Below are 72,089 nucleotides of genomic sequence, written 5' to 3'. Positions count from 1 at the left end.
GTACAGTAAAATATCCTATGTCTGAAATATTACAGAGAAGTTTCAGTCACTTAAACAGTCTGACATTAGGATTATTTCTCCTATCTAATCTTGCATATTTTCTGTTTTACTTAATATTCTGTAATCCAGTATGCATTATTCAAAAATAAGTAATGATATTTATTCGTAAGACGAAGTTCTGAAAGCATGTCGAAAACTTTTGATGAATTATATATAAAATTTTAAATAAAACCGTTGGCAATTTGAAATAGAGTCCCAAGGTTCGTCATTCATCATCAACGAAGCTTAAAATAACAAACTGTCAAAAAATTAATCACGCAATCTATGTCATTTATGTAATTGTTGTTTGCGAATATGATTAGCGGGTGTACGAGGTAGGCCTATCTAGAGAGGGGCTTCAATATCATCCCTGACAGCAGGGTCTTGATTGGATTTGTTGTTAAATTCTGTCGTATTTAATGTTCGTAGAGACACATATACAAAAGTTGAAACGTGGTAGAAACAAATTAAAGAATTGGGTGGTAATATTTATTTACACTAGTTATTTCTATCAAATAAATCATAGTTCGGATTTTCGAATTTGAATTTATTCAGCTGCTAGTTCATACAGTGCAGGGGATACGCATGCTGTGCCTACGCCCCTAATCCCTAAATCTACTAATTGATTTTAAAAAATAATATCATGCCGACAATCCAATGCAGGCATTCTAATACTCGTTCAGGTATTGTGTTTTTGTATGTAACATAAAACAAATATGAATGAAGTTTTCGACAAACCTTCAAATTAAATACACATATACAGAAATGGGTTTAAAGGTAAATTCATGGATATATCAATTTCAGGAACAAAAAGTAAGGTCGATAATGCCCGTATAAGACTGTCATGATTATGTGATTTTTACATTGTTTCAGTAGTCAAACGGTTTTGTGTAAAGCAAATATTATTTTATATATCTCCATGTTTAAATATAGTAAAATATGGGCATTATATTAATTGCAGGTATTTTTAAATTCGTCACATCTTACTGAAATTCAGTATGAGCACATAACACTTTTTTCATTTTGCAGTACCAAGTGTTATTCAAAATTTATGTTCGCTACTGTAATAAATCATGTTTTTGTTTGTTGTTTTTTTTTTTTGGTAATTAGAACCGGGTGGGGTTGTAATGCGGTATAATACATTTGCTAATTAATAGTTATGGATTGGATTATTTTGTCCTTTTAAGCCGACTAATCAGGAGAGAGCTGTCATTGTTACTTGTACATGTAGTTGTCATAGTTTAACCTTTTTATTTTTATCTATTACGGTAAATAAAATGCCATGGTTTAACATGTCGGACACTTGTGTTATTTTTATCATATACATATATTGATTGACTATTGTTTAAAGTCCCTCTCGAGGATTTTTCACCCCTATGGGGACATCACCATTGCCGGTGAGGGGCTGCAAAATTTAGGCCTATGCTCGGCGCTTATGGCCTTTAAGCAGAGAGGGATCTTTATCGTGTCACACCTGCTGTGACACGGGACCTCGGTTTTTGCGGTCTCATCTGAAGGACCGCCGCATTTAGTCGCCTCTTTTAACAAGCAGGGGGTGCTGAGTACCTATTCTAACCCAGATCTTGACTGCGAATAACTCCGTTTACCTGATCAGGATATGGGGCTCACGGCGGGTGTGACCGGTCAACAGGGGATGCTTACTCCTCCTAGGCACCTGATCTCACCTCTGGTGTGTCCAGGGATCCGTGTTTGCCCAACTATCTATTTTGTATTGCTTGTAGGAGTTATGAGATTGATCACTTTTCGTTATCTTCACCTTGCATATGTAATGTGAGAGAGAGAGAGAGAGAGTGTGTGTGTGTGTGTACATTGTACATACATTATGTATATTATTGAAACATTTCCAAATTTAGTTTTTATTCAGATGGTGATTTCACGTAGGTAATAATACATGTGTAGGTCTATGTTTAGTTTACATTGGGTGATTGATTGATTGTATCTTGCTTAACGTCTCGCTCGAGAATTTTTCAGTCATATGGAGACGTCACCAAGACCGGTGAAGGGCTTCAAATTTAGGCCTATGCTTGGCGCTCTTTAGCGTGCCACACCTACTGTGACACGGATCGTACGTTTTAAGGACATCTCCGAGGACCCGTGACATTCACACTGTATGCCGAGCGTTTGGCGATGGGACTGTCACTACCTGTTTTAACGACTTAGGTATGTCGCGGCCGGGATTCGAACCCCGGCCTTCCGCATGCGGAGCGAACGTTCTAACCTCTCGGCCACCGCGGCGGTGTACAATGGGTGGGTGGGAGCATAAAATATTATATTCATGTTATAAAGTTAGAAATTGGAAGATTATTTACTACTTTAAAAACGGATATTGTGATATTCGATGCATGTGTGTTTCATATTTACTATAATATATATGTATGTATGTGTGTGTATATATATATATATATATATTTATATTGTATGTATGTGTGTGTGTTTCATATACATGACACTGGTCTTCAAATGCTCGGCATTTAGAAGTGTAGCAGTCAGCCCGGTTTGATCGCCAGTGGCCAGAGATAGCTCAGTTGATAGAGCACCTGACAAGAGATTCAGGGGGCCAGGTCTGGTCCGTTGCATTTCCTCCCTCCCTGTTACTTTTGGTGCTGTTGATCCACCTTTGGACTTACAGGTGAAAGTCCTGCCAGGGGCAATGTTGAGTAAGAATCTGGGTTGTGTCTACTAGGAGGAAGACAATTTAAGGAGGGAGGGATAAAGCGGTCAGCTGGGTTTGATCGCTGGTGGCCAGATAGCTCAGTTGGTAGAGCACCTAACTAGTTTTTCAAGGGCACTGGGTTCGATTCACAGTCTGGTCCGTTGCCTTTTCTCCCTTCCTGTTACAGAAAGTAAGATTCACGGGTCTTTCGGATATGACCTGAAAAAACAGGGATCCCATGTCGGGACAAGCGCTGACAAAATGAAGAACCCCACTGCTACGGTTCTGAGCGCTATCCGTTGGACTAAATGTGTGGTACTTCACCTACAGCTGGTGATGTCTTAATATGATTGAAAAATTCTAGACGGGACGCAAAATCAAGAATACAAACTTAGGATAGTCTTAGGAAGAACGTATAGCGAGGCTTAAAGCTTCAAGGAACTACATGTAACTTAGATTAAGATGTGTCCTAAGACTAATTTCCAATGAAACGAGTGGGTTATTTATATTCGGTCTTCCCTATCCCCCTCGTTTCTGTCCAAGCCTTCATAAAGTATGTGGGAAATCAGTCACGCTTCAGTTTGAATTTATTTCAGCTTACTAAACTTACATAAATCAATTCATGAATGATTTTTCCGTAAGGGAATGCAATTGAAACAATTCAATTCCACACTAAAGCAACAATAATCGTCGTCATTTCAAACTCTACATCCTTTCGCTGTCAAATTCGCCTCCATGATCAACAATGACTTCAGCGCATGCGTCACCTCATTTTGTAAAAGGTAAGCGGTAGGTGGAATCCATCTGGCTGACCGCCTCATAGACATGAATATTCGTAGCCTTCACGAAGACGTAATTGGAATAATCAGTGCATGCGGATATTTTAATTCCGAGCTGGCTTTATAATGAGCCCGATATATATAACAAACAGTTCACACACATTGACAGAAGCAAATTCATTCATTATTTCAATAATCCGTGTGAATACTGTAAATTCTGATTATTAGATTGTCGTACATCCTTAGATTATGTTGTTTGTTATTAAAGGGTGGGCATATGCGTATAATTTATACGAAGGAATTTTATGCAGCCGCGGTATGACTATCACCGGGGGGAATTATAAAATAAAATAAAAGCGGGCAACATTTATTATTGTTTAAAAAAGTACAAAATTTGTAACGGCGATGTGTGTTCATTGGAGCGGCGAATTTGACGGCATTCTGTGGTCAGTGGAAAGAGGATGTTTACACAAGCGCATAGTGGGGTAGAAATACATATACATGTATATATGCCTGGCGTGAATTGACTATTAAATCGGTATTAATTAGGGGTGAGATCAAAAGTTCAATGTCTGACAAAAAACTAAATTCACATAGTTTTCACCCCCCTCCCCGTTTAAAACTAAAGATGATGAATGTTGAAACTAATCGACTAACAAATAAAAACAAACGATTATAAATAACACTCTGTACACCATTTCTACCGTTTATTCACAAATGAAAGTGACTTAGCATTAAAATGTTCATTAAAAGGTAATATGTAATACCATTACATGTATGGATTATAACAATTAAGATAACAGCCTTTTGGTGTTTTTTCCCCCTTCTTCAAGGTCAGAGGTCAAGGTCATAGTATCACTTATTAGGAAAACCTTGTGGGCAGGATACAAACCGAACCGTAAGCTCCAGGATATTATAACTTGGTATATTTGATCACCATGATGAGAGGAAGATGCCTATTGTTTTTGAAGGTCAAGGTCGTAGTATCACTTTTTAGGAAAACCTTGTGGGCAGGATACAAACCGAACCGTAAGCTCCAGGATATTATAACTTAGTATATTTGATCATGATGATGAGAGGAAGGTGCCTATTGTTTTTCGAGGTCAAAGGTCAAGGTCGAAGTATCACTTAAAAGGAAAACCTTGTGGGCAGGATACAAACCGAACCGTAAGCTCCTGGATATTATAACTTGGTATATTTGATCACCATGATAATGAATTAGCTCACAGAGGACAGTGCTAACTTCACTAAAATATGAATCCCACTAAAATATGTTTTCCTTGAGCAAAATTTACGGGCGTATTATGCCACGTTGGCGTTGCTCTTGTTATACTTGAAAAGGATATGCACAGACACACACTTACTGGGCAAAGAATCTGGCAGTTTAAAACAAAGGTGCTGGATATCAGATTTAATTCCTAAAAGTTCTCAGACAATTTCCCTCTTTCCATTAGAATTTTCAAAAACTACATGCATACAGTACACGACACGAGTTTTATGCGTGTTCCACGCAACGCAGTGGAACAAATTTGCCCCAAACACGGTGGACCTTTAAAATTGTCGGCACCTTTGAAGTCCTATTTTTCCGCGCGAGCTAGACATTGAAGTCCACGGAGGATCTCCGTGGATGCCACCGCGCATCTCCGTGGATGTCACCTGTACCTCCGTCGATGCCACCGTGTACCTCCGTGTGATAAAACGAAGAAATAATTTCCGAAATATTCACCCAAAAAACCCTTTCGCTTGGCCAGCATGCATGCCCCCACCCCATTAATTATTTAGAAATTAGCTATCAATCATTCAATTCTTGTAATTGTTGTTTAATGATACGTTGGTGTTTTCGGTACATATCCCTATGTAGACTTCCCTGAAGACGTTCACATGTACATGTATATAGCTGACCTTAATCACATATTCCTAATTACAATGAAAACTTTACGTAAAAATAAACCATTGCTTATGGTACACATTTCTTTGAACTGCTATTTATCAAATTGAAATTACTGGCATGTGATTGTCGTTGTTCATGACCCTTCTTTTATTTGGCGAAATTGTGCTGCACGTGCCGTGAAACAATGTACCGACGAGTGGTAGGAATAACACATGTTTACATTGGATATGGATTTCATTATGTACTCAACTGTGAAGCAATGTGAGCAAAGAATCAAATTTTTATCACCTAAACAAATAAATATTAAAAATATCTTTACTTTTAAACAAACCTTTAGAAAACTTCGTACTTTCAATAAGAAAATAAAATGTGCTCCCCTACCTATAATACCCATACATGTATTATTTATTAAATGTATATATAAAAGCCTTTTGTCTTTATATTTTTGCATACCATTGCATAATGATGATGAGATCCAATAAATTGAATTAAGTACATGTAGTCTTGAAATATCACAAAGTATACAGTTGACAACGATTGAAATAAAAATGCAGACGTTTTCTCGTTTATTCAGTATCTCAATATTAACTAATTGCGCGTCTTCTGAATGAAAGTTGTAAAACAAACGTACTAGGTTTTGGTCAGTTATAACATAATACAGGGGTAAAATTCATCTAATCTCCGCTAGCAGTGGGTTTTGAGTCAACTGTACCTTCGTGGACGAATAATCTCGGCTAGCGAAGATGGAAAAAAAAAGCCTAAATAGTCCGCTTGCATTAACATGTATTATGAAGGTGAAATCGAAGAATTATCCAGTATAAATCCAATGGTGTTGCTGTATGTATAGCATGTATTTATTTTATTTTTGACTGAGAGGGAGATAGACAGCTAAGCACGTAACATCGTTCTAGAAGAAGGGGGGGGGGGGGGGGGGAGGCTGATTCATTAGTCCTAACCCGGACCAGCCGAAAAATTTAACATGTAAAGAAAACAAAATGGGAAATAAAAAAAATATATCAGAATGAAAGGGGATGAATAATTAATCAGAAAGAAATTATACTTTCAAGATTTATACTGAACGTACTAAACTTCCCGTATCTGCATACATTCATGAATATTATAATCAATTATTACCACTTGAATTCTCTCTCTCTCTCTCTCTCTCTCTCTCTCTCTCTCTCTCTCTCTCTCTCTTGCTTTCATTATCTAATGCAACTAAAGATTAAATTAAAGATTTTAATAATCGATAGCGTATATAAATAAAAGCAAATAATCATTAAGTCATTTCTGCTTATATTGATATTAGTTTTTTTTTTTCATGAACTAGTTGCATTTGACACCGAGGATTTACATCCTTAAATATTGATTACAAGCACATAGAATCGGAGAGAGTGTACTTTGAAAACTTGAAAGTTAAGGATTTAGCCGTGTAGCTTATAGCGACCTACCCACTGCACGATTTGAGAAATTGAAGTCGGAAAGGGAAATTGAGACAGTTTAATTTCAGACTACTACCCCCCCCCCCCCCACACACACACACACACATGGCCCCAATTTAAGGTTTTCGTAATCGGACAATTTAAGCACCATTTTTGTTATTTTATTGCTTGTCAAGAAATTTACACAACTTAACCGACAACATTCCCCTTCTGATACATTGAAAAATATAAGTAATGTTTTCACGGGGCTCCATAAAGTCCAATCTGCAGTTTGGTCATACTTCGTCATTCAATAACTTATTCAAAATAAAAAAAAAATGTTTGTCGGGTTATCGGTACTATGATGTATGACTATAACAATGACCTGTGTATAACTTGTACATTCCATGCAAATTCGAGGGGGTTTTCGCCTCAGTAGAACAATGGGGGTCAGCTAATCCGTGTATTTGAAATCAACAGAAGTGCTTAGCTTCTTGCGGAAAGTGTGAAATATATTGGGTCGGCGCAAGATACCCGTGATCTTAGACTAGATCTGATATCGCGCCGACCCAATACTTTCACACTTTTCATGAAAAGTCAAAGCCCAGACTAGCTAACCGTAATTTAGTTATACTGTGACAAAGACCCTAGGAATTTGCATGGTATATACTTATCATACAAAAATCATTGCATTATCCAGACACTCCCGATGAACATTTTTTTATGAAAACCTCTATCAAAGTACATCGAACATAAGTCTCGGTCAAATGTAATTAACTCGGGATTTTAAAAATGAATCATTCGATGGTTTGTATTTTTGCTTCTATTAATTACGTAATAAATTAATTCCAATTTGTTAATCATCGACAATGCTATAATTTCTATATTGGATCAATTTATATTTGTCAAGATGCATATCGACACAACATGATGGAAGTAATTATGTTAAACAGCGCATTTGTCAGAGAGAGAGAGAGAGCACATCAGTAATTATTAAATATCCCTATCACATGTTGTACATGTATGTTTTTCATTTACTGAATATACTAATTCGCATTCAAAACAGGAATTGCCTGCAAGTATACATTATTTAAACATAGAATTTAAGAATATTTTAATGACGAAAGAAGACTAAAAGAAAAAAATTCAAAACCAGGTTTTCTTAAAAACATAATATATAGTGTTTGGTATCGTTGGAATTGGCTCAAAATGCTGAAAAACAATATAAGTATCATGGGGGGAAATATCGACATTTTTTTCTTTCCTTAAAATTCCACCCTTATCTTGATTATTTGGCCTGCGGCACATTTTCCCATCTCCCGCAAGGCGCCCGTGGCCAGAACAAAGCTCTTAGCAGCTGTGTGTATTCGCAAATAACACACACCGTGGAACACAGGACACGGTGTATCTCCGTGGATTTTCCACCGTGGTCTTTCCACGGTGGGGTGTATAAAACTCGTGCCGTGTACTGTACTTCATGACTAGTAGGTCCTGATCTGACATTTTTTAAATTTTCAATGTCTGAAAGGAAAAAAACAATTCCCTACCTACCGACCCATGTGGTTTACTCATGAGTCGGAAACAGCAAACAAATAATATTTTAATTGTGGCCTAATTAATGTCCCGTTTGATATTGGGGGTACATGTTCATTAATGCCACTCCAAAAAGTATCCTTACCTATTGTGGAACGTAAGTACGTCTTTGTACGTGTTGAAATGAAAAGGACGGTGCAGCTAATGAAGAATTATAACTTCTGTAGGTTGGAAAATGTCTTTATGGAATTCCGACAAGCATTCCACTTGGCATCAACTGAAGCTACGACTGACCACTTCCGTTTTCAAGCGCTGACCTCGTGTTGGCGTGTTGGAGAGACGTAGGCGATTGAAAGTCATTTTCCCGCATGAATAAAATCTCTCTCTCTCTCTCTCCAAAATAAATTGATGGATTGCAGCCAAGCCCCCTCCCCCGTCTAGTTCCGCCAATGAATTTTAAGTAGACTGAAATTAATCACCTTTACTGATTTGCAATTTAACAGTCTGTATAAACAGATAAATTTCTTCTGTCACAGGTTTGTTGTTCTGTCATAAATTTGTTGTTTTTCAATTCATGGTATGAAATTCCCTATAAAAATAGACACACACACCCCTCCTAAAAAAGGAAGATATTATGAATGAATATAATAATGATAAAATATGAAAATAAAAGTGAATGAATATAAAAGGGGGAAAATATTGACACACGAGATGCGGTTCCTTTAATGATATTTATTTCCCATTTCAGGAACTTTTGAATGCAGTACACACTGCACACTTTGAATCGACTTTTAATATATTTTATTCCCAATTGCCTTTTTACTTATTTTATTTCCAGTAATTCATTTATTTTCATATTCAGATGAATAATTGCATTCAGAGAAATGAAATGCAATGCGTGTGATGAGAAATAAACTGAAAAAGTTCGATTTCTATGCGTGGGGATCCGGGTTAGAATAGGTCCTCAGTACCCCCTTGCTTGTCGTAAGAGGCGACTAAATGGGGGCGGTCTTTCGGATGAAACCGCAAAAACCGAGGTCCCGTGTCACAGCAGGTGTGGCACGATAAAGATCTCTCCCTGCTCAATGGCCATAAGCACCGAGCATAGGCCTAAATTTTGCAGCCCTTCACCGGCAGTGGTGACGTCTCCACATGAATGAAATATTCTCGAGAGAGACGTTAAACAATATTCAATCAATCTAATAATAAGTAATTTCACCCCTTTTGGACCCCTAGATGTTTTACAAAATGAGGTGACGTATGTGCTGAAGCCATTGTTTATCATGGAGGCGAATTTGACAGCGAAAGGATGTAGAGTTTGAAATGACGACGATTATTGTTGCTTTAGTGTGGAATTGAATTGTTTCAATTGTATTCCCTTGTGGAAAAATCATTCATGAATTGATTGATGTAAGTTTTTGAACGATTCACATCAAATGTAAGGGCAGGGATTAACTAAATTCAAACTGAAACGCGACTGATTTCTCACATACTTTATGAAGGCTTGGAGAGAAACGAGGGGGATAGGAAAGACCGAATATAAATAACCCCCTCGCTTCCACAGAAATTATCCTAAGACATATTTGGGTCACGTCTTTGTCCTAAGATGACATCATTAACATGCCTTCTGCTTTCCAAAATCATTCATTTCTATGGTGAATTGTACATGTATAATTATTATTTTTATACGACCGTAATTAGACAGGACGTATTATGTTTGGCGCTGTCCGTCCGTCCGTCCGTTGTCATGTTTTCCGGACTTTTTTCTGTAACAGATGCATGTAGGACTTTGAAATGTAATTAGAATTTTTCCCTTAAGAAGTACAAGAGTGAGTTTGCATTTCTGCTGGATTGGTCCGTCCTTGACGTACGTTAGGGCTATAAGTAGGTCAAACAGTTGTCCGGACTTTTTTCGTTACAGGTACATATATTGCCCTGAAATTTACTCATAAGCTTCCTCTCAGAGGAATACAACTTCAGTTTGCATTTCAGCTGGATTGGCCAGTCCGTCCGTGACCTACATTTGGACACAAATGAGGTCGGAACAGTTTTCCTGACTTTTGTTCATTATGGGTACAGATATTGCCCTGATATTTAGTCATAGGGTCAAAATAGGTCAACATTTTTCCAGATTTTTTCTTCGGTATTGTCACATGTATTGTTCTGAAATTTTGTCACAACCTCCCTCTCCGAGAAATACATAACCAGTTCACATTTCCAACATTTTAACTTTATTGGTGCATCATGACTTACTTTAGGGCTAAAAGTATATCAAATGGTTTCCTGGACTTTTTATCATCATAGATAGATATTCCACCGACATTTTCTCACAACCTCCCTCTCAAGAGAAATACATAATCAGTTTATGTGTCAGATGGATTGGTGCACCATGACTCACTTTAATGCTTTTCTATTCAGAATGTATGCTGTATCAATTCCGAGTGCATAATATGCTTCCAAGTTGAATTTCACTGTCCAACGGGCATATTATGTTGTATCTTTTGCGGTACTTTTGTTATCATATACCCTTCGATAATCCGAGTTTTGATACTGTAAAATAGACAGTGTGATACCACATTGGTTTTCAGAATCAATGATAGGTGAAGGTAAAGATCAGTGATCAATTTCAGAACTCCTGTAAGGACAAAATAAAGAGTTGGGCAAACACGGATCCCTGAACATACCAGAGGTGGGATCAGGAGCATGGGAAGAATAAGCATCCCCTATCGACCTGTCACACCCGCCGTGGGTCCTAGAATTTGTATGTCTTGAACAGGTAAACGGAGTAATCCGTAGTTAGACGCCCATATCATTTCTTTCTGAAACTGATGGTTTTATAATGCATCAACGCTTCGTTTTCGCAATTGGTTGTCGTCCATCGTGCGTTAACAATTGAATATTTTTAATATCTCCTTGATAACTATCATTCCAATTCTTTTCAAATTTGGTACGAAGCATATTTGGGACATGGGGGACGTACATTGTAAATTTCAGGACTCCTGCACCCCTGGGTCCTTAGGGGCAGGGCAAAAACCGCCACAAATTGGCCTATTTTTAAAGATCTTCTCTATCGCACGTGTGTAAGGCAAACTAAATGCATCGTGATGTAGAACAGGAAAGTCTTTAGCAAAATTGTAAATTTCATGATCCCCGAGATAGAGGTTCTGAACCCAGAGCGGGACCAAACTTGGTACATGTATATATTATTTATGTGTAAATCACTTAAATAACATCTTCTGTAGTGCGATACTAAATTTAAACTAAATGGATATTTAGGAAGAACAGGTAGTCCTTTACCACAATTTTAAATATTATGATTCCAGAGGTAGGGTTTTGGTATAAGGGTGGGGTCAAAATGGTCAGTTGGTGAACTTCTTGATAAGTACCACTCCAATTCCTTTCAGATTTGGTACAAAGATCTTTGGGACAAGGGGAATGTAAATTTCAGGACTCTGCACCCCTAGGGGCGTGGTGAATACTGCAAAATTTTCCAAAATATTCTATACAATTGCACATGTGTTAAAAAAAATATATTGATGTAGAGTAAGAAGGCCTCTACACCAATTGTAAATTTTATGATCCCTGGGGTAGAGGTTCTGACCCCAGTTTGGGGCCAACACATTTAAATAATATCTCCATTAATGCTATTGACACTAAATTGAAACTAAATAGATATTTAGGAGTAGATCGACTTTTACCAAAATTGTAAATGTCATGATACCAGGGGAGATCAGATTGGTTCCAGGTTGAGGCAAACCTTATCATAGTGATTATTGTCGTTATCCTTTGAACGACTTCTTTCATGTTTGTTGTTACGGTATAAAAACTAACTGCATATTTAGGAAAAGCAGGAAAGGATATACCAAAGTTAAAATTTTTGCAACTTCAAGGGTTTGACTCTAGGACAGGTCCAATTAGTTATATCGTGTTAATGTTGCATTTACATGTCTTATATTATGTAAAGCCTTCCATGAGTGTAGGCACTTCTAAGGGCATTGTCGTTTTTAAAAGAACACATCTTGATTTATACTGTTGCTAAAAATTAGAATTAAGCTTAGATATTCAGAACGGGACTTCATAGCCCGTGATACTAGGTATACTTCTAACTAATACTCAGGTGACCGATAAGGCTTGTGGGCCTCTTGTTTGTGGAAAATATCGACGCGTCACAAACAAAACTGCCTTTATATAAAAATAATTTCAATGTATGTTTGTGTTTTTAATAATTTGGAAAACTTTTATTATCGTATAAACGTGGATTTAAAACTACATACATGTAGGGAGGTGTATATTGAATTTATCATTACTGTACAGTAACTTGGTCCTTGGTGTCGGATAACGTCTCGTTGACAGACGAGGGCCATCAGATCAAACGAGACGCGATTGTAGTGATAATGTATACCCAGCTATGTCTCGTTTTTGATATTGTTGATTTCACAATTCTGGATCACCACACAATGGGTTTCCGATTCCTTATCCCAGTATTCCCTGTAACTGATGACGTCATGTGGAAACCATTTATTATTTTATAAACGTGGATTTAAAAGTACATATTATAAGGAGATACAGTGTATCTAATAAATTTATCATTACTACAGTAATTTGATCCGAAGAGTCTGGTCACATCGAGTTTCCAGGCGCATATATTTATTATATACTCATCAATGTTTCACTTTTTGATATTGTTGATTTCAAAGTGTGATCCGATTTTCTGAGGTTTTCTGATTTCGTATCGCAATATCCTATAAAATGATGACCTATCAATGCAATGGGGGTTTTTTTGTGGGGGAAAAATGACCGCGTACAAACAAAACTGCGTACACAAAAATATTTCCACTGTATGTTTGTGTTTGGAATACATTTAATTTATTGTGTTATAAACATGGATTCAAAACTACATAAGGGGGTATATAATAAATTTATCATTACTACGGTAAGTTAATCCGAAGAGTTGGATCACGTCTCTTTGACAGGCGCAGGTCTCTACTATTCGCGTCTCGTTTGATCTGATTATCTGTGACTGTCAATAGAGATGTGATCCGATTCTTCGGATCAAGTTACTGTATATATACCTGTCTGTCTGTACTAAATAAAAACATCACAACCTTGAAAGAATAAAATAGGTCATTTATTACATATACAATAAATGACAGTAAAGGGAACACAAACTAGGATTCAAATATAAGTAAAAGTTACATACAAGTAAAATGTACAATGTATAATGACAAATTGCCACATCTCAAAATTAGCACCTGCGAACAAAAAATGTGTCATCTGACATATTATGACTAGTGACAAATTATGGCATATAAAAAATAGACCCAAACATGTGTACAACTTGGAAAAAGTCAGAAAAGGGGGCGTTAAAAGGCCCATATCTACAGTTTTGAAAAAATCGGAAAAGGGGGCGTTAAAAGGCCCCCGGTATGAAGGAGGTGGGGAGGGTGGTGGTAGACTCAAAATTCCCCTTTGTTTAGGAAGTATCAAATACAGAATGCGCAGTCTGCAAGTATGCAAATAGGGATGCTATAAATACCACATAAAAGTTCGAGCCGTGTGCATAAACACAAGGCAACACATATACATGTAAATGATTTATTGACATAAATCATTTTTATACCTGTCTGCATGTACTAAATAAAAACATCACACCCTTTAAAGAATAAAATAGGTCATTTAATATATATACAACAAGTGGCCCACAGGCCTTATTGGTCACCTGAATACTAGTGAAAAAGTATCACTACTTCCATGGGCTATGGAATCTAGAAAAAAATTCCTGTTCTGAATATCTAAGCTAAATTCTAATGTCCAGCAACAGTATAAAATAAGATGTGTTCTTAAAACTTCACTGCCCTCAAAAGTGCATACACTGATGAAAGGCTTTAAATAATAGGTGTATTAACATTAAAACATCAAAATATATGACTAATTTGGACTCATCCTAAAGTCATAACCCTGGGTTGTGAAAGTCACAATTTTTTGTACATGCTTTTCTGCTATTTCTAAGTATACATTTAGATTTTATACAGTATCAGCAAACTTGTACATAAATACTATATATACTAAGTTTGGCCACACCCTGGGGTCAAAACCCTTACTCTTGGAAAAATCAAATTTACAATTTGGTAAAAGACTACCTGCTCTATCCATTTAGTTTCAAAAGCACTAAAGAAGATGTTATTTAAGTGTTTTACACATAAACACTATATAACAAGTTTGGCCCCACCTTGGGGTCAGAACCCCTTCCCCTGGGATCATGAAATTTACAATTTTGGTAGAGGCCTTCCTGCTCTACATCAATATACATTTAGTTTTTCTTGCATGTGTGTGGTCATTGAAAAGAAGATTTTTGAAACATTGTCATTTTGTGGTAGTTTTTGCCTTGCCCCATAGACCCCAGGGGTGCAGGAATCTTGAAATTAACGATTTCTGTTCCCTTTGTTCCAAATATGTTTCATACCAAATTTGAAAAGAATTGGAATGATCTATGCAAGGTGAAGATAACGAACAGTGATCAATCTCATAACTCCTACAAGCAATACAAAATAGATTAGAGACGATGTTATTTAAGTGTTTTTCACATAAACACTATGTATAACGTTTTGCCCCGCCCTGGGGTCAGAACCCCTACTTCGGGGATCTTGAAATTTACAATTTGGTATAAGCCTTCCTGCTCTACATCACTATGCATTTAGTTTTTCTTACATGCGTGTGGTTCTTGAGAAGAAGATTTTTGAAAATTGGGCAGTTTTTGCCCCGCCACTAGGGCCCCAGGGGTGCTGTATTCCTGAAATTTACAATTTATTTCCCCCTTTTCCCATTGATGCTTCATACCAAATTTGAAAAGATTTGGACTGGTAGTTATTAAGAAGAAGTTAAAAATGTTCCATTGTTAACGGACGACGACGGACGAAAACCAATTGCAATAGGTCACCTTTGTTTACTCAGGTGACCTAATAAATGACAGTAAAGGGAACACAAACTAGGATTCAAGTATAAGTAAAAGTTACATACATGTACAAGTAAAATGTACAGACAATGTATAATGACAAATTGCCACATCTCAAAATTAGCACCTGAGAACAAACAATGTGTCATCAGACATATTACGACTAGTGACAAATTATGGCATATAAAAAATAGACCCAAACATATGTACAACTTGGAAAAAGTCAGAAAAGGGGGCGTTAAAAGGTCATGTTAACAAGCCAGACAATATTTGTAGAAAAGGAATACATTAGACAGAGATATAATACAAATATAGGCTTGCTTGTTAACACCCCCATCCCCATCATCAACACAAACAGAGCTCATCAATACAAACAGAACAAAGCTAAACAAGTACATGTGCTCATAAGGAAATTAAGCTAAAAGGCCATCAGACCCTGATTGATGGCAAGTATGTCCTTAACTTATATGCAGAGGTATCGAACCTGATTGGTGATACATGTAAGTACATGATGCATAGTCATCAGCCCCTGACTGATGGCATATGTCATAAGTATATAAACTGTAATGTATTGGTTATCAGCCCCTGACTGATGCCACGTAGTTTAGTAGAGAAATGGGATACTCAGAGTTCTAAGATAGGAATTCGAATATACTTCTTAAAAGCATTGGATTTCCATCTCCCCATGTGCTGTATTTGGAGTTCCGAAAAACCTCGGGCAGCCGCGGTAGTGGCAGTACCAATTCGGAAACAGTTCGATAGTGATGAAGGTTAAGGTTGCAAATGATAGAGCTAGACCGTTGTTCCGTGAAAAATTGACGTCACACAGGTGTACCATCCATGAAGAGAATATTGTCTGGGATGGTGAGTCGTGCTTCCAAATCTCGAGGTATTGCAACAGAGACTACTGATGCGGGCAAAGATCAAGATTGGTTTGATTCTGATGAAGTCGTATAGTAGAGGTAGGGGACTTTGCATGTTTGAAATGGGGAATGCTTATTTCTATGTACTGCTCATGTTGTACATCTGATTTTAGTCCAACGTTTTTAAATAAAATGTAGTGTTGTGTTGCGCCAGAGGTTTTAGTAATTTCCCCTATACGTAGGAATGCACAGAATGCAACCAGGAACTTAGCTCTTAACATCAATTTAGTGAAGAATGAGGATGTAGTGTGTTCCAATGCCAGGAGGAGGGATTTTAAGATATTGGGGGTTATGGGGAGCCTGGTATCCGAGGATGGTTTAACTTTCTGGAATCCTTGTAACATTTTTTTAACAATGAAATGTGTGATATCTGCAAAATCTCCTAGATGAAATGTGAAACTTAGAGCAGATATGAAAGTGCGCACAGTAGAAGCAGCTGATCCCTTAAGATAACAATGGGCGATAAACCCCGAGAGGTGCTGTAAGGATGGGGGAGAGGGCATTCAGCAGGAAAAGACATCTCAACAAATTGTCTATGTTTGAAAAACTGACTTGTAAGCTAAGGAGGTAGATTTGCTGAGTGAGTTACGTGGTAACAAGTCAGTAGTTTGACTTAAATCCTTACTAAGGAAAGAGGAACTGGTGTGTGGTTGATGTCCATGTGAGGAAATCTGGCTCTGAATTCTGAGACCTGTAACAGAGAAAGTAAATCTGCAGCTATATTGGCAACCCCTTGAATGCGCTTAGCATGGAAATGTATGTTAAGGCTAAGAGACAGAATGATTAGACGTCGCATTAGTATGGGGTCTTTTGATGTAATTTTGTTAATAATTTGAACTACTGCTAAGTTGTCTGAGTGAAGTACCACGGTAGAGTTTAGTAATGTAGAGCCCCACATTTCCAAAGCAATTACAATGGGTAAAAACTCGCGTACGGACATGTGATACTGTAACCACTCAGGTGTGAAATGATGAGAAAACCATTTTCTTCCAAAAGTCCCCCCAAAGCCTAAATTGCTAGCATCCGTAAAAAGGTGTAGGGAGGATGAGTGGGTGGTACCAGAAGGGGAAGAATGCTTTGCCGTGATAATGTTCTAAAAACACAGCCCAAGCTTTTAGGTCTGCCCTTGCTTCCAAGTTAAGTTTTCTATGGTGGTGGGGTTTTTTGGAGACCAATTGTGAGGTTAATAAGCCTTCGTAAGAATGTGCGCCCCGGAGGTACTACATTGCAAGCGAAGTTCAACATACCAATCAAAGATTGGAGCTCCCGCAGCGTGGCGGACTTTTTGAGATATTTTTACATCTCTGACTGAAGTTTTTTTTTTTTTTTTTTTTTCTTCAAGTTTCAAGATTTTTATTTATGAAACAAGACAAAAACATATACAAATATACAAAACAAATGAAATACATGTATAAGATACAATGTGTATAAGATATGGTTATTATTTTACCATGGAATCAAAATAGATACAGTATATGTCAAACAATTGTAGTTATTAATTTACATCAACATAATTTCAAGTGACGGAATAATACTGCGTAAGAAACATATTTGGCAGTGTGTGTATAATAAAGATAAGTTTTTGGTTGTTGTTTTTCAAAAACGCCCCGCTGCCACAATGAGTCCACACATATCACGACAGTTCATATCCGACTCATTGGGCAGCTCTATTAGAGGACTGACCCTCTGAATAGTGGCTTCAGATATAACACAAGTATATATAATACACAGATATACACATGTATACATACATGTGCGTGCATAGATATAATAGCAGTAGTAAAAATGTTTAAATTTTATGTTAAAAATTTTGATATAAAGAATATCTATAGATTGGATACAAAATTTTGAAAAAACTTCTGTTCTTTTGTTTTATATAAAAACCTGAGAACTTGACAGTGCGATCTCAAGTATTCCTTGATGGAACGAATAACAAAATCACTCGTCTCATCAACCTGCACAACTCTACAATACATCTTACATTTATAAATTCTAAATGCAATAAAAGAAAGAAAATAGTTATATATCTTTATCAACTCAGTATTATCCAAATAAAACCCAACAGCAATATGTTTCCAAGTAATTGTGAAATTAATACAGGTACTTGCGACCTTCCATATATGTCGTACATTAATACAATCAAAAATAAGGTGTTTTGTGTTTTCGATTTCATTTCTACATAGTTTACACTTATTTGTTACAGTGTTGTTCCATTTGCTAATAAGGAGATTATTACTCAATAAGTTGTGTATTAGTTTATAATTAAACTCTGCTAAAGATTTGTCTTCAATGTATTTAACTTTCAATAAAAATATTGATTCCCATTCCTTTTTATCTGTTATTTGGAACTCTCTACTTAACCTTGTAAGCGAGGGTTTTTGGAATTTATGCTTTATCAAAGTAGAATAGAAAATTTTAGTTTTATGTTGTAAACATAAATTTTTATCAATATTTTTGGTTTTAATGTAGGGAATTTTAGAAAAATCATATCCGAGTTCAAATTTTTTGAAAATATGTCTTATCATCTTATACTCGCATAGCCAGTTCGTTTTCTTAGTAAGACAATCATAAATTTGTTTACCTGATTTTAATAGCCCATCCTCATTAAAAATGTCTTTAACATATAAAATTCCACTTTTTATCCAATCATCAAAACATATTGATTTACCTTTGAAGAGAAAATTTGCATTTGACCATATTGGCTGAAGAAGGAATTTTTCAGTGGAGTTAAGAGTTTGGTTTGTGTTGTCTTGACAAAGGTTGAAGCAAGAAAACACCTGTTTATAAAACACTGGAAAATTTTTAAGAATGCCATAATTGTTAGTTGATGTTTCAGAAGTCTTAGCTAAATAATCAATGTCAAGATTTAAAGTTTTGCTGAAACTTTCTGCATATTTTTTAATGATATGATTACTTGTAATAAGGCGTGGAATCCACATGGCCTTTAGGGCTTTAAGTTTAGACTCTATATCGACTACACCTATCCCTCCATCTTTAATATCCCCTATCAATGTGTTCCTTTTGATTCTATCTTTTTTATTCCATAAAAAATTAAATATCAACCTATTGATATCTTTTATAAACTTAGGATCGGGTAATTCTAAAATGCTTGCAACATAAGTCAATTTTGATAAAGCCAATGAGTTAATGATTGTACATTTTCCAAATAATGATAGTTTTCTTCTCTTCCATGATTCAAATAACATTTCAATTTCGTGATATATTTTCATCCAGTTTTTATTGTAACATTCAATCTTATCTTGACCTATATGAATACCTAAACATTTTACGGCTTTCTTAGTTACCTTTATTCCCTCTACTGTTTCAAGCTGGTTTCTCAGGTTTCCGAGTAAAATACATTCTGTTTTTGTGAAATTTATTTTTGACCCTGCTAATTCACAGAAACTTTTAATGGTGTTTATTGCATGTTTTAGAGAATCGGTATCATTTAAAGCCAGTGTCATGTCGTCTGCATGTTGAATATTTTTAATTTCATTTTCTAAGTTTTTATTTTTAAAACCGTGAATCGAATTATTTGATTTGATTTTATCTGATAGAATTTCTGCAACAAATAGGTATAAAATCGCAGAAATTGGACAGCCTTGCCTAATTCCCCTGTGCATCTGGCATGTTCTAGAGATCCAGCCATTATTTTTTAAACGGAAGATAGGATTTTTATAAAGTATTTTAATCCATTTAATAAAATTAATTCCAAAATTAAATGTTTCTAGAGTTTTGAACAGAAAAGTCCACTCAACTGAATCGAATGCTTTCTCAAAGTCGAGAAATAATAATAAGCCCTCTTGATTATTGTTTTCCCAGTAATCAAAAATATCTAATATTAATCGTGCGTTGCTTCCTATAAATCTTCCTTTTATATATGCTGTCTGTTCGTTACTTATGTAATCATCGACAACTTTTTGTAAACGACGAGCAAATATGAATGCAATTATCTTGTAGTCTGTATTTGTAAGGCTAATAGGTCTGTAATTTTTTAATAGGGATTTCTCTCCTTTTTTGTGAATTAATGATATGACAGCAAGTCGTTGGGAAAAAGACATTTCATTTGATAAAAAAATTTCTTTAAGCATTCCAAAAAAAAAGTTCCGATAACTGATCCCAAAAGCATTGATAAAATTCAGTTGGTAAACCGTCTAGACCTGGCGATTTATTGTGTTTCATACTCATAACAGCTTCTCGACATTCATCTAAAGTTGGAAATTGGTCACAATTATTTCTCGCACTCTCAGATAAACATTTAATATTGCTATTATTTAAATATTTAAATTTATTTAAATAATTCTGAATGTCAGAAGAATTTATATTTTTAGTATCATACAGATTTTCATAAAAATTACACATTTCACTCAAAATATCTTCATCAGTAGTTAAAGTTTCTTTTCGTTCGTTCTGTAGTTCATTAATAACATTCTGTGATTGATGCTTTTTTTCTAGACTTAAAAAATACTTGGTGTTTTTTTCTCCTTTGTCGATCCACTTAGCGCGTGACCTAATTTGAGCTCCTTTTGCTTTTTTATCATACAAGTCATTTAATTGCGACTCCAAGTCTCTCTTTTTATTCATATCAATTTGGAGATGTGGGAGAGATTCTATTTCATTTATTTTTTATTTTTTTATTTTCTTCCAAAAGTCCCCCCAAAGCCTAAATTGCTAGCATCCGTAAAAAGGTGTAGGGAGGATGAGTGGGTGGTACCAGAAGGGGAAGAATGCTTTGCCGTGATAATGTTCTAAAAACACAGCCCAAGCTTTTAGGTCTGCCCTTGCTTCCAAGTTAAGTTTTCTATGGTGGTGGGGTTTTTTGGAGACCAATTGTGAGGTTAATAAGCCTTCGTAAGAATGTGCGCCCCGGAGGTACTACATTGCAAGCGAAGTTCAACATACCAATCAAAGATTGGAGCTCCCGCAGCGTGGCGGACTTTTTGAGATATTTTTACATCTCTGACTGAAGTTGGTCTAACTTGTCCTGTGGTAACCTGACTTGAAAGCACACTGTGTCAAACTCGAGAACCAGAAAAGTTAATGTGGTAGTTGGATATATTGAGTTTTAATTGGAAGACCTATATCATTTGCTAAAACATGGAAAGCAAGGTGCGCACTGTATCACTCCGGTGAGTGTGGTGGTCCTAGGAAGAGGAAATCATCCAAAATATGGACGCAGTGGAAGACAGAAAATTTGGATTGTAAAATCCACTGAAGAGCAGTACTAATTTTTTTTAAACAAATTGCATGCATAGCTAAGCCCAGAAGGTAAAGTCTTATCATAATAATAGTGATTATTTACCATAACACCCAAGAGTTCAGTCATCAGGATGAATAGGAACAACCTGTTTGTATGCATGCTCAATATCAGTTTTGGCTAAAAGAGCACCTCTGCTTAATTGTTTTATGATATCTATAGCTGTTTGGACTGACTGATATTGGGGAATATAGTGGTTAATGGACCCTTCCTCTGGGAATGATAAGTGATGTATCAAACGATATTTCCCTGGTGATTTTTTTTTAGGAACTAGGCCTAACGGTGAGACTTGAATATTAGGGAAAGGGGGTTCAATGAATGGACCAGCTATACGAGTGCTCTGCAGTTCTAGTAGAATTTTCTGGTCCAAGATAGATTCTTTCCCTTTAATGGAAGGCAAATTTGGAGAGAGACGAAATTGCCTTGGCCCTTGGTATGGGATTTTGAATCCAAACTGAAATCCTTGTATTAAAAAATCAGACAGTGTGTGGTCATACCCTTCTAAGTAGTAAGCTAACATAGTGTGTTGAATAGGGGTAGTTATTTTACTTCCTAATTGTAGTGGAGGGCTTGGAAGCACTGACACTGTTATCGCGAGTGTTATGTTTTTGTTTATTTTGTTTGAATTTTGGGCAGTGTTTGCGACAGTGTTTACCTGCACAGATTTGACAAACGTGGGGGTGGGGGCAGGCATCATGTTTGGGACATGTGACATGATTGTTGTATGCATAGCAGTGTCTATGCTTAAGGGGGATAAAGTGTCCTCACCTTTCTCCACAAAAATGGCATTAATATTCACAGTGATAAACAGATATCTACGTTATGTCTACATATCATGTTTCATTCCAAAGCTACACCTACATTTTTATACTTTACTTTAGTTTTGTGTCGATGTCTAGTACACAAAAACAGAGCATGATGTAGCAGTTCTACGGTAGTTACAAACAAGCCAGATGGCTTATTCTAAAGATTAATCTTTATTTATATCTGAATGTGAAATCAAGTTGCCTATAATTACATAATGTTATTGCTACATATGTCATTTGATATCGTGTTGCATCAGTATTTGTCATAAAACGTACCATAACCATGACCAAAACTTTCTACTTGCAATCGTCAGGGTACCACTTTATAATGCTTATTGCTTTCTGATATACAAAAATAAAACCGAGACTTTAGAATTAATGTACTACAAGGGAAGCATTTTCTGTATGTACAGTTGCTTACTAAAATAAGCTTTGCTTTCTTAAAGAAATAACTAATTAATAAATCAAAGAAATTATGAAAATGTATCTATTAATTTTGCTATGACATGCATTTAAGTTTAGTTTATTGAAACCCTGAGAAGCATCTCATTGTTACATCATAATCAAGTCAGAACAGAGTAATGAGTATAATCGTGTGAAAATAATCAGGTGACCAAATATGGAGGATGGAAAAATATATTGTAACAAATCGAGAGGTTCATTGTCACAAACACCATATGCAAATTAAACAACCAACAATTTATTCAGGATGGCAAACAACTCCATGACAGGATCGAAAAATATATAGACCGAAATGCTGACCATTCAACAATACATGAACAAAAGGGGATAACTCGTGATGATCGTATGGAACAATGTTTATAGTTTTAACAAAAACCGTAAATTATGAATTTGATGATCGCATACTATATATCGAATTCAATTGTTGTGTATTAAAGTAAATTTAAATGCATTATGAAGAAGTCACAGTAGCCTTTGATTTGCACAATGACTACCCCGCGAAGTACACCAGCAACGGCACCTTTTCGTACGAATCATCGTGAAGGCTACTTTCACTTCTTGAATACTAAATTCAAAATCTGAGTATACGGTCACCATAAATATTTGTTACTTTCATCATACTACAAAACGTGGAGGTCGTGTTATCTATAAATAAATTTGTTTTGGAAAAAATTCAGTGACTAACATTAAGATTACTCCGCTAGAGAGTGATAATTATCGTAAAATGATACGAATGAATTATCAATCGTTTGAAATCGTGATTATAAAATTCTGACCGATGTCAGATGCCATTTTATGATGATCGTAATGTATACTACGTTCATCGGCTTGTACATGTCAAGACAGGCAGTCGGAGTCTGGAGTGATTCGGCCCGTCAGACGTCAATACAGACAACACAGAAGAAAGTTTGAGATCAGTAAAGAATGATTTACAGCAGGAATACGACTTACATTGTCCACAGAAGATCGATGAGATTCATATATTATTCTTTATTGCTGAAGACATACGTCTTATGGCATACATGTTTACAAAAATAATAAACAAGTTAACAATTGTATAGTATGGCATGGCATGACATTATATGGTATGTTACACAATACTGATGTGAATTTATAGACAGAGAATGCTACATAAGTAAATCATTACGTAAATTAAAGGCACAGTAAAGATATTTCCCCAAATTACACAACTCTTTGAAATTTTTTACACTTAATAACTGTATAAGTTTAAAAACAGATGGGTTTTTCCAATAATACTTCTTGATATATTTCCTGCGTAATTCAATAAAGTAAGGGCATTTTAAAATGAAATGAAATTCATCCTCAATATCTAAATTACAAAGTTTACAATAGCGGTTATTTCTTGCTACATTAAAATGACGTCCACTCTCAATGGCAAGATTATGCGAAGACATTCTAATTCTACTAATATGTTTTTTATAAACATGTGGTATAGCCTTCATCAAGTAAAATTGCAATGAAAAATAGTCATAAATGTACATATAAATTTTACATCTTGGTGAGGAGTTGATTTGTTCAACAATACTCTGCACAAAAATATCAGAAATTCTTTGCTTAATTATTGGGAAATAAGTATTACAATATACGCCATTATATTCTTGATTACACCAAATATGACCCAAACCTATATCAAATAGTTTGTTTTTTATATGGATAGCCCAATTAATCACACGATTTCCACCCTTGTCTGCTTCTTCACGTAAACTTTTGTAACATGTTTTCAAAATACAATTTTCACTTTGTAATAATTTAAACCAAAATTTAAAAATTCTAAACCAGCGAACAATGTTCATGGGCAGTCTGCCTGTTTCTATATACACCATACCATTATTTGTATTTTTCCTGACACCCAGTACAGACTTCAAATATTCCAAGTGCACTTTTTCAACATCTTTTGCACTATGGCTACCCCAAACTTCACAACTGTAATTAAGTATACTTGCAACATATGTATCAAATAAGGATAACATTGTTTCTGTGTTTAAATACATTTGGCTGACTTTAGATTTCAAGGAAAACATTGCTTTTCTGCCCTGGCTGGCCAACTGCTTTTGTGTGGTGCTAAACTTTCCATTGTAATTCATTAAAACACCCAGGTATGTGAATTTATCAACAATTTCTATAGGCTCCCCATTCAGATGCCACCTTTCATTACTGCTAATTTTACTCCCATTTCTGAAAATAACTATTTTTGTTTTTTTCTACATTCACTGAAAGATCCCACTTTGTGGTATAGGTAAAAAGTGTATTCAGCATGCTCTGCAAATCATTAGCACTTTCGGAAAAAAATAACCATGTCGTCTGCATACATCAAGACAAACAGATTTAATTCTTGTATTTGTACAGGGATCATCCCTTTTGTTAAGAATTCGATCTCGAAATCATTAACATATAATGAAAAAAGTATGGGTGACAGTACTTCCCCCTGTAATAAACCGATATCATTTTTTAAAACCTCAGACAACATTCCTGCTGATCTGACACAAGACTTCATATTTTCATACATCACACGAATAATACCGAGTAGTTTCCCCTTTATGCCAACAGTGCTAAGTTTTTTCCATAATTTTATTCTTTCAATTGAATCGAACGCCTTTTTAAAATCTATAAAACAGCAGTACAACTTTTTCTTCTTACATAATGTCATATCAATAATTGAACTCAGGCTAAATATAGCCTCAGCTGTGCCCCGCTTTGGCTGAAAACCAAATTGCGCATCGGTAATAACATCATTGGAATTTGACCATAACAATAATCTCTGGTTCAAAATAGAAGTAAATAATTTACAGAAACAACTAACTAAGCTAATACCTCTATAATTATTTGGGTCTAATACATCCCCTTTCTTTAGTATTGGAACAATGACCGACTTTAACCACATTTGAGGGAAGAAACCTGATGAAAAAATGCGATTAAACAATTTGTGAATAATAGGTACAAGAACATTTTTAAATTCAATAAAATATTCATTAATCAACAAGTCCGTTCCATGCGATTTTTCTCTCTTTAATCGTTTGATAGCATCGGTGATTTCAGTTTCTGTTATTTCACAGTCAAGTTCTTCAAAAACACAGAGATTGTCGTTCGCACGCTCAGGGTTGGTAGTCGCAGTCGTGTTCGAATTACTTGTTAGTTCCTTAAAGTGTTCATAGAAGACACCAGGGTTAAAAATTTTGGGCTGTCCCTTTTTCCTTTTAAATAGTCTGTAAAATGCCTTAGGGTTGTGTTTGCGCATACTATCAAGCATGTTCCCTTCTGCGCGTTGGTATCGTCTTTTTAATTTCGATGCTAAAGTTTTATATTCCTTCTTTGATTGCATGAGATTTTGATGCTTTACAGAGTTTTTATTGCGATTGAATAATCGGAGGTCACTCCTGTAGACATTGTATTTTCGTTTCAGCTCAGTGGTTACCCATGTCTTGTCAATAGGCGATGATACGTTTGAGTGAGCAATTTTACGCTGATAGTTTAGTCTAGATTTCAGTGCGAAGAACGGCTCCATAGCATCCGCGATCTCTGTTGTAAAATGGTCCACAGACGAATCAATCGTTCCTTGTTGCTCTCCATCGGGTGTTTCAGCTGCTGTCTGTAAAGATTCCACACACGATATAAGTGCACATTTGGCTTTTTCTAAAGAATCGGCATCCCACCTAACTTTCTCAAATAAAGGTAAATCGGTATTATTAGGCCGCTCTTTAATTTAATTTAAAATTCCCAGCTTTAAGTTGAAGATGTAAAGGTGCATGGTCTGAGTAAGTGGTGAAATTGGAGACAATGAATTTATCTATTAACTCGAATATTTCTGGGGTAGAAATACAATAGTCCACCACACTTAAACCCCTCGCTCCCATGAATGTATAATCCCTGTCCATTGCTTGTTTATGTCGTCCATTTAATATACGTAGCCCACTGGATTTACACATCGATAAAAGTTTGGAACCGTAATCGTTCAGTATTATATCAGGGTTGACTCGAACCGGCAAAATACGGTCGTTCTCATAAGTGATCATTTCGGCCACTTCACTTAGAATATCGCTATTAAGTATATCATCCGCTATGAAATCAGCCTTGTTTGAAGTTCTTGCATTTAGGTCCCCAAGTATCATCACCTTCCCTTTAGCCAGATATGACATTACTTGATTCTCCAATTCACTAAAGATATCACAATCATAAAGTCGGTAAAAGCTTGAATTACTTGGAGGGATATACACACATCCTAGGTATAATTCATCATCCAAATTCCGCAACACATTTTGAATTTTAAGCCATATAATGGAATCGTGTTGGTTTTTGACAAGTTTCACAAATTTACAGATACTTTTACGGATCATAATAACTGTTCCACCTCCTTGAATACTTTTGCTCCTTTGTCTAGGGAAAAAGTAACAATCAAAACCATCAATATGTTGGTTATAGTTTTTTTTCTAGCCAGCACTCAGTCAAAAGTATAATGTCGTATGTGAGAATGAAATTTCTGAAATTTTGCTCTGTAATTTATGTGGAAAACCCTCCATTAATATTCCAGGATATTACTTTCAAATGTTCACATGGGGTATTCTCCTGTCCGCCCTATGCATCAGCATTCGAGTGACCGGTGTATTCGACTCCGTCAATATAGAGTTTGTCTTTAACCAGTTTCGTACTTTTCCTATTACGCCTTGCTTCATTCATAATAGGAATCAACATTTTCCTCTTCTCTTGTATTTTCTTTGGAAACTGTTCCTGTATACTGAAGGATGTTCCTGCTAATCTGTTTGCCTTCTCCCTCACTTTTTCTCTCATTCTGTATGAGGCAAATTTCACTACTATGGGCCGTGGTTTTGTCCGTTCTTCGTTCCGCCCACCCAGTCTATGTGCTCGTTCAATATTTTCGGACACTGAAGGAAGTCCTAGTTGATTCTCACAAAAATCATCTATTAGTGTTGCGCAGTTCTCTCTGCCATTTTTACGTTCCGCTAATCCAAAAAATAATAAATTGTCCCTCATACTTCTACACTGTAGATCGGTAATTGTATCTTCCAGAGATTTCTGTGTTTCCTCTAGATGTTGGATTTGCCCTTTGACCTCTTCTGATGTTTTCCGTAATACCCCTATTGTGTTGGACACGTTACCTGAGTTCCTCTTTAATTTATCTAGGTCAGCTTCAAAATTGTTCACCCTCTCAACCACTACTGAAAGTTTTTCGTTTATTTCGTTGACTTTGGACAACTTTTCATCTATATGAACTAGTTTCTTAAATATCTCTTCAACCCAGTCTGGTCGTGATGGTGTGTTCGAATGGGCAGGGGGTGGTAAAAGTAAATTATGCAACTCTGAGTCAGATTCTTTGATTGGACCTAAATAGCAGCACTCACCAGAAGCTGAAGTTGTTTTGTCCACTGAAACATCCTCTTCCTTCCCACTAAGAGACATACTACTGTCCTCATTGACCATTTCACTCTCCGCCATATTGTCTGAATTTTCTTTGTTCGGACTCTCGTAAACTTTATATCGAGATATTTTCGTTGAGTTGCTGTTTTTCCTCTTCCTCTTACTTTTGTTTCCTCTAGTAGAATGAGTCATGGATCCTACTTTCTCTAAAAACACTATACAGTTCTCACAAATCAGACAAAATCAGATTTTCACATCGAATCAAGCTCTGCCAAAAAAGCACGTCCACCATGCCATACTGTCACGTGACATCCGATTCAATCGGTAATTCTAAAAATCCGTAAAAGTGATCCAAAATATATAAAGTCATGACTTCAACGATATTTGTTTTCCTTAGTTCTCCCAAGCGACTGAACTTGTTTTTTGTTAAAAGCAGGCAAAGAACACGTAACACCATGTAGAAGTGAAAAATGTCATTTATTGAGGTAAATGACGAAAAGTAGTAAAATATAGATAACAAGTACAAAAATGGGTGTCAGAAAAGGGGGACTTAAATAAAGAGTATTACACATCTTAGGTAAAATATAATCCAATCTGACCCCCTGCACCATAATGACATTGCAACATGATGTACAGAGGGGGGAAAGGGGGTAAGCCAGACTAGAATAAGAATTGTACAGTATACATGTATCTTAGGTTGACCCTTCATAAACCTAATACAATAAAACATGCCACGATATTTACATTGAAATTGGCCCGCTGAAACAAACGTCAAAGGGGGGAAATCGATAACTGTAAAATATGGTATTGCTCCCTAACCGTGAAGAATAAAAAAAAGTCAGATCATCATCTCATTACACCACCCCACAAAAATTAAACAAAATCTCAAATGATCCCCACTTACCTCCGGTCCTCAGACAAAAGATCTTTACTTCTGATGATCTTTAACATACGCTGATACACTGTACATGTAATTTTAAAAGGATCTTTATAGTTTTTGGGAGTATTCCGTTCCTGATACCATTGAAGGACGGGAGGATCCGGTTAAACACAGCATATTATATTTCACCAACGGGTTTAAGCGTGAATCAAGGGACACCAATGCAATCCATTAGTCTCCAAAGTCAAAGCAGCTTACATGTATTATTATGAAACATGCAACAAGAGGTACAGTACATGTATATACGCACATTTCACAATATATAAATATCTATATGTATTTCAGTGTTGGTATTTTATTTGCACTTACTTTATAAATGAAATCTTTGATTTGAGAAATGGCGATATTCACTGCATTGCAATTTGCACACTGTATATTATCTTCAGAATGACTGCATGATTGTTGATAAAATGGTGATGTACGATCACTAAGGCTGAAAAGACGACAATGGTCAGCACATGTATCTTCTAACCTTATCTGCATTTTGTAGTCTGCTTTACAAGTAACCAAATCAACCTTCATATTATTACATGTACACAAGTCAATTGATGACCCTCGGTCGCAGAGTTTGTCAACTAGAGATACATGTATCAAATTATTCCCTTTACTGTCATTTATTGTATATGTAATAAATGACCTGTTTTATTCTTTAAAGGGTGTGCTGTTTTTATTTAGTACAGACACACAGGTATAAATCAAATTATCAAAAGCACAAGCTCTGTCAGTTGCAATGTTATCTAAAGCTCACTGTTTAGAAGCTGCACATGCATTTAAGGTAGGTAAATACTACATGTGTATTAGAAATTTCTGTCAATCAATTTTTTTCCCCATTTAAATAACTTTAACAACTCATAAACTAACTAAAACACCCATATTAGACATACCTTTGCGGGTTTATTTTTATACTATGTGCTACAGAGCACATATACCCCCAAATGCAAAAGCCAAATTTTAACACAAGAATGCATGATCTCATGTTTTATTAAAAATATGCACCAAAGCACATCATATTAAGCTATAATATATAAAAACCAATAGCTATTCATCTACTGAGAGAATTTTTAAAGATATTCAATTGAAAACATACACAATTGCTGTTTAATCTGCTCACATCCTTCAGAAAAAAATCACAGAATATCGCAATTTTGAAAAATTCTCAAAATCTAAATTGTTTACATGCCAGTTTTTCTTTAAAAATATGTAGCATTATATCTAAGGTTAACAAAAAAACATATTTTACCATAGTTTACCAGAGATGTTTCGCAAAATGGTCTCTTAAGTACGTAAACCCCCATTTTTAAATTTAAGTTTTACAATTATTCTTTGCACACTTTGAAAATAATAAATTGTAACAGCAAATACAGTCTTAAAATCAAGATTAACAGAATATGACAATATATATATATATGTAAAACATACTGAAAATTGTGTCCTACCAGACAATTAGAACACAAGAATGGGGGGGGGGGGGGGGGGGGCTCCCCCACCCCTTCCTTTTTCTCACAATTTTTTTGGTGTGTGTGTTATTCTTTTTTTGTTTGGCTATCAATCATATCATACATAAAAATACCTACATGTTATCTCATACTTATAGAAAAAATGAATATAGTGTAACATATGTGTGGATTCTAGCAACTACAGCTCATGTACAAATAATTTTGTTTCTTGAAAGTACTTGTGAAGAAGAGTTCAAATATTCAACAGCTTTGCTGATGATTTTCTGAGGATTTATAATTCTGGGTTTCTTTGAACCAAACACAAACTCACTAAAAACAGTTTGAATTCCACTGTCAGGGTCACGCCTATGTATGATTTTTAACTTGTTCAGGCTTAGATTGCAAGCTATGAGCCTTTTAGAGATCAATGTAGATATTACATTGCTTTGTACCATTGGAACTAGTGCGGACTTGATACTATAATAATTCATGGTAAATATATCTAAGATTCACATTTGAATGCTAAATTTGACTCGTACAGTTTTCGTAAACTACAAACATCGGACAAAGAAGTTATAACTGGAACTTTCTAGTCGGTGTTTAAAATTTAAAACCGGATACGTAAAAGCACGGACTTTCCTTAACATTTTAAAGAGAGGTGATTTTCCAAGAGGGACGAATTCCTCCTCCTTACAAAACTGCAAGACTTTGTACATATCAACAAGTCCACTTTGATTGATTGACTTGCGTCATTTTTTCTAAATATAGATCAGATAATCAATTTCGATTGATTATCATCTTCAAATAACCGCCGCGGTGGCTGAGAGGTTAGAGCGTTCGCCCTGGAGAGACTTCCGGTCTACTTGTTGTAGTGAGCACGAGGAAATTTTGTGTGTCGGAAAATTTACCTTTTTGCGTCTACTGTGAGTAGTATATTTGCCGACTGCTGTTCTGCAGAAGGCTTTATGTATATATGTTTCAATTTTCTGTGTAAAATAGTTAGACTTTGAGAACATTGTAAATAATTGTGCATAAACGTGAGATGGCAGCCACGTCGGGTGGCAGCCATCTTGGAGGATCAAACAATTTATTCAAAGACAGAAAGTACTGTCGTGAGAACACTGTGGTTGTAAATGTTAGAGACAATTCTCTCATCAAACCCGAGGGAATAATACAATTCGTCAATGAGAACTGTGGTTTGGGGTCTCTTTATGCATGTGTGCCTAAATCAGGTAATTTGTATGAACTTACTCTTGATGGAAAAGCACCAACACAATATTTGCTGGAAGGAATAAGACTTGGCAATGATTTGTTTGAATGTCGTGAAGTTGTACAGACTTCACTGATTGTTAGTTTTTTACACCTTCCTGCTTACATAGATGATGGAGAGATTGAACAAACTTTAACATCAATGGGTGTTGAATTGCTGTCACCTATTAACAGACGATTTTATCCTGGAACTACAATTGCTGACGGAACAAGGTACGTTAGGGTGAAACTACCTCCTCATATGCCCTCTTTTCCATACACTGTGAAATTTCAAAAGGAGTATCATAGGTGTATTCATAACGGTCAAATGAAAGTGTGTTCGCTGTGTTACGCGAGTGATCATTTATTTAGAGCATGTCCAAAATTTGTGTGCTTCAAGTGTAAGCAGCAAGGTCACTACGCGAGGGCCTGTAAAAATCACTTGTGTGAGCAGTGTGGTGAATGGACATTTAAATGCCAGTGTTGCATGAGTGATCACAGTTCTGAAGAAAACAATGAATTGGAAGTGTCTGAGGTGGAGAAAGAGGACGTGTTAGAGGGTAACACAAATATGGAAACAGAAGAGGCGAACGAAGGGGTGCAACATGAGAACGAAAATATAGACGAATCACTTATTTGTGCGGAAACAAAACAAAAGAAACATACTGAGACGACAGAAAATCAAATTATTGTGAATAAAAACGATAAAGTGAATATGTCTACTAATAAAAATGCCCCTAAGGATGGTGAAAACGAAATTCAAGAACGGGAATTGAATGAAGCCTCTCAAGATTGTGAAAACATGATTCAAGAGCGGAGTGAGAGTGACTCTAATGTAGGAACAGATTCGGAAAATGAAATCATCATCGTAGAGGGGAAAGGCAAAAGAAAAAAGAAATTGAAGAAGAAGAGAAACGCAAAAAAGAATAAATGAAATGGAAAGAATGGACAAACTCTTATTCTTAATTACAATCATGGTGATAGTAACTTCGTGGAACTGTAATGGATTGTGTAATGTAAATAAGATGAAAATGATATTTAGTTTATTGGATGAAAGGAAGTATGATATCATTGGTTTACAAGAAACTCATTGGCGAGATGACTTCATTGAAAAATATAAACATTTATGGAAAGGAAGTATTATGTACAATAACTCTGAGACGTCGTCAAAGGGTGTAGCTTTTTTGATTAGAAATGAATTAAAAGATAATATTCAATATGTAAAAGGGTGCGATGGTAGATTTCTACATATAAAATACAAAGAAAATGATGAAAATTTTGATATTATAAACATATATGCACCTAACGTTGCAAAAGAAAGGGCCAATTTTTTTCAAGATATGTCTAGTATCATTCCATATTCAGTGAATCTTATAATACTAGGTGATTTTAATAACACACTTGCAGAGATTGATAGATGTGGTAAGACACGTCATGTATATGACCAGGGTTACAAAGCCCTGTTCAATATGATGAATCAACATGGTGTAGCAGATTTATGGAGAAGTAGAAATAGAGGAGAAAAAGTTTTTTCAAGAAAAATGTTAGTAGGAAACATGTTAGTTCAAAGTAGAATAGATTACATTCTAGTTTCACACGTTTTAAGAACATATGTTAGAAATATATTTTATGTTGAAACTACACTAAGCGATCATTCGATAGTCGTGATGTACTTGAATAATACTGTTTGTGAAAGAGGACCAGGGTTGTGGATACATAATAATTTGCTATTGAATGATGATACATATAAAACAAAAATCATAGAAATTATTGAAAGAGAAAAAAATTGTATATTATATGAAAATTCAATGTTGGTGTGGTGGGATAATTTGAAATACAAGCTCAAAAAGTTTTCTCAAAGTTTTAGCAAAACTAGAGCCAGGGAACGAAATAAAGAATATTATGGTTTACAAAACAAAATGCAAAGAATTTCACAAAATTTAGCAAATGGAGTACAAGTTGATATTGAAAAATATGAAGCAATCAAACAAGAATTATCAGATTTTGAAAATGAAAAGTGTCAGGGTGCAATACTTAGATCAAAAGCACAGTGGGCAAATGAATCAGATAAATGCACGAAATATTTTTTGAATTTAGAAAAACGAAGACAAGAATCAAATTCAGTAAAAGAATTGTTGAGTGACACAGAAGAAATAAAGAAGGATATTGATTCAATTTTAGAAATAGAGTACAATTTCTATTCTAACTTATATTCATCAGTGCGAATTGACTCTGAAAGTAAGGCACAGTTTTTGTCATATGTGAATAGAAAAATTGAAGAAAATGATAAGGAAATGTGTGAAAGGGATATTAACAAAGAAGAAATTGAAACTGCAATCAAGGAAATGGCTAATAATAAAAGCCCAGGATCTGATGGGTTGACTGTTGAATTTTATAAAATGTTTTTACCACAATTAAGAGATATTCTACTCAATTTATTTAAAGAAATTAACAGAAAACAAACGATGTCTAACTCTATGAAAATGGGTGTTATTACGTTGTTATACAAGAAGAAAGGAGATAAGAAATTGTTGAAAAACTGGAGGCCTATAAGCCTGTTAAATGTAGATTATAAGATAATAGCAAGAGTTATGGCAAATAGACTGAAACAGGTATTACCAAATATTGTGTCTGAAACACAGACTTGTTGTATAATAGGAAGAGATATTGCAGATACTCTAGTTAGCATTAGAGATGTGATTGATATGGTAGAGATGGATAATTTAGAGGGTTATGTGGTTAAAATTGATCAGGAAAAAGCTTTTGATAGAGTGAGTCATGAGTATTTACTTGATATATTAGAAGTATTTGGTTTTGGAACCCAATTTAGAAAATGGGTACAGATATTTTATACGGATATATACAGTAGTGTAAAGTGTAATGGACATTTAACAAAATATTTTCCTATTAAAAATTCTGTTAGACAAGGTTGCCCAATATCTGCATTATTATATGTTTTATCAGCAGAACCTCTGAATTATGTCATGAAACAAAATACAGTAATAAGAGGCATTCCAATACCAATGTCAGAAAAGAATGGGTTGATGTTTCAACATGCTGATGATACTACAATGACAGTGTGTGACAAAAATTCTGTTTTTGAAGTTTTCAAAGTATTTGACATGTATGAAAAAGCATCTGGTGCCAAAATAAACATTCACAAGTCTGAAATAATGTGTATAGGAACTGGTAGAAGTTTTGAACAGGAAAAGATATCATTGAGTGTTTCTGAGACAAGTGTCATGAAAATTCTTGGTATTTATTTTGGCAAAAATGGAGTAGAGTGTGAAAATTTAAATTGGAGAGACAAAGTTAGAAACATTAAGCAAACTCTTAATTTATGGAGACAGAGATCCTTAGCAGTTCAAGGTAGAGCCACTTTAATTAATACCTTGTTCATGTCTAAATTATGGTACTCATTGTCAGTTATATCGATTCCACAATGGGCTAGAGACAGTATTCAAAAGGAGTGTACCAATTTTTTATGGAATTTTGGTTCACACTTGGTATCTTATAAAACAATAATTGGTGAAAAACACAATGGTGGTTTGAAAATAGCTGATATCTATCTAAAAATGTTATCATTTAGACTAAAGTTTCTTGCAAAGCACTTTTGTTGTAATAAAGATTTTCTGTGGAAACATATTTTTAGATATTTCCTATCAAAGATTCAAAATTTAGGAGCAGGAATGGAGATATTTTTACTACAGTTTAAGAAAACAGATTTAGAGGGTCTACCACAGTTTTACAATGAATTATTTTGTGCATGGTATGCCATAAAAGATTATATCATTGTTACAGAAAAAGAAAATGATGTTTTTAATTATTGTCTGTTTTTTAATCCGAAAGTACAAAGAAGAAACAAAATGTTGAATTGGAAAGATTTTATTAGTGCTAGTATTACACATGTCAAGGATATTTCATATGAAGTAATTCCGGGATTTTTACCAATATCATGTATTGTGGAGATTTTTCAAGAACAAAATTCAGAGGTAAATGTCTCACTGATTACAAAAAATTATAAGGATTTGTTATTATCTATTCCAGAAGAATGGAAAAATTATGTTCATGAAAATGAGTACAAAAGAACATGCTTTCAGCCAAATTTTGATATTTCATACAGAGATCAAAGGATAGTGTTCCAATCCGGTACAGTACAAATATTTTATAATTTGTTAGTTCAAAAAATGTTTCAAGAACCGGTGTCAAATATTTATTGGCGAGATAAACTTGATATGAATGATAAATCATCCATTGAAAAGCGATGGGAAACGGTATGGGTGTTATACAAAACACCAGATATTACTGAACTGGATTTCAAAATTTTTCACAATATTATATTTACATATGAGAAACTTTTTAAGATAGGGAAGTCTGATTCTAAAATATGTCCAATTTGTATGCTAGAATGCGAGGATATAATGCATTTATTTATTAGATGTAAAGAGTTGGCTGAATTTAAGAACAATTTTGTTATTTATCATCTTGAATCGTTATTGAAAGATTGTGAAAGTGATGTTTTTAACAGATTAAACTTTGAAGAAATATTCATGACAGCATTACATAAGGGTATCAAAAACGTGAATGTATTTTTTGTAAATTATTTTATATCAGTATGCAGATTTTGTATTTATAGAAGAAGACAGATTTTTTTGCAAAGTGGAAAAAAAATAGATATTGAAAGGCTTTGTAGATATACATTGAGACATTACATTTCATATAACCATTATCAATTGACTGTTTTAGAAAAGAAAATGAACCTGTTTAAAAAGTTTTTCTTACATAGAAATCCTCTATTGAAAGAAACAGAGGGAATATTATTGTTCATATTTTAGATACAAAGTGTTTTAAATGTGATTGTAACTGATGATTAGTCTGTGATATCTGTTTAAATGTTAATCAATAAAAGAGAAAAAAAAAAGAGCGTTCGCCCTGCATGCGGAAGGCCGGGGTTCGAATCCCGGCCGCGACATACGTCGTGAAAACAGGTAGTGATAGTTACATCGCCAAACGCTCGGCATCAGATGTGAATGTCACGGGATGACCTAATCCGAGATTCCTCTGACTCTTAACCCCGCTTTTATTTTTGACTTCTGCGGGGGAGAGTCAGAGCGGACTCCATATTGAAAAGTGGGAATTCAGCGACACCAGCTGGTGTCGCTGCTTTACCTACCTCTTACAACTTTATTTCGCGGATCTATCTTCCAAGACGTGAGAATTCAGTTATCGGAAGATTATTCTACAAATACATCATGATTAATACGATGCTATCGCCGTTTAAACGATGGAATTTTGTGTTTACATGTGCTGACGTCATGCACAAAGAAATCAAATGGCGAGGCGGCGACCTAATTCAAGTGATGCTCCATTTGTCGGTGTTAGGGCCGTTTAAACGGCGATAGCATCGTATTAATCATGATGTATTTGTAGAATAATCTTCCGATAACTGAATTCTCACGTCTTGGAAGATAGATCCGCGAAATAAAGTTGTAAGAGGTAGGTAAAGCAGCGACACCAGCTGGTGTCGCTGAATTCCCACTTTTCAATATGGAGTCCGCTCTGACTCTCCCCCGCACATGTCAAATATAAAAGCGGGGGTAAGAGTCAGAGGAATCTCGGATTAGGGATGACCTTAAAAACGGATGTCCCGTGTCACAGTAGATGTGTCACGCTAAAGAACCTCACTGCTCAATGGCCGTAAGCGCCGAGCATAGGCCTACATTTGAAGCCCTTCACCACTCTTGGAGACGTCTCCATATGAGTGAAAAATTCTCGATCGAGACGTTAAGCAAGATACAATCAATCATCTTCAAATAATTAATCCCTCAGTACCCCTTGCTTGTCGTAAGAGGCGACTAAATGGGGCAGAAATTCCTTCGGTTTATACTCCGTGAATCGGTAGCCCCGTTTACATATTTGTTGCGCACCTTTACATTGGTCATCTCAAAAGCTTACTGACTATTCAGAACGACTAATGAGGGTGGTGGGGAAATAGCATATTTTTGATAAATTAATAGTACTGTTTAAAATTCACATAAGATCTATACAAGCTATTCACACTTCAGGTGTCTGTGGTGCCGCCGACATTCAGCTAGCCTAATGTTAATACGAAATCTTCTTTTGGAAAATAGCATGATGTGCCACAATCTGTTGCTGCAAATTTCCTATGCTGCATTGCATAGGTGCATACATTGCAACACACAGCAACGCCATCACCTACTAGACGCGGACTCCTTTTCTAAAGGGCGGTGATTCCAAAACGTGTTTTTACGGATTAGAAGAAAACGGATTTTCGACATGAATATATGGATTTGCAAAACGTTTGAAACGATAATTTGAAAGAATAAGAAGTTTTTTTTTTAATTCAAGATAAAATCATTAATGCAAATGGATGGTGATAAATACAAATGTTTTGTCAATACAAGGTTTGGTATATATATTTGGTAGAAACTAAACTTGTAATTCAAAGCCTGCTATAATTGCTAAATATGAATTTTGGTGAAATAGCCTCACAATATATCCATACATACGTGTTTTCTATTTAAATAAAAACTACAAAAGATTTAAAATGTTCATAATGTCTGTATCAGGGTTATTATCAAGCCTGTCTGATCCTTACGTGGAACTGTACTTAAATAATCCACTTAATATATTATATCTGTAACACTGGGGAAGGAATTTCTTTAGCACGTATCACAGTAACACCAGTACCGTGTGCGGCGCCGTGGTCATTTGATCTTGTTAAACACTCATATCAGTGGTATGTAGGACTCAAACACACGTGGGCAGATTTTGAATAATCTGATAAAAGGGTGATCGGGTGAATATATGGTTGCATATTTGTTTATAGTTTGTCACAAAGGAAGATAAACTTAATGTGATAAAAATGACAAAGAACAGAACAGATATTCATGTTCTTAAGTACAATATGTTTGTAAACGATGATGTGATCTGCGTTTTTACATGTGTATAAATTAAAGCAAAAGCACTCAAGACGTATATGTGTATAAATTAAAGCATAAGCACTCAAGACGTCAAATCACTTCAGTAGTTTTTTCACCTCTTACTGACACTTTCACTAGAGAACTTGAGAAAATAATGGATCGAAATAGAATAACAAGAATTCGGCGGTGGATAATTATTTAAAATCATGAATATTAAACATTTGTACAAAGGCGTTTTCACATGAAAAAAAAAACAAAAAAACAACTAACAAACAAATGCACCTACGTTGTAAACATACTTAAATACTTTGGTAATAGCACATTGTTCTGTCTTTGAAGTCATGGGAAATGGTGGATTGATAAGTCCGCAAGTACATTGTACCTTTATACTTTTTCTAGTTTGTAACTATAAGTATTTGTGTCTTAACCAGAACAATTTGATTCATGATTACTGTACATGTGTACGCACATGTATGCAGTTTCTTTTTCTTAGGTCACCTGAATTCATTCAGGTGACCTATTGCTATCTGTTTTTGTCCGTCGTCGTGCGTCGTGCGTTAACATTTGAACATTTTCAGCTTCTTCTCTGAAACCCCTGAACCAATTTCAACCAATTTTGGCATATAGCATCTGTGGGTGGAGGGGAACAAAAATTGTGAAATTCGTGGTCCCTGCCCCCCTGGGGTCTGAGGGGTGGGGCAAAAACCATCAAAATGAGTGTAATTTTTAAAAAATCTTCTTCTTTACTCCTGGACATCAAGAAGCCAAACTGTGGGTATAATTATAATGAGTGTTGAGCCCTCTACCAAAATTGTGAAATTCATGGCCCCTGGGGCAGGGGTTCTTGTGTTAGGGTGGGGCTCTATTGGTCATATAGTGAAAGTGTAGAAATTCTTTGAAAATCTTCTTCTCTGTCTCTAGGTATTAAGTAGACAAACTAATAGCATGGTAATGATGAACAAGGATGCCTCTTTATACCCCCCACAACAAGTTGTGGGGGGGGGGGGGGGTATACTGGAATCGGGTTGTCCGTCCGTCTGTAGACGCAATGGTTTCCGGGCTCTAAAGCATTATCCTTTCCATCTACCGTCACCATATCATATATATGGACTACCCATGGGATGAAGATGTTCCCTATCAATTTTGGGGTCAAAAGGTCAAGCACACTGGACATCGAAGTAGCAATATAGTTTACGGGCTCTAAAGTGTTATCCTTTCCACCTACAGTCACCATATCATACATATGGACTACCCATAGGATGAAGATGTTCCCTATCGATTTGGGGGTCAAAAGGTCAAAGGTCAAGCACACTGGACATCGAAGTAGCAATATGGTTTACGGGCTCTAAAGTGTTATCCTTTCCACCTACAGTCACCATATCATACATATGGACTACCCATAGGATGAAGATGTTCCCTATCGATTTTGGGATCAAAGGTCAAGCGCACTGGACATTGAAGTAGCAATATGGTTTCCGGGCTCTAAAGCGTTATCCTTTCCACCTACAGTCACCATATCATATATATGGACTACCCATGGGATGAAGATGATCCCTATCGATTTTGGGGTCAAAAGGTCAAGCGCACTGGACATTGAAGTAGCAAAATGGTTTCCGGGCTCTAAAGCGTTATCCTTTCCACCTACAGTCACCATATCATACATATGGACTACCCATGGGATGAAGATGTTCCCTATCGATTTTGGGGTCAAAAGGTCAAAGGTCATGCGCACTGGACATCGAAGTAGCAACACTCAGAAAAGAGGTAGTTTATACCTATTACCAACACCCTTTGGGAGATTGGGGTAAGCGGGGGGTATTCTTAGTGAGCATTGCTCACAGTACCTCTTGTTAAAAATTGTGAAATTCATGGCCACTGGATCGGGGGTTCTGGTGCTAGGGTGGGGCTCTATAAGTCATATAGTGAAAATGCATTATTTCTTTGAAAATCTTCTTCTCTGTCCTTGGGTATTAAGTAGACAAACCAATAGCATGGTTATGATGAGCAAGGATGCCTCTTTCAAAATTGTGAAATTCATGGCCCCTGGGTCAGGGGTTCTGGTATTAGGGTGGGACCCTATTGATCATATAGTGAAAATGCATTTTATTTCTTTGAAAATCTTCTCCTCTGCTGCTGGGTATTAAGTAGACAAACTAATAGTATGATAATGATGATCAAGGATGCTTCTTTCAATACTGAAATTTATGGCCCCTGGGTCAGGGGTTCTGGTGCAAAGGCAGGGCTGACCACATAGCTATTCAATGTTTCTTCCATCCAAAAGTAAAATTCTTATATTTAAACACAAACCTAATTCAAACATTGGAAGGTTGTTACATGATACTCAGGTGACCTATAAGGCCCCTGGGCCTCTTGTTACTCGTTGCAACGCCTTCTCTGACAAAAGACCCTCATTTAATAAATGTAAAAGTGCGAGACCATGCTCTGCGAGTAATCAATTTTCAAATTGAGACAGGCTGTTTACAGGTAAGTTGATGTTACAGACTTTCAGCAATCTCCTTTGGTTGAGCATTTTGTAATTTGTTTTCATTAAGGTTTGCCTCATCAAGATACAAGACTCAAGATGGGTGTCACAGGTTAACAGGGGATGCTTACTCCTCCTTGGCACCTGATCCCACCTCTGGCGCTTCCAAGGGTACGTGTTTGTCCTTCTCTGAATTTCGCATTCTTTATCATAATAGGATTTATGAGATGTGTCACTCTTTGTTACCTTCTCCTTTTCATCTTAAGCTATGTTCGTGAGTTTTCCTTCTAATGCTGGGCGTTTTCCGTTTAAACATAAAGGTACATAATTTGTATATCAAACTTCTTATGTCTGACGCAGCGTTGGGATCGGGAATTGAACCCGGGTCTCACAGTTAAGAAGTGAGCACTCTAATTGCACGAAAACCTTACTACGTGTATCATACATTTTCCGATACGGGGGAATATAGATGTTTCGTTCTGTCTCTCCATCTTTTTGTCTGTCTGACCGAAACTAATATTGCTCATGATCTTAAATGGAGAATGATTAGGTTCTCATATTTCATACATGCATTCCATCTTACAAGATCTTTCTCCTGGTACCATTTTTAATCTTGTGACCTTTATCTTGTATCGTTTTGTTTTCCTTGTTAGTGGTCGAGCAAACTTCGGGAAAATTATTTTCAATGTACAATATACCAAATAAAACCGTTAAATACACATTGCTTTAAAATCAGCACTGATTTCTACGGCATCACAAATCGTATATCGATATAATTATATTTATCGATATACAGTGTATTGAAGGTCTATAGTGCAGAAATTCTCTTCCTTTACTTAACCGACTGAAATTAATGCATGTAGATTATATGTCAACCAATTTTTCGTTCCTTAGAATGGTATATTATGCATTTAGATTTTCTTGAAGATATGCAGTTGTAGAGAAGATTTTCGAATTTTGGCATTTATCGTCTTGTCTCTAAGGCTGCAGGAGTCCTCAAATTTACAATTTATGTCCTACTTTTCCCTAAGGCGCTTCATGCCAAATTTGAATTAGAAAAAAATTTGAAGTATTTTACACATAAACATTATATACCAAGTTTGGCCTCGCCCTGATATCAGAACATCTACCCCAGGGATCATGTTTACAATTTTGGTAGAAGCTTCCCTGCTCTACATCATGATGCATTTAGTTTTCTTACACATGTGTGGTTATAGAGAGGAAGATTGCTGAAAATTTGTCAATTTTTGCCCCGCTGCTATGGCCCCTGTGGTGCAGGAGTTCTGAAAATTGCAATTTATGTCCCCCTTGTCGCAAAGATGCTTCATACTAAATTTGAAAAGAATTGGAATGGTACTTGTAGTTTACTCGGGTAACGGATGGACTAAAATACTTGAAAAATTAGTGTTTGTTTTAATGCATGATCATATATGCATATACATAAAATACAGGGCACAGCTGTTTAAATTGTATGATATACATAATTTGTGTCCTAAAATAATCTATAATAACAGATTTTGAACGTCACATACATGTATGCTATAACGGAAATTTATTCAGTCGTCTCTCTGGTCAAACATTAGCTGTGAGTTTCAAATGATAAGATGTTTCTGTACTACGCAGAGGGAACTACATAGAAAGTAGAATTTGCATGTTTGTTGGCTAGAAAGAATTTCGTCTATACTTCAGAAATAAATTGTCTGTCTTTATTAAGTCGGTTTGGCTGCACCCATTTCTTTTCAAAATGTGGAATGTTAGTACATTTCTGTTGAATATCATTTCTTCTTAGACATTCCGGAAAATAGGACCTTTTCTAGTCCCATGAAAGGTGATTCAAAACATAGCGAGAAGATAAATGCTACTCCGTATGCCATCACAAGGTTCCCGAAGAACTTGTAAATCTGACAAGAGAAGAAGAGGATATTTATTCTACATAACAGAATACAACTAGACCATTCACATTACATGTATATATCTTACACGGCTCTTCCCATGCAATAAATTTCATTTATAAATTGATATTTTTATTAATAAATTTGATATGTCATGCTTGAACTAGAATTCATGTTGCAATTACGAATTCAACAGATCTGGATAGTTCATTTTATGATGTTTTCAGAAAGTGATATAGATATATTTACAAAGAATATGTAGTTCTGAAAGCTCGTCAAAAATACTACTGGGATTTAATTCATTTCAAAAAGTTGTCCTTAATCTACTTAAACCGTTGGCAATTGGAAATATAAGATTCGCCATTCACTGTAACCCTCAATAACAAAACAATCACTTACGAGATCGATGTCGCTGAGATAAACCGTTTGTGGGTGACTCCCATTGTACGCGTAAATAATCAGCGGATGTACGAGGTAGGCACAGTATGTCAGTCTAGAGAGGGGCACCATTGCCTTCCACGACAGCAGAGTGTTGATTGGACCTACGGTTTTCGAAATAAAACTGATTCAACAACATGTTCTTTAAACTGAATAACGAATTAGACCTTGATGAACATTGAATAGTTCGGAAACACAGTTGAATTATAAAGACACCTCTTGGTAAATAGTTGCAGAGTCATTATTCATGAAATTGCACCCAGAATGTGAAGACTACCACAAAAAAGACGATTTATTTTCCTTCCAATTTTTGTCAATTCGTGAAAATACAAGCAACTGAAAATAGTTAACATTCGAATTCGTTGAACATTCTTGTTACTTCTACTGACCATCTTAAATTCTTTAGAATTGCCGTGGTTTGTCTTACAATGGACAGAGTATGTACATTGATTTATGATGCTGTTTGATATCGTTTTTAAAATGTTCTTAAAGTACATTGTAAATTCGAGATTACAACTTCGAATAGGATTTCTAGAGCAAAATGCGTTAATTTCAGTTTCAATCTTATCTTAGCCAATCAGAAGTCATAATATTTAGGTTTGAAATGCTCTGGAAAGTGCATGCATGTTACAATACTTCTAATGAATCAGTAGAAGAATATTTGTATCGCATATGGTGACTGGGTATACAGATGTTCTGGAAATACGACGGGAAGAAAATCATGGAAATGTCGTACATCTGAAGCTTTTTGCCTCGACTTATTTTTGCGGATCTTGGGAGAAAAAGAGCTATAGATTTATGCTAGAATTTTTAGATTTTGCGAATCGGTATTAGTGCTAAAAACTAAAATCTTTATTTTTCCCCATCAATTATATGCATCAAGATGTGCATAAGATAAAATGCATGCAAGATGTTCGTGTATATACATAAAACTTTCTTGATTAAAATCACACCGTGACACTTTCCTTCTAAACCAGAATCTACTCCTCATGGATAAATAAGTTGGGTTTCCATAAATCGCTATATTGACACTTCTGTATATCCCCCCCCCTTTCTTCATTTTTTTCAATTTACGGTTGCAATGTCGTTGTGCTGGTGTTTAAGTTACATGGAAGCTAAGTTTTATTTTTGATATCAATTTATTTAAAATATATATATATATTTTTGTGAATTGATCAGATGCGCAAAATTGTTAGAAATTAATATTGACAGTAAAACTGTCTACATTAATATTTTACACTACATACATATACATACTTACTATATAAGCAATCATGATTTGTACTTGTTCTTTCAAATGGTATAATCGTACCTCCATTTCCAGTTCCACATGCAAATATAACCCACGAAACAGCAGCTCCCCAAACAGTTCTGGACAATGCATTGTATAGGGATGAAACTTCATTGGATAGTGGATGCCCGTTGAAAGCATCATGCAGTCCATATAGTGCTGCGGATGCGCTTGCAGTGGCCACGCCCCAGAGCCCTAGATTTACAAACTGGATTCCAAATTTTAAAAATGTATCATTAGCATAAATAATAGTGCCATGCATTGAAAATGCGAGAATCCTATAGTAGTCGCATCGTCCGTGAACACTTTTGTTGTGAGATATCAGTTATATGAAAAAGTTTTTATATTTAAAATTTGGGGTCATATCGCTTTGTATGTGTATCTGTAAGTATGTCTGTATCCGTTAGCACTGATCATCATACAATAAATCAAAAAAGTTTTGATTGTGACAATTTAAAATTTTATTCAGAAGGAGATGACAAAGGGAAAAAAGACATCTATTAATTAGAACCGTGGACTAAAATGCGAAAGCCTTAAAGCAATCGTCCGTTCGTCATCACTTTCGTTGTGATAAAACTTGAATAGTTTTCAATACAAAGCTTCATTTCATACAAAGGTAGTTGACCATTAAAGGAAAAAACCTCTATATTTGGAATCATAAGGTCAAGGTCATAACAAACTTTCAATTTCGAACTTTACTATACATTGATTGACACAAGACACGATGAGAATTATTCATCATAAAGACTTCTTCATCGCCAGCTTCCCATATATTATTGTTACATGGATTCTTGGCAGAGTATATGGAGTCATATTTCCTGTCAAAGTTTATATTCTCCCGAACGGCTCGGGAAAATACTGAGTATATACTTTGACAGAGAATGTGAGTCCATATACCCTGCCAAGAATCCATATATCGAATATGTCCTGCCACAGAGCGATCAATATTGAAATTGGAGATGCGTTCAGGAAAAAATACTTAATAGAATTTATTAGAAGAAAGGTGAATATAACGGACAGTAAACAATCTCATAACTCCTATAAGCAATACAAAATAAGAGAGTTGGGCAAACAAGGACCCCAGGATATACTAGAGGTGTGATCAGGTGCCTAGGAGGAGCAAGCATCCCCTGTCAACTTTAAAATGTTAACAAACCCGAGTTTCGGTACTTACGATGTTAATTTGGCATTTATTCTTGAATTTGTACAGAAGGTATCCGGTAAATATACCACAGATATAAGGACCCATTCTGCAATATGGTTTGATGTAGTAGTCTTTAAATACATCACCACTGAAATATGAAACATTTTGGATTTAATTTCGGAATTTAAAGCAATCCTTCATATACAGGGCAAACGGTTACTATAGTAGAGTTTATACAGGGATAGTTCAAATTCGAAAGGTACTTAATCAATGTTACAAAAGTTTAAAATCTTTAACTCTTAAACAAAGCTGTACTTTCCGACCTTATTCATGCATCCTCACCCGAAATCAATGGAACACTTACCCTGGGTGTTTTCCACCTCCAACCACTGATGGGTTCCAGCTAAAGTGATGGCTCAATACCCCAGTTGTGATAGTAGTGACCGCAAGAAATACTGCACATGAGATGATGCCAATTATATCCTTACTGTAAAATATACAGGATGTCGCCATCATTTGTAAACCTTTTTATTTCTTAATTACACCAAATCTAGGTTACAACAAGCTTGACATTCTGTAAAGAATGCATATTCCTTTGAAAGCTCCTCGTTATCTTTATTTTAATGATATAGGTTTAAGCATTCTTTTTGAAGGCTTTATCGATGTGTAAACTCCGAACATTTTCCTTACAAACTTAACATAAACCTGCTTCGCACTTTTATTCAATTTTTGAATAAAATGCCCATAGTTTACACATGGAAATTGATTCTTATATAGTTACAATTTGTTCACTGTATCAAAAATTTGAATAATGCCCTAGCTGTTTCTCCCTACATTACATCATTTTATTTTTAGGCGCGTATGAATAATAGCATTTTCGAATTTATTCCCGTTCAGCTTTATTTTTGTCCAATCAAAACAATTGTAATAAACAATTTTGGAATCATAATGAAATAATTGTTGTTGCAAACATTGGTCTCGTTGCTTACAAAAACAGCGGTACAATCATAAGTGGACTAAGGACGTAGAACTGCATGTCATTGTTTAGATACCACGACCATCCTACACACTGAAAAAAAAAGAAAGATGATGAAAGTCAAATTATACTGATCTGAAAGTACGTTAAAAAGTGTCCATGTTTCTGTAGAAATACCGCATCATTGATTTCACTTCGAAACAACGATTTTCGATGATATTTAAATTTTGTTTTGGAAATTTGCTCATTGGTGGCAACGAAGACATTTAATATCGCAAAAAACATTGATGATGTAAAGCAGTACACAACCTTTACTTAGAGCATATATATATATATATATATATATATATATATATATATATATATATATATATACATGTATATATACATGTATATATATATACACACACACATAAACACTAGCCACGGTGAGGAATAAAATAAAGGACTCCAAACATGAATAAACCTCACCAGTTTCGCCGAACTGTCCACAAAGTTGTTGATGTAAAGAAGATTCCACCACCAGTATTTGGGACAGGTTTCATCAGGTTTCGGAGCGTTCGGTCCATTGATCACGTGATGTGCCACGCCTACTGAAAACGCTATCAGTATCATGTACGCAGGTGTCAGTCTATGAAAGTAATTTAGAAAAAAGAGAAATTCAGCCAGTATAGAAAAGATCAGATAGATACATGTAAAACATAAAATAAATGACAATCAGTTATCATAACTGTTTATGTATTTGCTCGTACATTGATATAACGTTTTAAAATGCCAAATTACTTCCTTAGGAGAGACATAAGGCAATGATTGTACTTGTAATACTAAGTCGACTGACCTCCAAAAGCGATGAAAGTAGAACATAAACCAGTTTATTTTGCCCTTCACTTTACTCATCTGCTTCAAGGTCAAATATGATGTCAAGAGTCCGCTGCAAATCAGATGTACAAGATGAAGAAGTAGGGGGAATCCCCCTACCAACAAATCCTAATAATGTTGCGGAATCAATTATTTTGAAGTCCATCTGAGCATCTATTTTTGATGACATAAAATGTTTACCTCAACACAAAAAACGTGTCAACAGAGAATAAGGCATTCAAAATTGCTTGAGCTGATTTTCTTTTGAAAAATGCTGAAGCATATGGTCCAAAATTCGCTAAAAGAAAGAAACACAAATCATAAACTAAACTAATAAAAAAAAAAATAGCATTGTAGTATATTTTAGTACTAAATACTACAGCAGAAATATCAACGTGTAGAGTTTAGATATACAATTAATTTATGCATTTATTTAATTTTATTTCTACCAGACATACCGGTAAACACAAAAATTATATCATTTATTACTAATGAATTTTACTATTTCATATGCAATTGTTTAATTTCACTTGTAAAACAAAATTTGATCGGTTCAATTTTAACTTTATCAACATTCAAATTACATGAAGGTTGAAGTTAAGTCCAGCCATATGACGTCCTAGATATGGCGTCACTATACGTTTGGCTCCTGTTTCCATTTTATTAATATGGAAATATCGATCCGATTCATATAAAATTCCAATTTTTTTAATAGAATTATTAATGGAAACATCAGATGCGTTTTACGGAATTAAACAAGGAAATTGGGATATTTGAGGCTCTTTTGTAAACTGAGATATACATGTAGTAACAATTCCAAAAGATCGATATGAAATCATTCCATAAATAGCTATGAATATTAACTTCCAATATTAACTGGAATTATGAAAAATTATTTTACTATGGTTTTAAATTTATTTGCACTTGATTTAATCTACACGATCTACAAATGACATTAAACTCCTGAGTTATCCAGCTAGGTATTTGACTCCACTTTTTTGGGCACACTGTTTTTCGCTATAATAGTTCTAAAACTTCATTGTTATTTCGGATTTCAAAAATTTCGGTTGAGCATCACTGAAGAGACATTATTTGTCGAAATGCGCATCTGGTGCATCAAAATTGGTACCGTATAAGTTTTACATTCAAAAGGAATATGCAAGTATTGCAATTTCCTGATATTTAGATTTTCATTCATATTTCAAAAGGAAGTCATTATGTCGATACGTTATTCCCTTAAATCCACATCCATATTCTATACTAAGCAATAATTATTCAAGTTAGAAGGTGATTTATACAATAAATATACCTTTACAAACACATCTAAAAATATGGAATGCAGAATGTTTAGAACTATATACTGCAGAATATTTAAATATATATAAATATAGCACCTGTCGTCGCACAGAAACGTATTTGAATGTTTTTAAATGAATTATGTATAACGGGTATATTCTGTGGCTGTCCATTTTCTTCGGATAGGAAAAATACGCAAAAATTTCAATCGTAACATACAGTATTGTGCCATTAGCGATCGTCCAAATTAAAAAATGACCGCCTTCATTTCGCAACTCGCTTGAATAATTAAACTTGAAATAGGAAATAAACAGTTTTTCTTTCTTACCTTAATATCTATTTATATAGCCTTTAGACCTTGATATTCTTTGTATTCGCCAAGATATGGATTTGTACAGGCTCTGAATATAGTCTACTGGAAAGTTAGTCCACACCTGTCTAATAGCCGTCTCCATTTTTTTATGTAGAGGTAATGATATTGTTTCCATTTCTTAGTTCTCGTATGAGTCTAAGCCAGACATTTTCTATAACATTTAAATCAGGACTCTGGGTTGGCCAAACCATGGCGTGAACATTATTCTGTAATTTGAATTTCTGCACTTATGCGAGCTCTGTGTATATCAATTAGGTGTTTATCAATTATATCAATGTACTTTCGTGTATTTATATTGCCATCTACAATAGTAATTGTCCCCACACCGTTGAGAGTAACACAGCCCCATATTATTAAACTGAAATTGGGCGTTTGGGGTTGCGCTAAACAACACGGCATGCAGTTATCACCTTCCTTCCGCCAAATAAAAACTCGACTATCAGAGTCGATATCTACTATGTACCTTACACTCATCACTAAAGATAACCCCATTACAGTAAGTGTCAACAGTTCTGTTTCGGTTATCTTTACACCAAGAATTTCGAGCTTTACGATTGACTTTCCGAATTCGTATGCGCTTCCGTACAATCCTCCTAAATTAGCCCTGCTTGTACAAAGTTCTTTGCAAAGTTCTTTATGTTCCGTTAGCCTCAGCTTAACCTTGCCAAGTAGACTAGGCTTGTTTTTTGGCATGACAGGCAGAACCAGTAACACAGTGTTGAATTGAAAAAAATTCATTTATTAATAAAATGACGAAAATGAAACTTGACAAAATAATGGGGGTCAGAAAAGACTAGAAAACATTGGTAAACGTCTTTGGATAAGTATTATGCAATCTGACCCCCAGCAAAATCTAACATAAAGATATATGGGGGCCAAAAACATGACCCCCAACAAGTACAAAGTTCTTTGCAAAGTTCTTTTGGAAACAGTTGACACTCTATGCTGATTAAACGAACAGTGATATCCGATAAAGTTCTTTCTCTTTTCTTTTACTGACCTCAAAAGTTTCCGAGCATCTCTGTCGTCCATTGTTGACTGCTTCCCTTTCCTTGGAATATTTTCCACTCTTCCTCGCTTCCGAAAGCGATCACCGATGTTATTGTTGTCCGGAGTTTTTCTCGCTGTATTAATCCAGATAGACATCTTCTTTCAAATTTACCGACATTAATGCCTTTCTGGTTTTCTTTTTAGAGGATGGCGATAAAACATGGCATGCACGCGACTTTAGACAATCATTAATAACACAACACTGTATATGCAAGTATACATGCATATAGGTGTACATACAATGTACATATACATTTAGGTATGATGCAACCGCAGATATTGGAAACGCAGAATATAATTTGCTACCATTTACGGATCGAATCGCAAAAATTTCAAACCGCTGAAAATACCCGTTATACGGTATACAATCCAACAGTCTGCCTGTTGGCGGTCTATAGTATTTTCATACTATGATTAATTAAGCCGGATAATATCGTTTTCACTTCCGGCAATAATAAATATATTACATATAAACTTGTTGGATTTCGTTCAATTAAAAATCCAACAAAATCAAAAGAGAATATGTAATAAATCTAACCATATTCTGATTACATGGTCACTACCAATGTTTCAGGGATTGAAATATACAAATAATTTGTACATATTATTTCGTACTTACATCCGTACTGACTTGTGGCAGTAAAAGACCACGAATGGCCCAAAATTACCCAAGTCATACTTAGGAACCGTATTCCATTAACTGCTGTCAGGGTTCCTCTTGGTTGTGATGTGTTTAATATCTTCTTGGCGTTTGTGTAAATGGAAAATGATAGCAAAACTTTTCCGAAGACACCTGCTCAATTAATACATAAGAGACGGTTAACAGAGTAAAATCCACTTCTACAGATTTCATGACATGGTTCTTGTTAGATAATTTGTGGTTCTGCATTTTCTATTTATATATTGAAAACATGTAAATGTGCCTGTATTTTTATTTGAAATAAGAAAAGAATCATATTCATATTAAACAATAGTATACCTTCTTCAAATTTAGTTTCTTTTTCTACATCTGCTGGTTTTTCATCGAATGATTTCAATTTATAAATACTACTGGGATCCATGGTGTCGTTAATAGATTGTTCATCCATCTTTCTCCTTTTATACTCTGGATATTGTACATTGACAAGATCATAAAGAGTTCCAAGGACTAGGATGACACCGAATACGCCCAACAGCGTTCTGAAAATACGTATGCATGTATATTTCACTGTAGTGCCTAGAGTAATAGGAAATTGGTAAATATTATAAAGGGTTTCTAATATATATCATATGAAAATAGTCTCTATGATAAACATTTACATGGAGTATATCAAGTATCAAATGCCAACCGTTTACAATCTGATGCAGTGATATTAATAAGTATTGTAGAAGATGCGAAAGTCTAACATATTTCGTAGTTTAGTGGCATACGTATTTTATTCGTCCGTTGCATGTAATATTTTCGATATGCAAGTATTAGATACCACTGACTTTGACCAACAAATGCACATGTAGCCGGCAACATATCACAACAGTCTCGATGTTGCGAGAAGTACCTCGTTTGTAATGCGTTACCTCGGAAGATGTTCAGTTATTGGCATTTTATCGGTCATTACATTGCTTTAGTTATCTGGGAAGTGTTGTACTTGGGCAGCTAAGGAATCGTATTGACCTAGAGGATATTAATAACTACGACTTCGCAATGAAAATGCGTGAGGTCTATATATAGTAATCACATTGTCCGTCCAACTATCCGTCAACACTGTCGTTGTACCGCGATAAGGAAACAGTTTTCATAGTAATTAAGGTTTTCAAAGTTGGTGCAGAAATTCTTTAGAATAAGAGAAAGACACATAAATTTGGAAGGGGGTCGCTTTGTCTGTATGTCTCTTTGTACATATATATCGTGGCAATTTATTGCATATCATTCGGAATTACTCAATCATATAATAAAGCAAGGCGTGATATCGTACTTCATTTGCCCCTATGAACCCTTAGATACTTCATTTGCCCCTATGAACCCTTAGATACTTCATTTGTCCCTATGAACCCTTAGATACTTCATTTGTCCCTATGAACCCTTAGATACTTCATTTGCCCCTATGAACCCTTAGACGTGATACATTAATTGATCAGCACTCCTTCTATTCATTTTGCCCCTCTGCAGTTCTGATATACATATAATATTTAGAAGTCCACTGTCCCTGATCAACATATTCATAAAATATAAAACTAATTCCATTACAGTAAAACATGATAAAATCTATCAAAATAAATGAATGCTGTTGTATACTTTATTATGAGATTGATCACTGTCTTCACTTTTTCACGCAAGTGTTTTTGTTCACGCAATATTTAACAATGTAACTTACATGACAGCAATGTCTTTCGTTTCATATGGCCTTTCCTTCACACAGTCTACCTTTGTTGCATAAAATTGCTGTTTTCCAATCGGAACAGAGGCAAAAACTAAGTGAATTATAAAAATCATCATAATAGTGCACGCCATCTCTAAGGAACATGTTTGATAAGACATTTATATATATATATAATTTAAAGGGGCATTAGCTGTCATTTTCTAACCCCCCCCCCTCTCTCTCTCTCTCCATTTATTTCAGTGATAACAGCAGTATTTAATGATTTCAAATACTCTTCAACCTCAAAAATCCCGTGGGGATCCGGGTTAGAATAGGTCCTCAGTATCACCTTCATTGTCGTAAGAGGTGACTAAATGGGGCGGTCTTTCGGATGAGACCGCAAAAACCGAGGTCCCCCGTCACAGCAGGTGTGGTACGATAAAGAACCCTTCCTGCTTAATGGCCATAAGCGCCGAGCATAGCCTTAAATTTTGCAGCCCTTCACCGGCAGTGGTGACGTCTCCATATGAGTGAAATATTCTCGAGACGTAAACAATATTCAATCAATCAATCAATCATTTTCAACCTCAAAACAGACACATGAGTATGTGATATTGGTGATTAAATAATTATTGTCTTGCACCACAGTAATTCTTCCTTCTATACATGTATTTCTATACACTAAAAGCGGTTATCTAACGTAGTTTTATTGGGTTTCTCTTGTTTTTGTACAAAATAAATGTTTTATTAGTCATTAATATATATTCCTATGCCAAAGAGGGATTTTGAGAAAAAATGGTTGTCATGACTTTCACAGCTAATGCCCCTTGAACCTGTTGATAAACATGTCTTTGACAGCTTTTGCCTCTCTAAATTCTAATAAAGTGAAAAAGAATTATAAACAAGATGTGTATGATTGATTGTTTTTTACGTCCCGTCGAAATTTTTTCACTCATATTGAGACGTCACCAGCTGTAGGTGAAATACCACAAGCTTAGCGCCTAGGCCCGTAGCAGTGAGGGTTCTTTATCGTGCCAACACCTGTCGCGACACGGGACCTCCGTTTTTAAGGTCATATCCAAAAGACCCGTGATTCTCTCTTCCAATATGCAGAGCATTTGGCGAAGGACCAATCAATACCCATTCTAACGTCTTAGGTTTGGCGCGGCCATGGCAAGAGCGGGGCTCAAACTCACGACTTCCGGGTTATGAAGTGAACGCTCTACCACTGAGCTACCTCGTTCGGCAAGATGTGTATGGACATTTAAACAGCAAAATTGATAATGATTATAATTTTCATCATTGATGGCTGTTTCATTACGCTTATGCTAACTGTTTTCCTTATACAAGACATATTCATAACGTTTGAATACACGTATGCATTGTAAGAAACATAAATTCACACATAGTGTGCTATTGTGTCTGTACTGATAAATGTACACATGCAGATCATGTTTCTCACGACATTACACGTGACTTAATTTATATTTTCTTTAGATACACTGAGATATAGCTTTTAGTCTACTCTCGCGATGTTCTTCATTGATCACACGATATGTTCAGTGCGAGGAAAACACCAGAGATATTCCTAATGCTAGTAAGCGCTCATCTTGCATTCCCCTATCGTTCACCGTTCACTCACAAGCACCTGAAGTATGTTTATTACGAACCCCCCTTTTTTTGGAAAAAAAAAATATTTTGGTGGCAATAATTTCTCTGAAATGTGTGAATTCCCAGTCTATCTCATCCCTCATTCGATCCATGTAATCGTTTCACGCTTTTTTAAGCTTTAGAGATTGGCCTTCTACCGGTATAATAAAATGGGGGGGGGGGTAGTAATATCCATACTTTAGGTGCCTGTGCGGTCACTCACTAACCGTTCACTAACTTGCGCTCAGCGTTTACACACCGTTTGCTCTGCGGTCATTAAGCGTTCGATGACCGTTCATGTGGAAAACAGTACGTTTCAGGGACTGTACTTCACCCAAAGCTGTCTTTCTACGAGTGAAAAAATTCTCGAATGGGGCGCAAAACATGTAGATACAAACAAACGTAGAGTGGGGCTAACTCAATATTGAAGAGCCTTACAACCTCCGTTAGAAGTGATTGCTGAGTGAATAAACAGAACTTACACTGATTGGATAATAGCAGAATATCGTTTTGGCTACACGATTTTGGAGCACAGACTCCGGCCTTGATGAGTCCACCACCAAATATTCCCATCAACTATTAATGTATGATTAACAGAAAATTAAAACCCGTGAATAAAGAATGGCAAACGACAACAAAACCTAGTTTCTAGATTTTCTTAAACAGTGCACTCAAATGTGGGTAAACTACCGCACTGTACGTACCCATTTTATGTAATAAATATCACAATTATATCCATGTCACTGCCAATCATTAGTGGGCATACACTAATGTAATTAATATTGTATTGTGATTTTTACAGTATTACATTCTTTTCCTTGGTAGCAATGATATTTTCTAATTTGCGGGAATTGACCCGAAGACAATGGAACACTGTCATATTTTGGTACATGTAGTTACCCCTCTAGCTGAATCAGGTAATGGTGGGTATATACTGACGGTGCAGTACTGGGACTTGACTACAGGAATAGAAGCATTTCTCGGCAAAACGTGGACTTGGTCAAGGATAGTGTAATCCGCAATACACTCGTCGTATGACCCGTACCAATTGATATTGATGTCCATTATGTCGGGCTGGGGTTTAGCAGAGGCATCCAACACTGGAAAAAAGACAAAAAAACCTCCATTTAGACACAAATGATAGTCAAGTACAAATTATACTCATTAATAAGATATTGTATATCAAATTTAGATAATCCAAACGTTATGGTGATTGATAAGGACATTTACCTTGCAACATGGGGAACAAATACCAGGTGCTTTTGTATATTACAATATCGTTTTCAAGATTTATTTATTGATTTGGGTTTAACGCTGTTTTGACAATACAATGTATTTCCGCCATTTTAACTTAATGAAGTATAGTGTATGATCGTTTGTTGTTTGTTTTTTTTGTGATCGGTTTTGAAGTTTTCCTGACGGCTCCCAGTGAATATACTCTTTATCGAAAACCAGAGAAACGATAGTATGCATGTCAAAGGGGTTGTACAAAAAATGTAGTCCTTGACAAGGGACACCCTTTAACGTCACATCCGGCGGATATAAGTTTAAAAATATGTAAACAGGTAAAAGATATAACATTTCATGTACAATATATGTATAAAAGCAGTTTTATTACAAATGTATTAGGATTTTTCTGTAAAACTCGCATTCCTGTAAATATTTTCTAATAATATGATCTAAAAGCATGTGACGTATAGTTGATGGACAGTCACAAGATCTAAATTCAGACTGAAGTTCTCTGTTAAGTAGGTTAGGATGTGTCAATTTGGAATGTCCGATACGTATATGTTTTCTTAAAATAATAACTTCTTCCTGGCGCATCAGTACAAAGATGCAATGTTCGTTTACTTTGGTTTGAATAGAGTGAAGTTTACTTACATGTATGTCGCAGACATCCCAATAAATTGTCAAAGAGAGTCTATATACAGTGAAACTTCTCTAAACCGGCCAGCTGTCGGACCGACAAAAACGGCCGGTTTAGAGGGGTGGTCGGTATACCGAGAATTTAGCATTTATAGAGACATTTCAGCTCAATTTTTATTAAATATTTCATTGACATACCACAAACCATATTATATGGTGTTCAAGGACTATTATTTCACTATTGGAAATAAAACAAAATCATTTACTAACATGTTTATTTTCAATTTTTACAGAAATGTAGCACTAAAACTAATTAAACATGAATAAACATTTTTATATTGACATGCATAGATAATGGAAAGCAGTCCGTTTAAATAAAATAGCATTTGATATATGTATAGAAATTTGTAGACTAGCAGCATTTATGTAGAATTTCGGCTTATGTTTTAATAAAAAAAACCAAACACATAGCCATTTGATTGCTGCAATTAACACACAGAGTAGGTACAGAGTAGGTACTGCTCACTTTGATATGGGGATCTATGATCAATTATCGGTGGAGGTCAAACTAGTCCGCTTGTACCTACAGGTAATTATTACAAGAAAGAGCCTTGCTGCAATCATCTAAATTTAACTAAAAATTTATAACAGGATAGATAAAGAAAACATAGAGGCCTATTATTGGAATTCCTCTTACCTATAAAAACTCTGGTTACGTCCATTGCTTATATCGTTAACAAGTTTGTTTTGACATTTTTGAAAAGTACAGTAGTAAATATATAATTTTAATTTAGATGTTTCTTAGGAATTTTAAGTCTATTGAAATTCCCCAAAAATCATTTATCTATTGAAAATTATCATTAACAGCCATGGGTTTGTTGTTTATTAACTACCGCTTATATCCATGGTGCAACAATATGGCGTATTAATTGTATTCATTCAATATGTGCATATCTGTTTATAACATTTCATACAGAAATTTAAAAGGGTCACTTGGATTAGCCAAGCACCAATTAACACCCTGGACAGCACAGGTAAATTATAGAACTTATAGGGGCCACTCGTGTTTTTCACGGTGTCTTCCCACTTAGCTAAAATTCTGAAATCTGTACGGGTGACTGGTTTTAGCTAGATGGGAATGGTGCACAGGTAAGGGTGTCCAAGAACAAAGGAAAATAATTACAGGTAACCTATAGTCTGTTTTGTAATACATCACAGGAAATTTTGTTTGATATTGAAATTGGGCAGTAAAATTCCATTTCAAAAGAAAGAAAGATTTGAGATTAATTCTAAATTTTTATACATTAAACACATTTAGATTTAAAGAACATATCAGTTTAACAATGAAACACATAAAGAAATGCAAGTACATAAAAAGGAAAACATCAGTCTAAATGAATGAGATGAGATGCGACATCTGCATAGTCCATCACTTGGATTTCACATAATAAGATCAGAAAGTCCCCATTGGAAATAAGCCAATATGGCTTTCTTGGGTTATCCTAGAAAAATAGTTTGAGATTGGTCTAGGGTAAATATTTGGTGTGAACAAGAAAATACTACATTTGATATGAAAAAAATTGAGTTATACAACTAAGTTAAAGATTTAGTTGAACACTTTAATTCGTCTCCAAAGTGTATTGTTTACAAGCATGTCATAGATAATTTTTCTTTACAGTATTACCTGTGTAAACATACATAATGAATATTTTATCTCTTGCCTACATATATCTTATCCATTTTGTAAATTTGACACTTACTCATATGTCTTATTTTGAGTAAAACCTTCCCTTTGTTTACATGCACATGTACATATTCATAGTGTCTACATTTTGTAACATGTGTGATTCAAATCATTTTAATTGCAATTACGATTATTAATTATTCCACATTCCAGTTGTATCACTTTTTTTTTTTTTTTTTTTTTTTTACTGTTCATTTCTTTTTTTCTGTCAAAACGTGATCCCATTTATGTAATATCCACAGATTACTCTGCATGAGTTCCATTTTAGGAATGATGATTGGCTTAGCAAATGAGACTCCATACATACTTTTAAGCTAACAATTACAGGTACATGGTACCCAAATGCATATATAGTTTCTTAAACTTTACAAAAATCAGATATGTTTTCAGATATATATCAAAATCAATATTTTCTTATAAACTGTGACTTTTTGTCCTGTGACATTTTATCCTACTTTCATAAAATATCTTATTCTGACTTTTTGTCCATGGTCATTTTGTCCGTGACTTTTTGTCTGTGACTTTTTGTCCTGTGACTTTCTGTCCTACATTCGTATGTACATATAAGCGTATGTAAAATCATCAATCAATTACACTATCCTGTCCATGAAAATATACTTATATATTTGTACACCTCTAAACAATGTCATTAATATATTAAAACATTATAAATCTTTATTTCATATTGATAAGATGTATGTCTTAAACAATAAAGGTATACTTATAATATATATATACATGTATATGATTTCCTTTCATAGGCCTGACTGGTAATTACAGGTAGTTAGTGTAAAACAGACTATACCCAGGGACAACTCAGGTGTGAAAATCACAGTTTTGGCTAAGTGGGAATAACAATTTCAGAATTTTAGCTAAGTGAGAATGAATCTTTTTCACACCTCCGGTCGATAATTTCCCACCTGGATGGTAGGTCAGTCATTTTTCACACCTGGCCGATCTTAATCACCCCTCTGGCCAAAATTTTCTAGTCTTCAAATAGTGGCCGGTATTATAAGGGTAATTTACACATGTTTGTTAACAATTGTACTTTAAAAAGTGGCCGATGTCCGGTTTTCAGGGGTGGCCGGTTTTGTGAGACTTTCTTTGTAAGGAAATGTTAAGGTTTCTGCCGGAACTTTGAAAATCGGCCGATATTCAGGGAGAACCTGTTTTCTGAGGGGCCGGTTTGGAGAAGTTTCATGTATACCAGTAGCTTATGATATATTTCAGATCAGTGTAGGTTATGAAAGTGTACATTAGTGTTGCCACGGATACCAGCATGGAATGGAATTCAGAAGAAGTAAACTATTTCACTTGTTTAAGAAGACTTATGCGATTGATAATGTGCGTAATATTGAAGGTAAACTTCTACTTACTTTTTAGAGCCCATGGCTGAGTGTTGGAGAGTCCTGTTATTGTTTTCAATATATCTTGTTTACACATATTGGAGGAGTTTGAGGACAGAATTCTGGAACGCAAAAACACAAAAGCGTACGTTGCTATCGCTTCCGCGTTTACCCCGTTGCTTAAAATTCCTGGCAAACTATTCGCAAGAGGTAGATTCCCATTCGTTATATTTCCAGCAACCGATTTGATGACACTTTGAAGTACATTAGGGTCTACGTCTTTCATTAGTCCTAAAATATTTCCTTTCATCAAATCTGAATACAGCTGTTGCTTTTGCTGTAAAGTTTGATTTTTCGTAATGCTGGTCAAAACACTTTGTAACATACCAGTTAGTTCTTTTGAGTTAGCGACCGACGACAGTTGTGGCATTAGATTCTTCAGTATAGCTTGAACATTATCGTTACCGAGAATCGTCTTTAACATACTGTCAAGTGCTGTAGTGTTCACGGCAGCGACTCTTGCTTTTCGAAGAAGTTGCTCTCTTGAAACCTTGTTTTTCCAAGTATTAATTTCTTGTGATTGAAGGAAAGGAAGAAGTTGCTGTAGAGCCTGATGTTTGGCATGAGAATCTGTGACATGACTGACGTAACTGTTCTCATCTTGAGCATAAATGTTGGAAATCCCATATATGATTAGAAGTATGCTACAGCAATAAGTAAAGACACGGGCCATACTCTATAGAAACCCGTCCACGAACCTTCTATAGAATGTGTAAATGTATCTGTAATCCCTATATATATAGAGATAGATTGTACAGGTAACTATGAAAGCCCAGAAGGCTTATTCGAAGTGTAAATTTTCAAGATTTGGAATTATTCCAATTTCGAAGTGCATTCCATATATGATTTAAAAGTTCAACCTATTTTAATCAAACTCATCAAATATAAACGATCGCCATCTTTTAAAGGTTTCGGGTTACATATACATAAACTGGGAATATGACAGATAGCAAGTCAAATACAATGATGTTTTTTTTTTTTTTTTTATTATAGGATTTTCTATATCTAAAACTACGTATCTGAGTTATTCATACAGCTGTTCTTTCTGTGTCTTGTTGAAATTTAAACATGTTTTCTAATGAATCAAAAAACATATTGGGCTTAGGTTTACAGGACGCTAACACATTTCTTTGGTATTAAATGGTGTAGCTCCACAGCCACTTTGAATTTATATTTTAGTTCATATTAATAATATTGAAAATAAAGTAATATTGTAATATTCATTATCATGTCACTGTAGTAAGACATCTTTTAATACTTAGATGTATTGAAACAAACCTAGGTCCTGCATCCAATGCTAGAATAAGTTCCTTAAAAATAGTACACAGCAATGTTTTTCACCCATCTATTTGTCATGATAGAAATAGGCATGGTGGTGGAGTTGCTTTATACATATCTGATCAGCTTGATAGCAAATATTATAAGCCCCAACCCCATTTTTCTGCCAACCAAAAGTATAGTTCAATTCAATTGATTGATTGATTGTATCTTGCTTAACGTCTCGCTCGAGATTTTTCACTCATATGGAGACGTCACCAAGACCGGTAAGGGCTTCAAATTTAGGCCTATGCTCGGCGCTTATGGCCATTGAGCAGTAAGGGTTCTTCAGCGTGCCACACCTACTGTGACACGGGTCATCAGTTTTTAAGGTCATCTCCGAGGACCCGTGACATTCACACCTGATGCCGAGCGTTTGGCGGTCACTACCTGTTTTAACGACTTAGATCTGTCGCGGCCGGGATTCAAACCCCGGCCTTCCGCATGCAGGGCGAACGCTCTAACCTCTCAGCCACCGCGGCGGTAGGTTCGATTCGACCCTGCACTTTATGCGAAACAAGTCGAATAATGACAAATACATCTCATAATCGACCTTAAATTGAAATGATATATGAAGCAACTTAATCTCTGGTTTGATGTTTTCCCCCGTTTTAAATATTAATTGATGAACAGGTTAGGTACCAGTATACTCCAGCAGCTAGAGGTTCAACTTTGACTTTTATGCCATGTCATCATATAAATTGTTTTTAATTTCATTAAAGTTTATTTTCCTAATTGAGTTTGCAATCCATTTTATTTACTAATTTCTATTACGAGGTGTATCAGGAGCGTAGGGATGTTAAGCGAGGCGCTTACTTGTAGGAGCCGGTAATGGTAGACCCACTTTCAAAATCAATTCTACGGGACTTGCAGACTTTGAACACTCGAGCATAATCTATTTAGAAGTCAGAGTTAATTCAAATGATCACTTCTACCCTCAGTCTTGTTTGAAAAGTACGTTTAATATGTCAAGTTGTATGACGAATGGGGGAGAGGTTGGTGGTATTTCAACCCCCAGACTCTACAGTTACTATGCGCCTTTTCTCGGACATCTACATCCTCTAACAAATCATAACCCAGTCATGGTATCAACCATCCATCCACCCCACCCTTTTAACGTTTATCGCCAGAGCCGTTCTTACGAACTACAAATTGATAATATTTGTTTTACACATTGTCTTGACAAGAGTATCAACAACTGAATCTCGTTCACACTAACTGTCTTGTACCGTAAAAGTCAGCATTACATTCTGGGTACCTCATTAAGATTGTAATTAGATGTATCATTCTAGACAAAAGCAATTCAACGCATGAGGGAAGTTTTATTATCGTACAAAATCAGTAAATATTTGGTCAAACACTCAAACAGATGGTTCGTTCCCAGTTACTTTTCACATCCCCCATTTGAAATTGCCGGCTACGGGCTTGGTTGGTTAACAAACAATAATCACTATAGGTATTACATTATAATTTCCCCCTATAATTAACTCTTACATGTATAAAAAGTTTTCTTCGTGTAAAATAAATTTTAAGATTGTGATCGTTGAAGCAGAAATAAAAATAGTATGTGGGTAAACCTTATTGATCAATATAAAAAAAAGACTCGGTTGTTATGGGGTGTCATCAGTTAATATTCTTCATATAACCTTCAATTCCATTTTAATATACGGTGTATTATGAGGTGTATTCGTCCTTATTTGACCTGGTTCACATAAAGTGCAGAGTTGGATACGTGGAGGCTGGGGCAAATATTCTGCCCTTCCCGCCGTTACTAGAGGCTTGACCTTTGACGAGCATGTCTTCTTGCTAAGAATTCATAATAACATAATACATATATGATAGCAAAGAAATATTTTGTTTTTCGGTAAACATATTAGAGTAATAACTGTCGATAATTGATTGATTAATTAGCAAACATGGTTGGATTTCAACAGGACATCAACAGTACACCAAATTCCTAACGTGTACTGCGCGCTGTAGTTTCAGATTGAATGATTGTTTTGCTGTTTTTCGCCACAGTCAACAATTTTTCAGTTACCTGGTGGCGCCCAGTTTTTATTGGTGGAAGAGAGAACCCAGATACAATGTACCTGGGAAGAGACTACCGACCTTCCGAAAGTTGGGGAAACTTTCTCACCTACCGGCGCGAACGGGATTCGAACCCGCGCCGACCAGAGGTAAGAGGCCGTATGGTTTTCAGCGCGATGCTCTAACCACTAAGAAGCACTGTATTTCGCTTTGCTTTCTGTCATATTTCAAATTTTATACATGTAGCCTAAAACAGCTAATGAAATTAAGATGCGATCGTTTATACGCTTGACACGTTTGTTTAAAATATGTTGTCTATTGTGACCCATATTTTGATTATTGAAATTCGAATCTCGTATTTTGAATGTCGAATGAACCATCTGGGCTTTCGTAGATAATACCAATGTATTCTCAAATAGTTTTATCTAGGCAAGGCGCACGTGAACATATCATGATAAAGGGGTAGCTGGGTGAATATTGAGGTACATACATTGTATTATTAAAATCATGACATACCGATGTAAATAAAAGAACAGAAGAACTATATATAAAACGGAAATCATGCTAAGAAATACATAACTTTGAGTTTATGGACATAAATTAAAAACCATGAACGATGCATTGTTGAAATTCAAAATATTGATAGAACGAACTTAACGAGACAATTATTAAATCGTTTACATTGTCAGATGCACATCTGTATCACATTACTACTCCATTAAATTATTCAAATTTTTTCACCATTAAAATGCAAATTTAATACATTTTACCAATATCCCTTTACAGTATTTACAAGTATCATAATGAACAGATATTTACATTGGGATCTAAAATGGTTGCCCCCTAAACAGGTGTGCAGTTGCCGTGATCAAAATATCAAACTACATTTTCAATGCAATTACTTGTTAATAAGGGTATAGTGTTGAATATATGTAATCATTAGTTACATATTATGTATAATGAAATGTATAGAGCGTGCAAGGTATAGATCATAGATGTTTAACACCTAATGCTATTAAAGGTACATACATTGTACATACTAATAATCAAGATTTTTTGTATCCGGGAAACTAAAATATTTAATATGTACAGTCCCTACTTTCCCACTTGAACAATGAATTAACGCACGCAGAGCCGAATGGCAAGTACGGTAGACACAAGATGACCGATTTATTCGGAGAGTCTCGGATGTTTTCATTGCATTGTACTTATCTCATAATCAGGTATGAATAAAAGATTATTTATGTACATTTAAGGACATACGCGAGGTTTCTCAATTGTGTGTTTTTGTGACATTCACGTACAATTCACTTGCATTATTTCTCATTTCTTCTAAAACATCTTGGGGTATAGTACCATGTCTGTCTCAGAGTTGGCATATTTTGATAGTTCCTAGATGTAAACTTAGATCTTGTGTATTACAGTAAGTTGCATAAATAAATGTTGCTGTAGAAAAGAAGGATAGAACAATCTTTTGGAATAATTGGAAATTGAACCCGGACCCTTGCATTACTAGTGAGGTGATCCAACCACTGAGCTATACAGGTCAATATACATAGTTTGGTAAGATTACTACAATATAAAATTCAATCCTATTTCGGAAATCATACAGCAACTCTTCATATCGAGGAGATGGAAAAATAATTATACCCCCCGCAACAAGTGGGGGTATACTGGAATCGGGTTGTCCGTCTGTCCGTCCGTCTGTAGACGCAATGGTTTCCGGGCTCTAAAGCATTATCCTTTCCACCTACCGTCACCATATCATACATATGGACTACCCATGGGATGAAGATGTTCCCTATTGATTTTGGGGTCCAAAGGTCAAGCGCACTGGACATCGAAGTAGCAATATGGTTTCCGGGCTCTCAAGCGTTATCCTTTCCACCTACCGTCACCATATCATACATATGGACTACCCATGGGATGAAGATGTTCCTTATCGATTTTGGGGTCAAAAGGTCAAAGGTCAAGCGCACTGGACATCGAAGTAGCAATATGGTTTCCGGGCTCTAAAACGTTATCCTTTCCACCCACAGTCACCATATCATACATATGGACTACCCATGGGATGAAGATGTTCCCTATCGATTTTGGGGTCAAAAGGTCAAAGGTCAAGCGCACTGAACATCGAAGTAGCAATATGGTTTCCATTTAAATTCATTAATGGCTTTCTTCATCGCATGGAGATGCTGTGTTCCTAGATACCTTTTGGATCATAATACTGAAGTTTTACCTATTACCAACACCCTTTGGGAGATTGGGGTAAGCGGGGGATATTCTTAGTGAGCATTGCTCACAGTACCTCTTGTTTTAGAAAAAAAATGTACTCCGAAACGTCGAGACACATAAATCATGTGTGGCTCTGTTCAAAAGATTAGGCATCCTAACTATAGGTCTCCGTCATTGGCAATCGAGACCTGACCAAAAGAACCAGAGCCACTGCTACTCCACTCAGAAGTAGAACCTCCGGTTGATTTGACACTCTCACCAGGTATTAACCAGACTAATGAGGGATTAGTGCCTACTAAACCAATACCTGCAATAGAGGAACATAGATCCGCGTACGACCTCCTCCATCTGGATCCAAGATTCTTCCTCCTGATATCCCCGTCAAGTTATAGTATAAGGAAAGCACATCAGTCCTTCATAGGACATGTACAGGATAGGGAGAGGGTCATTACAACACAAATCAGTAGTGTAAAATTCTTCCCTTGAGGACTGGACCATTTTTGAAAAAGTTGAAACAGCAGTCCTTCTTGATGGAACCTTCAACAAACTACAATTTATTTAGTACTAAACGACGTGACCAATCAAACTGAGAAGGATATTCACCATCCAGAAAAAGTAGACGCCGTCACTCAGTGCTCTGTTGCGGCTGATTGACTAACTGAACACCCTAAAACGAGGCAGCTTCATCTTCAGAGGAGGTTAGAGTTACGTTTCATGAACTTCACATACTATACCTATTCGAGTTAACTTGCTTGTTAGCGGTTGTAACTTTAAAATAATCGTATTAAATCCATATCGTTAGGTACAATGTTATAATGTTCATTCAGACTAACCACGTATAATGATGGAATATTATACTCTGAACTCGATGTTTAAAACTATGTAAGTATTTGTGAACAACGTATGATAACTGATGTTATATAACTTTATTGATCTCCTTTGTATATTATTCTGAAAAATGTTTTGTCTCTTATGTTTTATATTGGTACATTGTACAACGTTATTGAATAACATTTAGGAGAAACACGCCACGATAGATAAACGTTTATGACGTAATCAGTAGGGGACGTTACTATGACTTTTGTAAATAAAAGACAGCTGTTTTAAAAACTGAAGCCCGTAGATAGCAGGGAACGACTCAGTATACGTCGGTATAGGGCAATGGATGGTATGTACTAAACAATTCAAAGTCTAGTTACTTTTAACCATCTGTTTATTTTAAAGTGGGATATACATTTTTATACTAATTTACAAACCATTTAGAAGGCATTTCCAAGATCAGTTCTTCACTATTATTTATAACTAGATAATGTTGTACCAACCAAATAACGAGTTATCATTTTATGTGAGAATATAATTGGACCAAAGGATCGTCGCAATAAATATTATAAACTTTATACAAAATATTCTTGTAACTATTAAGTGAAAGTTTATTTAAAATGGACTAACAGTTGGTCATCGTTCGTTATATAAATTACGATCAATGTAACCTTGACAAATGACCAGAAAATAACAGCGACCCACGCTCATGTAATTACCCCCATACCCTCGGTTCGTTACAATATCTTTGGTGCACTTAAGGGATATGTAGTTTCAAAGATTAATCATATGCAGCCCTTCACCGGCAGTGGTGACGTTTCCATATGAGTAAAAGATTCTCGAGTCAATCATATAGCAGTTTCCACTACAAGTTTAATATTGGTACTTTTAGTTTATCGGCAGTTATAGGTATTGTAAATTTTATATACGTTTTCCCCCTGAAATGTTTTAATTGCAGACGACGTGTGGTGCTCACGTGCATCAACATCAAGAGGAAATACAGTATGACTTGTGCTGCCATCGGCAGCACAGAATCTGCGAAAGTGGTAATTACATTCTTATCCTTCTATAATTTTCAGTTTGGTTAATGAAAGGGAGAATCATTCACATGCAAATAAGAAATTCGATTTTCAAACATGAATTTTATAATCATGCAAAATCAAAAGGCATTTTTTAAAATAGTTTTTTTTTTTTAGTTTTCAAACGGCCATCGCCAGACATACAGAAGACTTACGCAGTGAGGAAAATTTACAGTGGAGTTAATTGCAGCAGACGACAGGAAAATGAGGTATTTGTCTTTCGGCAATTTAAAGTATGATGACATAAATTACACAACCCGACTCAAGCGTAGTATTAATATTTGGTTGCAGCCTCAGGATACTTCTGATAACACAGCTGATGACTAAGCTGCATTTCATGTTTCACTAGAATCAGTTCCGTCAGTTGGTGGAGATGCAGTAACAGAGAAAGTTATATAATTATATCTATTAATTAGATCAAATTAATCATTCTCAAACCATGCTGAAATTGTTTGGTGGAATTGATATACATGTACATGTAATTACAAGAATCATTATAAGTTTATTATATTCTAGTCAAGTTTTATGTGTCGCATTAATTATCAAAATTATACATAAATAAATTCTTTATATATATATTTACACATAAACACTATATACCAAGTTTGGCCCCACCTTGGGGTCAGAACCCCTACCCCGGGGTTATGAAATTTAGAATTTTGGTAGAAGCGTTCTTGCTCATCATTACTATATACTCACTTTCTCTGCTAGATGCTCAGGAGTGAAGATTTTAAAAGAAGTACACCATTTTCACAGTTTTTACCCCAAAATTTATGACCCCTTAGTGTGGGGGTCATAAAATTTACAATTTCCGGTCTCCTTCAGCTACAGATACTACAAACGAAATTTGGTCAAGAGTGGTCCAGTAGTTTCTGGGAAGAAGTTGTTAACAGACGACACACAACGCCCGATGCTGACCAATAGCAATTATTATCCCTTCGCGCAACTAGTTGCGGAGGGGATATAGCATCGCTACTGTGCGTGTGTGTGTTTGTGTGTCCATTACATCTTGTGGGCAAGATTTAAAGAGAACCTTTGCACTAACGATTCTCAGCCTTCTCATACATATGTGGCATTGTAAAAAGACGAACCCTATTCATTTTCAAGTTAATCGGTGATATATTTCTTAAATATCGCCTCTTTACTACCTAAAAACCGTGAAATTGTACGTACGAGTTGACAATACCCACTTCCGGTTAATTTAAACTGGTACCCTGTCAAGTTACGATTCTGGTCGCTTCGGTTGCACCAATTAACAGGAAACCAGTTTAAAGAAAACGAAACAGCTTACGTCTGCTGCAGGTAAGTTTGTATTTGTGCATTGTCATATATGTGCACGTTGGCGTGCGCAAAGACAGTCTGTAGGAATTAAAAGCGCCATCTCTGACATTGAGTAATTAAGATAATTTGATGAACATCGCCGTTTCATTACCAGATTACCCCACGTGTTTACAATGCAGAATTAATTATTGAGGCTTACGTAATTCTTGGAAGCTATAAAGATATTTCGATACAAGCTTCGTCGACCTGTCAACACCGGTATATTGTCTTTTTACATAACGAAAAAATATTGCTTCCGTTGGAATTTTCTGCGTTTATGCATTCTGCATACAACAACTGTGAGGTATATTCAGGTAAGTAAATTACTGAAATTTAGTGTATACGTGATATGTTTCTGCTAGGAATAAGGGAAACTGCCCAATCACGTATGTATACCCCCCCCCCCCAAGATAATATGCACCTTGATAAGTTTATTAAAAAGGCCATATTAATTAACACCCCCCACCACCACCACCTAATGATATTAGAGGTATCTGAATTTTAATCAATAATAAATAGCAATATATATGTAACAAAACCCTATGTATGAATATAATGCATGCATATGTTCATGATATTTCCTGCCGCGAGGGGATGCTCCGCTTAGCGGTGCCCTTGTTATTATTATATTCATTTATAAAGCGCAAAATTACCTATAGTTTCTATGCGCTGTACAATGTTTGTGCTAATAATCATTGGCAATATACCAATAAAAGACCTGCAAGAGCTATAAAGAAAATGATAAAACAATAGAAAGAATTAAAATAAAACATGGTAGTAAAATGACGAAGTGGTTGACTTTAAGTTGACAAGATACAATTGGCATACAGGTATTCGTATGCTGGATCAAAATTCAGTTTGCAAGAGCTTGCACATGGAATCCTTGATATTACACTGAATTTTACATTCACATGGCATATTCACGCTTGAACAAGAGTGTTTTAGGTTCTTGCGGAACGCTCCATGTGCTTCAAGCTCTCGAAGTTCCAATAGCAGTTTATTCCACAATTGTGCACCTAGTGTTTTTATGGCTCTTGTACCGTATTTGTTTGATTGTTTCTTCACTACCAGTTTCCATTGGTAGGATGATGATCTCAAGGTCCTATGTGGCTGGTAAACAGGACATAGATCTCTCATATATGCTGGTGCTGAGAAAGAGTGTAGTGATTTATGTATGGTTGTCAGCGCTTTTAACACAACACGTTGATTTACCGGCAGCCAGTGTAGTTGTTGAAGTACCGGCGAAATATGTTGTCTGTAGCATGTTCTTGTGAGACAACGTGCAGCCTTGTTCTGAGCCACTTGTAGTCGGTGCATGTGGCGATCGGTCATGCCAAGCTGGAGGGCATTGTGATAGTCAAGGTGAGATATGACTGTTGCATTGATGACCTTCGCACACGCTTCCTGGGTGAGATGGTGTTTCACCTTGGATATTCTCCTGATATTGAAGTACATCTTCTTTACCACGGAGTTGACTTGTATTTCCATTGATAAGGTGGCGTCCAGGGCAGCACCGAGATTTTTAACAGTAGACTTAGGTGTCAATATTGCCTCACCAATCTTCAGACGGATATCCTTCATAAGGCACTGGTGGGCACTAGCAACCACCATAATCTCAGTTTTTCCATTATTGAGTTTAAGTTTGTTCACAGTCATCCTGGTTCGGACACTTGCTATTCATTACTCCATAATGTTGACTTGATAGGTCCGCTTGGTAGTGTAGGTTTTTTTTTACACTCAAACGGCTGTGAAGTTGAGTGTCATCTGCGAACCCATGACGGTTCATGGCATATTGGTTAATAACTCTCCTGAGTGGAAGAAGGTACACCAGGAAGAGAAGGGGGCCGATAACAGACCCTTGGGGCACTTCGTTGGACAGTGGTACATCTGAGGACACACTGGTGTTGATCTTCACCGCTTGGGTGCGGCCATTCAAGTAAGACTGTACCCAACGGTGTGCTGTGTCCGTCAATCCAGCCTCCACACGTAGTTTCTCCAGCAAGAGGGTATGATCGATGGTATCAAATGCCGCACTTAGGTCAAGAAGGACCAGGAGCATAGCGTCACCTTCATCCAGTACTGCTTCTACGTCTGCTTTTATTCGTAGGATGTTACCCGAGTGACTCGGGTGATCTAATAAATAAAAATATCATTGTCCTGTGAAAGTTAGCGTCACCTGGTAATTCTAGGGTTTGAATGATTGCTTTCAATTAATTGTTAACCAAATTTCAAAACAAAAGTATTAATCCACCACAGAAGTCATTCAGTTTAAACAAGCAGGAAATGCAAACTTAATATTCCACGGGTGTTTGAAATATCGTGAAGTCAACTACAGCTATCGTGAAACATCTATACCTTGATTTAACATATTTTGTATAAAAAATATGTATAATTTCTAGAAATTAAAATTATATTCAAGTCCTAACAAATCAGGTTAAAATTGGATTACTAACCCTAGGCCTGGGGTATCCGTTTTATACGCCCATCTTTAGACAGCGAAGTCTATCAGTTCAGGGAGAAAATATTGCAAAGAGAGTAAATAATTTGTTTCGTGAACTCCTCCCACATTTTTCAGCTGAGAAACTTCTTGTTTTACAGAGTGTTTATATAAGTATTGAAGATGTGCATGTGGTAAGGATTGATTTCCTTTAATGTTTGAGAAAATTACAGGTTATTGAACTTAGTCAGTATTTAGGAATTATTACATAGAGAGTACATGATTTGTCTGTTTTTCCTTCCACAGTTTTCAAGTGAAGATCTTCTTATTTTTACAGAGCATTTATATGGGTATGGAAGATGTGCATGTGGCAAGAATTTTGATATCCTTCGTTCTAGAAAATTACAGGTTGTTGAACTTGGTCAGTTTTGAGAAACTATTGCATGGACTACATGCGGGGTGCCCCAAGGCATTTTACTTGGAACTCTTTTATTTATAGTATATGTGAATGATCTTGGTGCAAGTGTTGACCCTGGATGTAAAGTTGTATTTTATGCAGATGACACGGCCATTTTATTCTTTCATTATTATGCAAACATTATAGCTAAGATTGATTGATTAAATATTGTTTAACGTCCCTCTCGAGAATATTTCACTCATATGGAGACGTCACCACTAAGAAATTGTCATCTATGTTAGAAAGCTGTCATGATTGGTCGGTAGACAACAAACTGTCACTTCATCTGGAAAAAACTGAAAGTATTTTGTTTGGACCACAACGGAAACTTACAATGTAAATCTTTTGATAGAAGTTCATTTTTTCATAGAATGTAAGGGTATCAAATTAGAATGTAAATCATGTGTTAAATACATAGAAAGTTTTGCTTTGGATAATATATTGTCTAGAGAACAAATTGTTGATGGTATCATTAAAAAGGCAAATCAACGCCCTAAATCAGTTAAGCTGCTGAGGAAAAATAAGTCGTGTAACGTCTACACGAAGAACATCATTAAAATATGAGGAAGTAAGTAGCGTATAATTGATGTGAAATTTTAATTGACAGGTCCGAAATCTTCCATACTAGTCTGAATTTCGCTGCTGTCATAGGCGAGAAACGACTCCGTGACCTGGACCGGTAAATGTCCTAGTAAAAATAAACAAGTGAAATCGAGAGAACGATGACGTATATCTTTGTTATTTTAAGAACCAGTGACTTGAAATTTGGCATGCAAGTAGTTAAAACATTAATCTATGCAAGGAAAACGACAAACTACGCATACCTGACCTAGTTTAAGACTTTTTAGGCATTTAAAGCGAGTGGTTAGTTTTTTAACTGTGTCAGAGTTAGACCCCTTTCTATA

The 72,089-nt window shown here is 35.6% G+C and overlaps 2 protein-coding genes across 2 annotated transcripts; both read right to left on the bottom strand.

Annotated features, from left to right (window-relative positions):
• Nucleotides 1–42,572: 42,572 nt before the first annotated feature.
• Nucleotides 42,573–60,230, bottom strand: LOC125682220 (nose resistant to fluoxetine protein 6-like). The gene is made up of 15 exons (XM_048922679.2): nt 59,466–60,230; nt 55,380–55,579; nt 54,962–55,055; nt 52,845–52,941; nt 51,473–51,672; nt 51,113–51,286; nt 47,976–48,072; nt 47,755–47,847; nt 47,388–47,547; nt 46,930–47,009; nt 46,305–46,427; nt 45,971–46,088; nt 44,818–45,004; nt 43,467–43,609; nt 42,573–43,076 (listed from the first exon to the last, which is right to left on the bottom strand). The coding sequence occupies exons 1-15, from the start codon at nt 60,166–60,168 to the stop codon at nt 42,951–42,953; spliced, it is 2,595 nt and encodes an 864-aa protein (XP_048778636.2). The 5' UTR covers nt 60,169–60,230; the 3' UTR covers nt 42,573–42,950.
• Nucleotides 60,231–68,742: 8,512 nt separating this feature from the next.
• LOC125679878 (uncharacterized) lies at nt 68,743–69,946 on the bottom strand. The gene is made up of 2 exons (XM_056153358.1): nt 69,503–69,946; nt 68,743–68,784 (listed from the first exon to the last, which is right to left on the bottom strand). Exons 1-2 carry the CDS (start codon nt 69,944–69,946, stop codon nt 68,743–68,745), a joined length of 486 nt encoding a protein of 161 aa, XP_056009333.1.
• Between the last annotated feature and the right edge of the window lie 2,143 nt (nt 69,947–72,089).

This window comes from Ostrea edulis, chromosome 2 (genome assembly GCF_947568905.1).
Source record: "Ostrea edulis chromosome 2, xbOstEdul1.1, whole genome shotgun sequence".
NCBI lineage: Eukaryota > Metazoa > Mollusca > Bivalvia > Ostreida > Ostreidae > Ostrea > Ostrea edulis.
Note: the sequence above shows the minus strand (reverse complement) of the source record. Positions and strands in the feature narration are given on the sequence as shown.

What these genes read in the sequence shown, in the direction of transcription:
- LOC125682220 (XM_048922679.2), bottom strand. Translation starts at nt 60,168, where the DNA reads ATGGCCCGTGTCTTTACTTATTGCTGTAGCATACTTCTAATCATATAT. An exon ending in GGAGGTGGAAAACACCCAGG is followed by an intron (nt 46,089 to 46,304) that starts GTAAGTGTTCCA and finishes TTCATATTTCAG; the next exon opens with TGGTGATGTATTTAAAGACT. An exon ending in ATCTCAGCGACATCGATCTC is followed by an intron (nt 43,077 to 43,466) that starts GTAAGTGATTGT and finishes TTCTCTTGTCAG; the next exon opens with ATTTACAAGTTCTTCGGGAA.
- LOC125679878 (XM_056153358.1), bottom strand. Translation starts at nt 69,946, where the DNA reads ATGACTGTGAACAAACTTAAACTCAATAATGGAAAAACTGAGATTATG. An exon ending in AACAACTACACTGGCTGCCG is followed by an intron (nt 68,785 to 69,502) that starts GTAAATCAACGT and finishes ATTAAAATTCAG; the next exon opens with ATACCTCTAATATCATTAGG.